Below are 60,948 nucleotides of genomic sequence, written 5' to 3'. Positions count from 1 at the left end.
TTGTTTACTTATGCCGAATATAATCCAAACTTTTAGAATCCAGAATCTGTTAAGAACCAACATTGCATCAAGGTTATTAACTCCCCTGATATTCATTAAGCAAAGTTGCTGGGTCCAGCTAATGGACGAGCTTTTTGCTGAAATCTTTATTATGCCATTGGTCAATTTTTTCTTTCTGGATTTGGATAGAACAACAGAATTCTTTGTCAGGAGGTTGTCTAGTTTGAGGTTGATGAGAAGATTGAGTTTCTTCTTCCACCTCATCGGACCATAACTTTTGATGACCTTTTATCCAACAAGGAGGCAACCCAAAAGGCTTTATTCATCACTATCAGTGACTAGTGCTACTCAAAAGAACTAAATGGTGAGGTGAGGGTCTATTCTCGTTAGAAGAGTCCTTCACGGTCTTTGCCTCAGATTAGTTTTACAGAGAAACAAATAAGAACTTAAGATCACAACTTAACTTGAGCAATCTCATATTAATAAATCTATATTCAATAAAAAAAATGTTACTACTCATGTCTATAGTTTTATATAAAATGTAATCAATACCTCTATTAATGAAATTAAAACATAGTTATGAATTATAATTTTATTCTATCACTATTTTTCTGTTGACTCAATTTGGACAATTAATAGTAAGTTAAAAAGTATTATTTTAGTAGCAAGTATAATTTGCTAATGCACTAAAACTATTTTAAAAAAACAGTTGGATGTATGTTATCAAATGTTTGTGAATGTATATCCACTGTTATTTAGGAAGGAGTATGTTAACAAATTATAATTATAATTTTATTAAAATATATCTAAAGTGTAACTCGCTAACATTCTCCCTAAAAAAAACCAGTCAATATGCGTTAACAAGTCCATATGGGACAGGATATATTAATATATACAACAAAAGCAATGACCAACTAAATGCAAAACATCAAAAGGTCATAAATTAAGCTGTCAACGATGTAATGTTATGCGTGTGTCATCTATCTACCGGCGTTATCATAATACCAAAAGATAACCATAAATGGAGGGCTAACACCAAACTCTAACATTCCTTTCAACACACTCTAATATTAGAATTTATTAAAAATTATAAAATCATGATTCATTTAATAAGATGTAGAGCACACAAAAGTTTGTAATTTTCAATAAAAACAATAAATTTCAGTTAATAAAGAATGTATTAAAAAAATGTTAGAAAATATGTTGGCAATATTTCTCAACCACGGTATTTAGGGTAAATATGTGCACAATTCTTTACAAAAATCCAGCACCAAAAACATTTAAAGCAAAAAAAATTACATTTAGAATATTATAGAATCAAAAGTGTATTGCTGTATAGCTAATGAAGAACATGTTATCCTAACCCAGTCAATGATAAACTAGTAAAAAGGAAACCAAAACAGATCATGATGGAGCTTTTCCATGTAAAATATGAAGTTCACCCCACCCCAAAACTCAGGGGAACGGGTGTTACAAGGAAGGGGAAAAATTTGAATAAGAATTGACGGTTTACAAGGATCTATTCATTAGCAACTGACTCCACCCTAGAGTTAGTTGAGACTGCAGCCTTGAAATGAGGCTTGGAAGGGAAAACAAAAACAGAGTTTGAAGAATTTGAAGGCTGATATGCTGCTGAGTATCTCACTGAAGTCATGGAAAATTTAGGTAACTGTTGCATGTCTGAGACAAGTGGGACAAGTTTGTAGCTGAGAATGTGCTCAGATTTTGGAAGAACATATATTGTGTCATTATGATACCCAGACAATACAAAACTCTGTGCGTCCGCAAGTGAGTATTTGATTTCTTGCAGCAATTGTGTTTGGTTTGAAATTCTAATATTATACGTGAAGGGATCTCCCACGATGGCATAAGGGGGGCATTCAAAACTCACAATCAATGGAGGTGACTCCACGTTCACATCTGGCAGATTTTGTTTAGTCACAACCCAAGGCAATGTTGAAGTAGAAGCAGATTGCTCTTCAACCCCAAAGTCTCTTCTCCATCTCAAACACACGGTTCCTAGTTTGAGCTTGGAAATGTTCATATCAGAACCTACTGAGAATACCTTCTTGAACTCCTCCCCAGGAACAAGAAGTGAGGGGTTTGAAAGCTCCTCAGTTCCATGTTGAATGGAGCACACCCTTTCATCATCATCCTCTACTTCTATGGAAATGGATTTTATCCTCAATGGCAACTCAGTGCTGTTCTTTGCACTAACAATGAGCACATTTGTTTGATTCAAGGGCAGTGATTCTGACTGATCAGACTCTGAGGCTTGCTTGTTCTTAGAGAGTAACAATGGGTCTCGTCTGAATGGCATCAAATAATGGTGCTTAAGAACAATAGCAGTGAGCCCTTCAATTTGCAAATTCTTGTGTACGTGGACCATCTGTGCATTTAATTCGGTACTAAATGGAGTATAACCCAAAGATACATATAGCATAATAGGTTTAGGTCGGTACCACTTGATTTCTAATTTGCATGACCAGGAAGCTCCATTTTTAAGAATGGGAACGGAAATTAATCCAAATGATTGCTGTATTTTCTTTATTTTGTCAGAATCTAATTGAGAATCATCTTCTCCTTCTGGTCCAGATATACCAAGCAACTGGACATGATGACTATCCAGAGCATATGGCTCAGAGTCTCTTGGACTAAACAAGCCACCCCCCTTCACATCCACAAGATTGATCTTCAATTCACCTGAGTAGACATCATGTCCTTTGGAGACCAATGTTACAGGTACCAAGAAAACTTCTCCCACTAGTGCAGGACCAGAGGCACCAAGATGCAGATCCACCTGTGGATCTGGTTCCAAAACTTGGGTGGACTTCTGACCAGATAACACGAGTATTGGATCATTTATTGGTACAGTTTGTACATGATCCTCCAATGTCCAAAGAGGTAAACTATCCAGTGAAGCAGGGCTTTCAGCTCTGCAGCAGATTGCCAAGTGTGATCCAATTTTTGCAATAACAGATAGGCATTCAAGTTTTCCACTTTGATCTGGAAAATCATATAATGAACCCAAATTACAATCAACATAATATATATATATATATATATATATATATATATATATATATATATATATATGAAAAATCATCCCATTGTTAGCCACAGAGAGCATCATAAACAACAGAAATTAAGGATCACAAGATATTGGTGTAGGGTGTATCAGATAATATAGAATGTTTGACATGTAACATGCCTAGGTTATTTGCTTATAGAAATATTTGAGGGTGCAGTGAATAAACCTGATAGCAAAATAGGAAAGTGAAGTTTGTCAAGAGTATCTGACTTACCAGATTGGATGTCATAGGTCAACCTTAGCCATTTGTTTGATTCAAGTGAAAGAGAAGGTTCTGCCTCGGTTCGATGCTGTTGAATTCCATTACTAACTTCTACTGATTGAGGTTTTTGGGCATTTGTAATGAAGAAATTACAATTAGATTGGTTGAACTGGATTTCTAATCGATCAATCTCAACAGTATGGGGTAAGTGGGAAAGAAGTGATACTGTAATCAAAGTTGATGCCCCAGGCTTGATTGTCTGTTCGTGGAAAGCAACTGAAGCAAGCATCACCAACCTAAGAGGACTAACAAGATCAACCTCAAGTTGAAGTGATTCATCTCCCATGATCTTGAGATTACCGGGGTGTTCATTTGTTTCCTTTCCTGAAGCTCCACTGACAAGCTCAAAAACCTCATTCTGTACAATTTCTCTTTGCAGTAGATTTGCAGGACCAGCTGGACCAATGTCTCTCTGGACACCAGTATCAGATGATATTGGCAGCGCAGCCATTTCAAGGGAATACTCCACAAAATCTTTAATAGTACCATTTTTCCTGGCGCATTCTCGCAAATATCCCAAGACATCCCATAATAAAGTTACCCATCCCTCTTTTCTGTATAGGCTAGCTATACTATCAAAAGTCTTTTTTGCATTACTGATATCACCTTCAGCAAAATATTCTCTGGACATCTGGAATCCACAAAAAGAGCTCATCCTCTGAATATTCATACTGTTGTAGGATTCATAAGCTTTTTTAAGTAGAGCAATAATTTCAAGTGAATCTCGGAACCTTTTTCCTTCAGAAACGGCGTAGCAGATGAATTCTTCATCAGTGAGACTGCAAGTTAAATGAAAACAATGATTTAAAAGATGATAAATATCAAAATGTGAACTTATTTACCACTCAATTAAGACTTACGGTAGCATATCAACATCATCTCCTTGCTCAAGTAATCGGGCAAATTGGCCCACATACACTGAAGGAACTACTGAATCAGCAACATTATCAATCTCATCGGAAGTTTCTGACATTGAGATTGCAAGTTCCAGTGCTGATCTCTTCTCACTCAAGTAGTGAGCTGCTAACTGTTTCAGAGATGAATATGGTTACCCATGGAAGTTTCTAGAAAAAACACATGAACTGATTTAGCATGCACAAACAGATAAGGATAAACTATTAGATTCTAATAGATGCATACACAAGCCCATTGCAAACATATAAATGTGAGGGCAGTGTTACCACAGCAAAAAGAGGAGCTGTTTCTTTCCTAGATTTGAACTTGTGAACTCCAAGTCACAACAAAGTAGCAACCTTACGGTTGTGTTAAGTTGCACTTATTATCATTTGGGAACAAAAAATCAAACCAGTATGATTAAACAAGGTAATTAGATAAATGTTTCAACATGACTTGGCAGTTTCTTTCCTAGGTGGCAACACTGCCAAGTAAAAAGTCAGGTGCCATAATTAAAAGCTACAAAACATTGAGGAAAAAGGATTGGTGTTCTAAAGTAATGTAAATGAGTAAATGAAAAATAAGTGCAGCAAAGGTTAGATGGACATAGGGGAGAGGGAATGAATTAAGAGAAAGTAGGATATAGCAGGTACTAAGAATATTGTAAAAACTCACCTAAGGTGATGAAGATATTTCAATTAAAAAGAGAGGGAAGACTGTAGAACTGTTGAGATGTTCCACACTAATTAGGAACAAAGATTTGAACAATCCTCCTCCCTTGATATAGCTTATGGGGATGAGTTAGGCCTAGTCTATTTCTAGTATGATGTGTCAAATTTTATCCAGTCTTAGTGTTGGACTACCTGCAAATGTTCAGTTCTACAAACTTTATGCTTTATTAGTCAATCTTGGGCATGAGGGGTGTGTTAAGATGTCTTACATTGATTAGAAATATGGCCAAAAGAATGCCTCCTTATAAGGGTCGAGATCTAACAAAAGTGGTACAGTCATTTCCCTTTCTCAACATACAAAGTACAATACAAATAAGATAGTTAAAGACAAGTGCTCACTTGGTAGTAATAAGCAGAATAATATTCCCACTCGGACAGAGGTTTGGATGAATTGCCTAGGACAATAGGTGAAATGCCTTGAGTTATTTTTGAACTTGTCTCCAACAATTCACCGAATACCAAAAACTGCCTACTCATCCACTCCCAGTGAAGAAATATTCCATCTGGTGCACCAACAAGCCTTTTATATGCATTCTTGTGCTGGCGAAACCACGTCACTGCTTCCATAACCTTCCCACTGTGCAGTAACAAGGTTGATATTTTGAAATGCAAATGTTCAGATATGGATTTTATCTCAACTAAGCGTTGCACTGCTGGCAACCTTGTTGTCACCCCAACAATCTGTGTAGTGTAACAAACAGAAAACGCACATTACAAAACCTTTTTGGATACAGAACTAGTAAACACACAAACATGTAAAAGATAGCACACATGCAACTTTATTCAATCATTGTGGAAATCATAGAAGAGACAATGTAAGACTTTTTGAGTCCAAGAAAAATTAAAGAAAATTCATTTTATAATTTTATAATGAAAATTAAACATGTGTACAACTATAAAAATCAGTTGCAACAGATGCACTTGGTGGATGTGAAAATTTTCTACTTACAAGGCTCTGACTTAAAAGAGAAAAATATTAGGAACAATGATAAGTTTCCTTTTATTAGTTAACTCAACCAATAGATGGAGGGAAGGCTTACAACAACAATAATAGCATTTTCACTCTAGGGATATACCATGAATGGTGAAACAAAATTAAAAAAAGTAAACACAAACTAATAGCAACCACACATACCTCTCGCAGTGTATGATAGGCCTCCTCATAAAATTTCAGTGCTTCAGTCCAGTCACTTCGGAATTCTGCATATACAGCAACCTAGCAATTCATGGCATCTAAATAAATAATGCACAATTTTTATTTTGATAAAAACATAAACAACGCAACCTCACAAGTCCCCGAACAACAAATGGCACAAGAAAGTCAAAAGAAGAAAAAAGAAAAAATCCGCTATCATAGAGCATGATCAATGTAATTCCAGTCGCCACTACTATTTTTTATTTTTCATAAAAACAGCTACTTTGAAACATTGTTATAAAAAAATGGTTTGAGATCGCAATTTAGGCACAACTTTGAGGTTTTGACTAACTGCGACCACAATTTCTGCTCCATCAGCTGCATTTGCTCGCAATTTCCCACAATGCCAAGTTAAGATCGCAATTTAAAACCTTGCTTATAAACATGAAACAAAACCGAAGAGGGAAGAAAATTATTCATACTTTGAAGCAGTAGCGAACAATCAACTCAACCGAGCTAACATTCTTCTTCTCAATCCGCTGCTTAATCCTCCTCCCTTCTTCTCTATAATACGTGCCAGCCAATTCAGAAAACGTACTCGCCAGCCTGCACCCAGAAACGACAGCACCGTTGATTATAGTGAGAAAATCAACACAACAAAATAGTGGAGAAAAGAGAGAGAGAGAGAGAGAGAGAGAGAGAGAGTGAGTGCAATGTGCATGCCTGTGAAGAGACTGTTTGAGATCCGCAGTGTCGTTCGGGTTCAAAACGACGACGTGTTTGGCATCCACTTCCGCTCGCTTCCGCAAGGCAATCATTCTATCTTCGCTGATCTCATCCGCATTGTTCTGAACGACGACAACCACCGCGAACTTGATGTTCCTCCCGCGGATCACAGTCCTGAAAACAGAACAAGAGAAAAAAAAATCAAGTGAATCTTTCATTCATACATAATTATGAAAATGGTCGCAACCAAAAGTCGTTTGCCACAAGTGGTTCGGGTTTAATCCCGGGCTTGGACAGAGAGTCACAACTGGAGGTGTCATTTTAACCCAAAACAGGCCGAGTCTAGAAGTCAGTATCTTAAATGAATCTCAATATCTAAGAGGGATTAGTTTATCCAAAAAATAAAAAGTGAAGAGGAGTGAGTGAGTGAGAAAGAGAGAGGATACTTGATGGAATCAAGATCGGAGCATAGTTGGAGCCAGTGGGCTGGGTCGCCGAGGAGGTGGTGGGAGGGGAAGAGGGCGGCGAGGACGGAGGGGAGTTTGGTGCGGTGTTTGAGCAGCCAATCGCGTTTGAGAATGCCGGCGGCGATGATGGGGGAGGGTGAGGTGGCAGCAGTTGAATCAGAGGGGTCTGTGTTTTTCTTCTTGTTGTTGAAGAGGTTGATTTTGGAGAAATCGGGGAGGGCGAGGGTGTTGATGGGAGGCTGCGCCGATAGGAAGTGGGTGGAGATCAGAGGGTGGAGCTCCGGGCACCCCACCAGAGACGCTAGCGTCACCGGCGGAGTGCGCAACTCTTCCGGGTACTCTTCCATCGGATCTGATCTGATCTGACCTGACTCACTTGTGAATTAGGATTTTCACTGCTCTTTCCCTTTATAACTGGTAACACAACAGCCCATATGCACCCTTCATTCACTTGCGATCAACCATGGACACAATGATATTAAAAGAAAAATGAGAAATGGCTTCACACTCTAATACACACTTTTTAAGATACCAAAGGTGATGCACTCACGCTGTCAAAGGTTTCACAGAGTTACCGCATAAGTTTCTTCAATATTAAAATAAAAATAATTATTATTTTAAAATAATTTAAATAATAATTTGTGATTGAAATTATTTTATATTACTCGTCGATATTAAACCCTTTTTTCAATATATTCTTTCTAATTAATTAAAATTCATTGTAATTACAAAAAATATCGATATGACATCTTATTAAATAATTGTCTCGTGAGAGATAGATCTCTTTTTAAATTTTTTATTATAAAAAAAAAATTACAACCAACATCATCTCTCCTCCCACATTTTTCATTATAAAAAGAAAATTACAACCAATATTAGATGGGTGATAGAAGAGTGTAACACTTTTCTTAAGAAAATATTAAGTATATGAGGGTTTTTTTTTTCTTAAGTAAATTACCAGTTTTGTCCTCGAAGTGTGACATGTTAAATTAGTGCCTCAAAAAGGAAAATTAGTTAATAGGTCCCTGAAAATACATTTTTTTATGATTAAAAGGGGCTCCCTAAAACTAAATTTTGTTGGTCAAGTTAATCTATCTATTAGAGTTCGTTAATAACAACGTCAGTTAATGAAGATTATAACATAAAATGGCATATTGGAACATTGTCTCTTTTCTAGCTGGCGTTCCATGACTTATACCAGAACTAATTCGAAACTGAAATGATGTTTTGGGAAGTTGATGGAACGTTGACATCCATTTCCATTTTTATCATCCCTCAGCTATGTGAGTGAAGAGGAAATCAAACATTGCTGAGCATAGTTGTGGTGTGAATAGGACTGTACATGTATATTGGGTATAAAAAAATCAATTTGACCCAAACCAAATCGATTAAGGTTTTAATCCAAATATTTGATCTATTTTATCATATGAACAAAATTAGTTAATCAAATGAATCTTACTTAATATTTCAAAATGAATCGATTTTGATTCAATTTCACAACGAATTAATTTTGAATCAATTTTTAAATTTAATTTGGTTTCATAAACCATTTTTTTTCTTATTTTGATTGTTTCCACTCAAATCTTTTTCATAAAGTCCTTTTCATCCTAGGTTCATTTTCACTCATCAATAAACAACTTACATTTTTTCATAAAGTGTTTCGTTTTCATTCTATTTTACTTTCATCTCACAACATAAAATATATCACAAATTTTTCACAAAGGGAAATCTTACCAAAGTTACAATTCTACCTATGGTATTGCAACAGGAGAGTAAACATTGAAATCTTAGTCTATGGTGATGCAACAGATTAGGGATAATCAGCAACAAGGAGCAAAATTTGAAGTGAAAATACTGTGTACAATGTACTTGTTTGTACAATTCAAAAACAACAATGAACTAGAATAAAAACTTGGGTCAACTGTTACAAAGTAGAGACACATAGATCTTTGTATACTACCTCTTTTTCCATTGAATTGACCCACTCAAACATCTAATTTACAGACCCAGAAGGGAAGCATCTCTAGCTTTTCCATGTATAGAAATAAAACATGCAAGGTAATCTCATAAATGAAACATCTAACTCATTCAATCGGTAAATGTAATTTTATAAGAAAGAAAAACATATTTTAGTTGAGTTTAATTTATTATATTAGTGTTTAATTCGAATAATCTGTGTTCGCTTTAGAAAAATTGTTAAATCTTGTTGACTTTAGGACGAAAAGGAATTACCACAACAATTAGTTGATAATCATGATTAAATTGTGAACAAATACCACTGAACTTAAGAAAAGAGAGACATTGAAAGGATTAAAAGAGTAAATTACAATCATTATTGGTGATTTGCTTTTATTACATTGGACACTCTTATTTTTTTGAACCTATAAAAAATATTATAATTATTGGTTTTTCGTTGGAGCGGCGGAGCGGGGTGCGGGACTTCACGTCGGAGCGAAAGGAGATGCAGGCGACAACGTCGGAGAAGGAGGAGATGGTGGCGGCGGGTGGGCGTGCCATGAAGGAGTGAGGGGGTGTGGAGTAGATAATCGCACTACCACAGGATTCCTCAGATCCTTGCTCTTTCGACTAAAGGTTGAGACTTTCTTCCACCCAATGAAAATTTATTGCAAAAAAAAATAAAGCTTTGGCTCAATGGAAAGTAATAATGGTTGTGTGTTTCTTCAGAATTTTGTATAATTGATTTTGGTGTGTGGTGCAAGCCGTGTCTTGTTTTTCGTATAACTTGTCGCAGAAAAAACAAAGCTTCGGGTCAATGAAAAAACAAGTTTTTTTGTACTCTTGGTTTCTATAAAAAAAAAAAAAAAAGGCTTAATTATCGGGAACAATTAGATGAAAACACAAATATAAAGCCATCATATAAACATAAGAATACCACGAAATCACCATTGTGAGTAAATACAACAAGTGTGAACTGTTGCCGGATAATTATCGTGAAGTTTTCTGGATTTCCTGTTAATATTCTTCATCTCTTGTTTTCTGGCATCAAATGTTTAAATGCCGTTTGTTTTTAAGCCATCCTTGCTATAACAATGCTTGCTCAATCACAATTATTATCTAGAATAATTAGAAGAAAGCACAAATTTCACTTAACATATTCATTTTGTCCTATGCCAAAGCATTTTTCAGGTTTCTATTTTTTCAATAGTTTCCATACTGCATAGCAAATTGGACTTTGCAGCTTGCACTTTGCACACTACTTTTCCCTTGTTTTTTTAAAGAGAATAAAATATTTTGTCAAAAATATAATAAAATAGATCATTAATACTTAAATACTACAATTTCTATAATCAAAGTCTTTAAATAAAAATAATTAATTTAATATTAAATATTATATTATATTATATTATATATATTTAAAATATTAGCATTAAAAAAAACAAAGGGGGCTTCCCATGTAAGTAGGTCTACCCCTGTTTGCAGAAATGACCATGCCAATATAGAATTGCCATCAATGAATATTAGGATAAGCAGTATCATGATATAGTGATTCATGAAGCAAAATTGGAATATTATTACTATTTTCAATAATATTAAATTGGAATTCACAAAAATAATCATGCCAATATCAATGAATATTATTACACGAAACAGTATCATAATAAAGTATTCATTCACGAAAAAAAGTATCGTTGGATCTTAATTGAGATTTTTTATTTTTGGAAAGATGAGCTCAGGAATAACAAAGAGATAGGACATCTCAACTATGTTGGCACCTCGTATCTAACTATCATAAGCACCCCTGAGAATTATAATAATACCAAAAAAGATGAAAAAATAGGAAAGCATGGGGGACAACAACGAAACCCATGCCAAAAAAGGTACATCATGAAAGATTCACTTATTAAACTTGAAGAATTAAAAGAGATAAATTTAGAAACTATTTTAAAAGCTTCCAAAACCAACTTTGAATCGCACTCCAACCACAGTTTGGACCAACCTACATGGTGGGCATGCTCAATAGCTAGAACAACTGAAAGCAATTAAGCATGAAGGACAGATTTCACACCAAATCACCCAAATAATGTGTGTAAGGGTCTAGACTAGCACCTCTTGCAAACCAACACTGATGATCCAACCAAATTAAGCATATTAACCATAGAAAAGAGAGGCATGCAATTTAGCAAATTGGTTATTAGTATACTTATACACTTTTTTCTTATTTCGTTTTTCACTCTATTGTTTCATATATCTTTATTACATTATTTAACTTTTCTATTTTTTTATTCGTACATTTTAAAAATAGGGTCACATTTATAAATTTCTGAAAATGATGCGTCAATAATGAATACCACGTGCTAGATAACAGGGATAATGGGAGAGAAAAGACGAAAATTATATAATAAAATAATAATGAATAATAGATAAAAGAAAAAATAATAGTAAATATTAATATATGAGAAATGTTGGCAGCATTTTTAAACACTCTTTCAGATATTTTCTTTATAATCTATTGGAATTTAAAGAAAAGTAATCGTTTGGGTAGATTTTATTTTTCATTTAATATTATTTTTCTGATTTTTATTAAGTGAGAAATAAAACATGTTAAAATTAATAATTTAAATCATAGAATAGTTTGGTATTTCTGGTAATAAAATATGTGGAGTAACGAAATGAAGACATGTGTTACTATGATAAATTTGTTTACCAAATCGCGCGGAGAATAAAAAAGGAAACAAGTGTTGCACGCACTCCGCGTGGGCAACGGTGCTGCGCGGCAACCCCTATCTCTCTTTCTATAAAAAACCTTGTAATTTCTCGCTCTTCCTTTCAACTCCAAATTCCAACGGATATCCACTTCCTCTTCTTCTCTTCCCATTTCCCTTCCAATCTCCTAATTTCTCTTCAGCTTCTGGGTTCTCCATTTTCCTTCGTCTTCTGCATCTGCATTCCGTAGATTCAGTTCTCGTCGGAAAATGGACGTTCGCCGAAGACCCATTCCTCCCTCCGGCGATCGCCGACAAACCCAGAAGCTGAAGAACACCGCCACCACCGATTCGCAGACTCTTCTGCCTCTCTACCTCACCAACGCCCTCTTCTTCGCGGTGTTCTTCTCCGTGGCCTACTTCCTCCTCCACCGCTGGCGCGAGAAGATCCGCACCGCCACTCCCCTCCACGCCGTCACCCCCGCCGAGACCGCCGCCATCGTCTCCCTCGTCGCCTCCGCCGTCTATCTCCTCGGCTTCTTCGGCGTCGCCTCCCGCGCCTCCCTCGACGAGCTCTCCGACGACGAGATCATCCTCAAGGAAGACTCCCGCGCCCCGGGCCCGTGCGCCGCGGCGCTGTCGGACTCCTGCTCACTCCCCAACAACAAAATCCAAGACCAATTCCCTCTGCCACCCAGGGCTGTCCACAGTTTGGCGAAGGAAAAACAACATATTCCTTCGCCACCACAAGTGGACAGTCCTGTCTCTGTCTCAGTCTCGGTCTCTTCCTCCTCGGACGACGAGGACGAGGAGATCGTGCAAGCCGTAGTGTCGGGCTCCATCCCGTCCTACTCACTCGAGTCGCGGCTCGGTGACACCCGTCGGGCCGCCACCATCCGCCACGAGGTGGTGCAGAGACTGACTTCCCGATCCCTGTCAGGTTTACCTCTGGAAGGTTTCAACTACGACTCGATATTGGGGCAGTGCTGCGAGATGCCGATAGGGTTCGTGCAGATCCCCGTGGGAGTAGCGGGGCCATTATTGTTGGATGGAAAAGAATTCACCGTGCCCATGGCCACCACTGAAGGGTGTCTGGTTGCGAGCACCAACAGAGGTTGCAAAGCTATATACGTCTCCGGTGGGGCCTCCTCGGTGTTGCTTAGGGATGGTATGACCAGAGCACCCGTTGTTCGGTTTCCCTCCGCCCAGCGCGCCGCGCAGTTGAAATTCTTCTTGGAGGATCCTCTCAACTTCGATTCTCTTGCTGTCGTTTTCAATAAGTATTCTTCTTCTCTGTTTCTCCAACGCTTTTTAGGACACTTTTTTTTTTTTTTTTTAATTTCGTTTTCATGTTTCTTTCAAAACGTTTTTTTTTAAGAGTTAAGTTGCGAATGCGATGTTCTACGTCGGTATTGCCAAAACCACGGACTAATAGCTCTGGTGTGAATAATGAATATGACCACCAATGATTGTGATGTGGTTAGGGAAAAAATATAGCAAGTAAAGGGATTTTTGTCTTAAAGTTAATTCCCTCTCAACTTTGGTGAAAATTCTTTTTAATTGTTTTTGGTAGTTTTCTTTTGTTATGAGTTCTGTTATCAAGGTTTCACTCTGTCGTGTGAAGATTAGGAAAGGATAGTAAGTGATGGAATATTAATTGTTACTTTAAAATTTTTAATCTTTTTGCAATTTGTTGATAAAATATTTTAGGGGCAAGCTGTGTTGGTTTAAAGTTGGCTGAGAGAGTGTTTGGTAACACATTGAGAATCCACATTCACTGTAAAATCGCACTGAAATCAACCCAAAAGCAACTATTTGTTACTTCAAGAAACCACCTTGAGTGCAAATCAAGGTGTTACCAAACACGCTATGAATTTTAGCCGTGTCTTGGTGATTTTGACAGGAATGTGCTACATTTATTTTATTTTATTTTTCATGTTGATTGTAGGATTTTCTTGGAATTACCTGTGTTGAAATGTTATGGCTTTTGTTTTTTCAAGAATTTTTGCTTGTAATAATTACTACAGGTTTCTTAATGTGCTACCGTTTAATGGATATGAGCAGGTCAAGCAGATTTGCCAGGTTGCAGAATATTCAGTGTGCTATTGCGGGCAAGAATTTGTACATGAGATTCCGATGCAGCACTGGTGATGCAATGGGGATGAACATGGTGTCAAAAGGTGTTCAAAATGTCCTTGATTTTCTTCAGAGTGACTTCCCTGACATGGATGTTATTGGAATTTCTGGTAAACACTACCATCTGATGTCTCTTTACTAGAATTTTCTTTGCTATGGTTCAAAGCTGTTGCTGAAATTGGCATACCCTGTTGCTTTTCGCCAGGAAATTTCTGTTCGGACAAGAAAGCTGCAGCCGTGAATTGGATTGAAGGGCGTGGCAAGTCTGTGGTGTGTGAGGCCATAATTAAGGAGGATGTGGTGAAGAAGGTGTTGAAGACCAGTGTGGAGGCCATGGTCAAGCTTAATATGCTCAAAAACCTTACGGGTTCAGCCATGGCTGGTGCTCTTGGTGGGTTCAATGCTCATGCTAGCAATATTGTGTCTGCTATCTACATTGCCACTGGTCAGGATCCTGCCCAGAATGTGGAGAGTTCTCACTGCATCACCATGATGGAAGCTATCAATGATGGCAAGGACCTTCATGTTTCCGTGACCATGCCCTCCATTGAGGTACCACTGTTTCTCTGATCTTAAATGGTGTTGTCCTTTTTAGGTAGAGTATTGTTCATATTTTATGTAGTGGATATTTGTCTGAATTAGTATATGCAAGTGAAAGTTGTAGTCCCATTACACATATAAGCACGCCTTGCACGTTGTTGTATTGACACATGATCAAGGTAATGGGCTGGTGGTTGGTCCTTCGACTATCTCTGGACCTTGCATTTAACTCCTAGAAGAAGATATCATCAAAATCTAAGATTCAGTGCCCTCAATATTTATGTGAAATTGGTTTTACCTCAAAATTGATTCTTTCATTGTAATTGTTCTATGTCTGCATTCTGTTTTTCTCTCCTTAGATGGTGAAAGGAAAGCATTTATTTCTTTGCAGTGAGTATTGTACATGGCATACTTATCCACCATGTGTTGATATTTCTTTGGGAATGAATTCAACCTAACCTGTTTTATTCTTAATATAATTTCTCAGGTTGGTACTGTTGGAGGTGGCACACAACTCGCATCTCAGTCAGCATGTCTTAATTTACTTGGTGTCAAGGGTGCCAACAAAGAATCTCCGGGTGCAAATTCTAGGCTACTGGCCACCATTGTAGCCGGTTCAGTCCTTGCCGGGGAGCTATCGCTCATGTCTGCTATTGCAGCTGGACAACTTGTTAAGAGCCACATGAAATACAACAGATCTAGCAGGGATATATCTACAATTGTCCAATGAACTGGCCACAGTACACTTAAACTTGTGTTAGAGACTAATATTCTAATAAGCAAACCATCAGATAAAGACAAAAATAACGAGAAAAAAAAATTGGTATTGATGATGGTGGGGGTAAAAGATAAAGTGATGGTTGGCATCTTCCATGGGCAAATCCAGCTCCCCAGAAGCGTGGGGTTGGTTGGCACTCATTGAATGTCTGCTTCGTGTGAGGCCTTTTCTCTTATGGAGATTGTACAGAGGTACTTGAATTAGAGGGTGGAGGTAAACAGGAGCCACACTTTTGGGATTAGAGTTTCTCTGTTTTCCAAAAAAAAATAAAAAAATGTCATTTTGTGTTGTGTGTTATCCTCTTGTTTAAGGCTACTGCTTCAATAATGTGGTACTTTAGAGGGTAGTGTTTTTACGTGTTGTAATCTCCATCTTGTTGATTTGTAATTGTAGCAAGAGATGTCTCCAATTAGGATGTAGAGTTGTTAATAATAACAGTCTCTGGTTGCTCAACATTTTTTCTTCGTCTCTAATTACGTCTTTTTGGCGGTTGGTATATTGTGTGGATCTTGTTACATTGGTACCGTCCTTTTGAATTCTGATGGTTGGCATGTTTTTCGGATCTTGTTGCATTGGTCTAACTTTCATACACGTGAAAAATATGCAAGACATTTTTTTTTGTGGTTGAAAAGCTGTGTGGACTGTATAGTGGCATTTGTGGAGGTGAATAAAAGTAAATTCTTAAAATTTCATTTTTTTTAATAGTGATTTGAAAATGGTTTTTGAAGTTTTTGTAAGAAAAGAAAATGAGAGTACGAAATTGGTTTCTAATTTCTTTTCTAAGGATTTTTTTCGAAGATCCGGTTGAATCATGTAAAGTTTTGTTTACATAATGCGTTGTTCTTATATGTTATCGTAGATAAATTGTCTTGACATTCAAGGAGGATGGTATCTGAATTTTGTAATAAAAAGTAAATGTTTATTATTTTTACACAAAAGTATTCTTTAAAAGAAAAGAAAAAGAAATAAATAAATTATATAAATATTTTTACACAAATTAAAAAAATAATGTTATAAAAATTTAAAAATGAAATTCAAACATTTCTCTTCTACTTCATGTTAATTTAAGCAAAAAGTATTTACTATTTTCTATTAGATCCCACAAAAATAGTTTTTATAGTTCTCTCTCGAAAAATAATTAGCAAATGAATGCTAAGAACAGTTCATGAGAACTCTCCCAGATAGACCTCCTTTAGATCTTGGCACCTCACTGTTAGAAGATGTGAGGAGTTGTAGCTTTCCTCGCTTAGTGAGTTATGCACTTATGCTTGTTGTTTATGGTTTTTACTTTTTTGTTTGCTTGTTTTAATTTCCTAGTTATAAGAAGAAAAAAAATTGGTGTTTCAATCCCATTTTCCTTGTTCCTCCGCCAATATCTTCTTCGCCTCCCACTCCTGCTCCGGCGTGCCGCCGCCATCGTGTCTACTGCTCTTCTGCAACTTGAACATTGACCTGAACGACCTCGCCGAATGGCTTCTGTAATTTTCTCGCCGACAAGTCCCTCGTGCTTTCGAGATCCGAAAGCCTATCTCCGCCGCAACCGCCGCTGCCAGAGAACCGCGACCGTGACAGGAGAAACAGAATCTCCATGGAGCGCGAGCGACGGAGCCCTGACTCTTGCTCGATGAGGTTGTGGACGCAGCCGACGGAACCGACGCCATCATCGGCACCGGAAAAACGCGATAAGAAGGAGGAGATAGTGGCGTAGTAGGAACAAGGGCGCACGTTAACACATTCAGGATATTGTGTGGAGGAGGAAGAATATTGTATGAGAAGCCCAAGATATAATGATGAACCAGAGTAATCTAAGGATTAAAAAAATTTGTGCGTCATACACTAGTTTATATACTCGACCACCGTAGCCTCTGCCTGTTGTGATACTGTGACCTCCGCTTCCACCACCGAACAAAACACATCTTTTTTTGGTCAGAGCAGAACAAATAAGAGGAGATTTATTTATTTAAAGAAACTTTTTTAATTTATACTTTTTATTAAAAAAAATTGTAAAATATAAATTTTATCATGAACCATATAACATTATTGTAATCATTACCAAAAAAATATTATTGTAATAGCATTGCATACTAAATTATAAATAAATTAGCCATACCCACCCGTCAACCCCCGTGTGGGAAACCAAAATTTAGACATTCATAATATTTATTATTAATATTTACTTATATTTTAACATATATGCTAACATTAAATTGTTTGATAAAGTGCTAACTAATTTTTGAGTTATATTGATATTTGTAGCTTAAACTATTTAATGAGAATTTTAATACAATGAGATTAATTTTATTCAATGGTAATTGATTTCATATTCAAAGTTTATAAAAACTTTTAATCCATGAAAAGTTTGTTTTTATTTTGTGTAGTGATTCTCAAAATGATGTGAATTCACCTAATTGGGATGGAGAGAAAAGAGAGATAAAAAATAAAAAAAAAAAAAATATTAAATGTGATAAATGATGTAACATTAAAAGAAAAGTGATATCATAAATTTAAGATAATTAAATGTGACTTAAAAATATGATTTAAAAATTTGTTTGTTTGTTTAAGCTTATTTCTTGATAAAATAAATAGTTTTTAAAAAAATTATGTTTTCAATACATGAGATGAAAGAGGAAGTAAATGGATTATTATAATTTTTTTATTTTGTTTCTTTCTTTTTTTTCATCTACACAGAATTAGTAGTGTGAAGTTAGCTAATTTAGCCAAAACCTGAGAAGGCTAAGCATTAGTGTGTGGTGGATATGCCTCATGTCAGCATTGATATGGGAATCAAAAGTACTCAATTTAATATAGATAGAAATGAACATCATGGGTAATTGGGTACTAAATTATAACAATGAAACAAATTATAAATTCAAGGATATGATCATTGTCCCCCTCTCTCTAATGTCAACAATACTTTTCGCTTTAGTTACTTTATGCTTAATTAGTCAAAACTTAATGTCGTGTTAGGTAGTAATCCCAAACTTAGGAATCTTCCTGCAATTTGCCACCACTCAAAGAAGAAAACTCAACACGCTTACTGTTCAACAAAATTTCCAAATTAAACGAGCATATTCTACACATTAAACTTTTCTGACATTTCTCAACCATTTTTACAGAGAATGATGATCCATTACCGATGCAAAACTAGCAAGAGATGAAATTTTTACAGCAAGAGCAATACCGATATACTTTTCATGCAATCCTAAAACTGAAAAAGAAAAAATAAACAAACAAAGGAATGCAAAAAAAAATCTTCAAAGGACACCAACAAATAAGGAAGCAAAGCTGATAATTCTGCATATGATTATGAACCTAATATAATGATATATTATTCTATATTTCTATCTACCAAAAAAGCAATCAAGAGTTTCTATATATCTTGAATATGGCTAATTGGGTCTTGACTTTGATCCATAGATGATATAGATGTTCGTTTAATGAACTCTAAGCAATCTGCAATAGCTTCTGCATAGAAAGAATTTGACCTACCAAATGATCTCATCTTGCAATCATCTTGGCCCTTGATTTTTTCCTCCCTTACAAAACTTCTGGTGCTGTTGTTGCTGTTGTTTCTTTTGAGGCCACTTTTTCTGCAAACCACTTTCTTCAGCAGTTGAATAGCCTCACCATATGAAAGTTTCCAACTATCAAAGAGCCCAAGGAAGAAGTTGAACCTCTTGCGTAGCCTGAGAACATAAAGCTTTCTGGGGTTCAATCTAAACCCTCTGCTGCACCTTGATGATGCCTTGCCACTGCTAGTGCTAGTGCTAACTTTGTTGTAGCTCATGCGACCCATGTTTTTGGGGGATGCTGCTAATATTGTTGGCAGCACCCTGAGTTGTGTACAAATATGTGTATATAAGGTTGAAGGGTGACTTTATGAAAATGGTGAGGTAATGATTATGGTTGTGGTGGGAAGACAAGAACCAAACTAAGATACCTAGGAATTTAAGGGTTTGGAATGTTTTGAATCCTTGGATGGTCTTGTTTGTGCTGCAAAGACAAAGGTGTATTGGGGTGTGAAATGTGAATAATGGTTGGCATATATGATCGTGATTAATTTATAGTGTTTTTATTTAAATATAAAAGGGAGAAATGGCAAGTCAGTGTCCTAATAATATAGAATTTGATCGTTTTAAATAAAATCTGAAGTTTAAATTTTATAGATAAAAAAATATAATTAAAAGAAAAAATCACATAAAAAATGATCGATTAAATTTTCTAAAAATAAATTATCTATAAAATCAATAAATACTCTTTACTGCTAATAAGACCGGTAATAAAAAAAAAAATGTACAAGGGACGATAAACATCAAGGTGTTGAATCATTGAATGATATGGTGGGACCGTAGGAGACAAGGGGGAGCAAGAAAGGAGAAAATGCCACCAATTCTTTTTCAAAGTAGGTGAATAAAGCAGCACAGAAATGTGATAGTTGGTATTAAAATAGTGAAATTCCAAAATAAGTTGCTAGTATAAACCCTAAATTTTTAATTGTGACATTCAAGCTTTGTCAGTGTAGCAAAAGTTTGACTTCTTTGTTGGCCTTTTATGATGGTGGGTGGCTACTTGCTAGCTTTTCTCACTATGGATTCGTGACCTGCTAAGGGTTTTCCTAGCTTCCTCAGTTATGAGTGTATGCCATGGAAAATTTACTATACTAGTACTTGGTTTCCACAACGACAATAACGAACTTTGAGGATTACTGCTCACTCAGACAGTTGGTACGTGTCTTTAATTACTATAGTTTCGTGACAAAAGATGCACTAATCATTCTGAAGGGGTAGCAGTGTCCCACAGTTCTCAATGAAATTTCATCTCTTTAATTATCTCCCTCCCAGCAAGCTTAGGTACAATAATCTGTGGTACAAGAAGACAATGAGAAGTGGAATGGTCTGCTCCCATGAGATGACCTCAACATGTTTATGTATTAGAGCATTTTTGGGCCAGATTTGACTGAGATTTGAGATGTATAATCAGACACGGACCGAGCCAAACTTTGATGACAAGGGTGGCCAATTTTAAAAATAATTTAATTACTTATTTAGTTATATAGTTTTATTATTTATATTTTTATAATTTTTAAGTGATTTTTTTAATTTTTATAATTTATATTTTATTTTTTTTAGTTTAAAAGTAATTTTTTTAGTCCTTATCATTTATATTTTAATTCTCTTTTAGTCTCTATAGTTTGAAAAATAATATTTTTAGTTCATATATTTTATAATTTAATTTACTTATAGTCCTTATCATCAAAATATGAGTAATATTATCAATTACAATTAATTACAAAAATATTAGCAAGTAATTCGTAATTAATTTATCGCAAGATAATTTGTAATAAAAAAATATATAATAATTTATAACTAATTTGTAACTAATTATTTTTATATTTTTTTTGTAATAAAGACTAAAGGTAATTAAAATACAAATGATATGGATTAAAAAAATTACTTTCAAACTAGAAGATACAAATTGTAAAATTATAGACACAAAATAAATAATTTAACCTTTAAAAATTAAAAGTTTATCCAATAAATATATATAAGTGTAAAATTCCATACTCTTATGTAACTGGACCAAATATAACATAAAAGGAGTTGTTCTTGGTAGTCCGAGAAGATCATATTGTGGTGGCTTATTCAAAGATCATAGAGGTGCAATATTAGGATGTTTTGCTGCAAATCTTGAAATCTCATTCACTTTGCATGCATAACTTACGGGTGTCATGATTGCTAAGAAATAGAACATAAGAAAGGATGGAAAAATATTTGGTTAAAATGTGATTCAAAACTTGTGGATTCAACTTTTGTTGATGCTAATGGGGATTCCTTGGTAGATTCAAAATAGATGGATAAATTGTAAAATTCATTTGCTCTGTGAGAGATATACAATTTAGCTGTGTTTGTTGTTATTATAATAATGGTTGGGATTAATTAGTGTAAAATTATATAAAATTAGTTGTATTTGTTGTTATTATTGTAACCAATAAAGTAAAATTAATGTAAAATTGTGTTAAACTAATTTGTGTGATTGTTGTTGTTATGAGAATGATTAAGGTTATTATCATCTAAAATAAATTTTAATTTTACGTTAAAAATAGCAAATATTTTTTAAAATTGTCATTTATTAGAAATTAAACATTTAAATAATTATAAAAGAATAAAAACAATTTAATCCCCTTTAATAGGTTTTTGAATCAGTCCCAGCAAATTATCTATATAATATGCAGACTTAAATGAAACTTGGGTTGAAATTGATAGTTCTTGAATATTTATTATATATTTATAATAAGCATTAGCTTTTATAATAAATATATGTTGGGCTTTTTTGTGTGTATATGAGTTAGTTTGTATAAGGGGTGTTTATAATTAAAATATATTATATATAACTAACATTTTTAATTGATAGTCTGCGTTTATTAAATATAAAATAAATATATTAAAATGTTAGTTTTTATAATATATATGTCAAGTGTTCCATTTTTAGTTATGTGAATACAACAATACATATGAACAGGCGCGGATGCACATCGGAGACAATGGGGTAGTTGTTCTTGCTAAGTAAATTTTTTATTTGATGAATATATTAAATAATTATTGTTTTTTCTCCCATAAAAAATTAAGATTTCACCCATAAAATATTTTTTAAATAAAAAATGTAAAAACTTAATAAAAATAAAAAATAAAATAAATTGATACTAGTTTTATTCATTTTATCTTTTTAAATTTATAAAAACTTGGATATTTTGATACTTTTTTTAATCATGAGATTGTGTATTTGTAAAATTTTATGATATTTTTTGTCTATAAAAATATTATAGATTTTTTTTCCTCCATTTTAAAAGTTTTTATTGTAAAAAAAAAAAAACTTGTCTATAATGGGACAGTAAGTCTTATATATATATGAAACAATTACTTAATTTATTAAGAATAAAACAATTGGTTAGGTTGATTAATTTGTCATAAATTTTAATTTTTTTTAAAATAACTCTTGACATTAAATAGTTTAAGAGAGTAGTTATTTTCAAAATTCTACTAACTCAATAAATACATTAACTTTTATGAAAAATAAGTGTCTATCATTAATAATCTTCACAATTAATTAAGAATAAAAATAAAATTTAACAATAAAAAGTAATCTTATCTTTCTTAGGACAAAAAAAATGTACCACAATATATGATAAAATGCAACTATAACTTTTTAATGGTCTTATAAATATTATAAATATGAATGTACTTTATTAACATTTCAACAATTAGATTTTTTTAATTAATTATTATCATATATTTTACCTAATAATGTAGAATATGGTTGACTACTTTTAGTCTATTTTTCCATTCAATCATGTCTTTTTTATCCATAAAACTCAAATATGAGATTTTGTCTAGAGTCACGGAATCTAGAGTTCCACTTGGACCAATGATGTTTTAGTTGATCAATATGAAATACAACTTTTTTGTTGAGTGTAACATGAAGTGCATTTTATATAAGTAACATAGTACAAATTATCAAGATCAAGAAAGTAGTGGTCACATTTAATATTATCATAAGTTTAAATTTTATTCCAAAAATATTCTTAATTTTAAATATTGTAAGTGATGGTATCACTTAATATTAATAATCATAATCCAATCAGTGGGTGTCTAGTAAATAGAGCTAGTAATAGATTAAGGATATAAAAAACATTTAACTTTGAAAAAGTTTTAAAACTGATCAATGTTGCTTATAATTAGGACCAAATAAAAATCATTTATATATATATAGGACAAGAGGTAGTAAAAAATAATAGATATATATAATTAAAAAAAATGAGGCCATTAGTGTTAAGAAAAATAATGTAGTAATTTTTTTGCAAAATGTTGGATAAAAATAGGATTAAATGTAATTTTGATTTTTCTATTTTAAAATATAAACATTTAATTCTCTTATTTTTTATAATTCGTAATTTTAATCATCTTATTTTAAAATAGAAACGATTAGTCCTTTAGTTTTGAAAAATTCATGATTTTGATATGTCAAACTAAGAGTATAACGATTAAGAGATTAACATTAACTATGATATAGATTAAATAAGAAATGCTTAATTAAATTTTTCATACTTGTGATATAGATCATTTTCAAATTAGTACCAAATATTCATTTTTTTCAATCAAGTATCCAAAAAAAATTTCAATTTCATTTTATTACCTGTTGTTGGTCGTCTTCTGTTGAAAGATGATGTGGCAAACGAAGTGTCATATTCTCACGCCTTATCACGGATACCTCATTATCTCATTGTCATGTCATCACCTTCAATGATGTGTCAATGATTGGGCATGTTGACATGACATTCTGTCTGTCATGTCATCACTTAATGAAATGCGATTAACGACAAGTAGTAAAATGAAATTAAAAAAAAAAGGTAAGTATTTGACAAAAAATGAATTTCTAGGTAGTAATTTGAAAATGATATATTTTTTCACGTATGAAAAACTTATTTAAACCATATATAATTGGTGTTTTGCTGCTTATAATGAATGTACACACGTAACATGTTATGTCTTCCTTCATTATTCTTTGGACCCAAATTATATATCTCACTATTTGATCTTGTTGGATTCTCTTTTAACTTTGTTCAAATATTAGTTCAGTTAATTAAACAAGATAAATTGATAAGTGAGTTATTGTAAATTTCAAATAGTATTTTTTTTATTCCCCCAATAAAAATATTATATTAATTTAATGTATTTCTTATTTTAAATGAGGAACTATCTTAAAAAAATAAATAGGATAAAATTTCTTAAATCTATATAAAAGTAAATTACTTATATGTTCATCAAGTTATTTTAATTAATTTTTAACCTTTTGACAAGTTTACAAATATTTGATCAAATAAAAGTATTTAAAAAATGATTTTTTCTTGTTGACTTATAAGATTTGGTTTTAAACATAACTTAAATTTATGATTATCATTTTTATTTTTATTTTCAATAAAATAATAAAATTTATAATGTATCATTTTATCTTAAATTATTTATTTTGATAAAACTTCTTCTTATCATTTGTTAACTAAAAAATATTTTCATATTGGTTTAAATAAGTTTTTCATACCTGAAAAAATGTCACTTTCAAATTACTACCTAAAAATTTATTTTTTGTTGAATACCTACATGAAAGAATTTTTAGTACTATTTGTTATTAATCCCCTTCTCTTAAGTGATGACATGACATATGGAGTGTCACATCATCACGCTCAATCACTAACATGTCATTGAAGGCGATGACGTGACAATGAGGTGTCTGTAACAAGGCATGATGACGTGACATTCCGTTTGTCATGTCATCGTTTAACGAAAGATAGACCACTAACGATAGGTAGTAAATGAAATTGAAATTTTGTTTAGGTACTTGATTAAAAAAAAATGAATGTTAGATAGTAACCTAAAAATTACTTATATTCTAAGTATGAAAAACTTAATTAAACCAATAAGAAATATATGATTTCTTTATTACAAAATTTTATTTTTATCTCCAATGATTATATTCATTTTTCCAATGAGCAATCAATAAAATAAGATAATTGGTTGAAAAATTATATTTTGAAAAAATCTATGGGTGGCTATGAAATAAAAATAAAATTTATAATAAATTAAATGATCTAATTATTTTTATTGGTGTTGATAAGATAAATTATGTATTTGTTTATTATATAAGATCGAAAGTAGTATATATTTTTAGAAGAAAAAAAACTTTAATAGACAGTCCAAACTCTCATGTATCACATAATACTAAGAGAGTAAAAAATATAGATAAAAATATGATGCAACGAAAAGAACAAAAATAATTGAGAAGTGTTAATGGACTTTTCAAAACAATGAAATGTTTTTGTAGTATTACTTAACTTTTTACCCCCAAAAATAAGACGTTTATATATAGAGGTTACTAGGTGCACCCAACATCCTTTAAAAATCCCATAAGTGCCCCTGCGTTTTTTCCTTTTGCGGATCAACTTGATTCGCGAGTCTTCTACGGATCAACTTGATCTGTGGAAGACTTACGAATCAACTTGATCTGTAAGTCTTTTGCGGATCAAGTTGATCCGTAGAAGACTGAATTTTTTTAAAATTTAAACTTTATTAAAACGGATTATCATTAAATTAATTAATTAGTAATAAATAATGTAGATATGTTTTAATTTTTAAATGACATTTCTAATTTACTAAGGCAATAATAATATAACATTTCTAATTTAGTTACTTCCATTCATAATATTTCGAATGAATTTCGAATCAAGTAATTTAAACATAAATAACATGTAAAAGTTAACACTAATATTATAAACTAATATTATTAACCAAAATAACTTAAAATATACAAAATGTTCAGTCAAATACATAATCCAAAACTGATAATATCAAAGGTGTGAATAAACTATGGTTGATCTGTGCGCCGCCTATGTCGAGACCTCACATACACGTTGCCGTCTTCTGTGACACCCTTGACAATCCTGAGGCATTTTTGGATGACCTCATGTGTCGATGTGCTTGGCATGACTTCATTTAGATGCTGCTCCAACGTCTCCGCGATGGCATGGCAAGCCTCCTGTTAAATTGAAAACAAAGGAATTATACAAATTAGTATTAAAATAATTCAAATAAATGACATACATGTAACCAAATAGTAACACTTACCACTGCATGTTTGGGCTCGTTCGCATCAGAATCCTTATGTGTCGATGCTGGTGCTGGCTCCTGAGGGATACGTGACTTTGGCACCTGAGGGATATGTCTGGGATGCATCGCAAATGCATCTCGAGCAGGATTTGATGTCTGTGGCGCAGTCATGAATGAATGTGATATCACGAAGAACCAGTCGATGTAGTCGGGTGCACACTGACCTGGCACAACACATATGTCACCTGCTGGCACCAGATGGTCTGAGTAGTGTGTCCACCTATCATCTACGTCATCAAATGACACCCATGAATCGACACGGTGTGCAGGAATGCACTGGACGTATCCTAACTAGCGCATGACCCTCTCCGGTCTGTATCTGACAACAACAGGCCCCCAGCGGAGCTGTTCTGAGAAACATGAAATTGGATGAAAGTCTTGGACTGATCGGTGCTCCGCATATGACATATGGAATCCTGAGACGATCCAAGCGCTGCCTGTACGTCGCTGTAGATATCTTCTTGACAGTATTCTTTGTGGCAATCCACCGACACGCACGCGGTGACACCTCGTCATACTCTGGATCAGCATTGCACTCTGCAACTGAGAAAAATGCTCATATATCCAACACTACAGAGGTTACATGAAAATCATATAAATTTCAAATGAATGTTTGAAATAAAATACCCTCGTTAAAACATTTTTGTAATTAAATTATGAAAAACATGCTAATTACCTGTAACAACGTGATGTAGCCAGCCATCTGTCGGTTGGTGCTGATACTGGCATCATTAAGTTGATCGTACATATGGATGAGGCCAGCAGCTCCCCATGCATACCTCCTAGTTTGAGTGAGGTCACACAGGGTGTCTAAGAACTCATCATGAACATGAGTTGCACTCTTATTAACAAAAAGAGTGCAACCCAGAAGATGCAGAAGATAAGCACAAGCTGCAGATGTCCAGTGCTGGGTCTGACATCTGCGTTGATAAATGTCTCATAGCCAAGACATGTGTATGTATGGTCCAGTACAATGTCCTGTCTCGGCCATGGCTACCTCTGGTCAGACCATCAGTAACTCAACCAACATCAGCACCACCTCGTCGATGTGTAGAGGCCGAAAGGCGTGGAAGTCGCCAACGATCGGCAGATGAAGAAGAGACGCGACGTCATCTAGCATGATGGATACCTCCCTCGTTGAAAGATGGAAAGTACTCGTCTCTCGGTGCCACCTCTCAACAAACGAAGATATAAGTCCCCGATCGCCGGTGTCTATTGAACACGCGATTAGAGGACTTAATCCAGTCCTAGCAACCATCTCCTCAATTGCAGGAATAGGCCTGCCTAATTTATGCACCTTCCTCCCATGGGAGGATAACTTCAACTCAGGTCGTTCCTGAATTGAAGGAACAAACAATTTATTAAAATAATATTTTAAAGTAACCAAAAACTCAATAAAAAAGAATACTTAACAGATAACTTAAATTGAACATTATAAATACCTCTCCGGACCATACGCTAGCTGCAACATGTTTTGCATACTCCGTAAGCACAGATGGGTCCCTGGGTCCACCAGGAAATCCCTCAGCTTCATCTACAACATCCTTTACACCAGTATCCTGTGCGTCAGTCTCTGCAACGGTGTCCTGTGTGTCAGCATCTACCATGGGCTTATCGCCAGCTACAACAGGCTCAGCCTCTGGTACCGCATGCAAGTCCACAGGTACTGTAGACACATCATCGACAATAGTGACAGGTACCCGTCACTTGTGTGTCGATGCGATCGGCCTTTGACACAGGGGAGCACCGTTAGAATCATCACCATCCCCTCTCCCTAAACCTCTGCCAACAACCCTACCTAAGGCATGACCTAATCCTCTAGTCTTAACCATGATATGCAAATGTCTACCACATATTTCATTACTAAACCACACAATTTCATCACAATATTAACTTGTTCAAACAAGGAGGGGAAAATATATGTTAATTTTATGAGAACACCAATACCACTTGTAGGTAATTCTTCTCTTTCTAAGGTGGATTATTTGCTTTAGTGGTCAATTTTCTAACTATTTTATGGGTACTTTGTATGATTCCAGGCATACATGGATAGGGCCTTTTTGCACGTAGAAATATTCAAGAAAGAGACATGGTATGAATGTTATGCTCAACTATGGTAACATTAATAGACCCACAACCTGCTTATGTGTGATGGTCAATCAACAATGGGATTTTGGACTACTTGAGCATTTGGAACTTGGAAGTTTAGCAGAAGTGATTTATTTTATTTTGTTATGACTTCAATCATGCAATGGAATACCCATTTTCAAAGCTACACAAAACTGAGTTTTCTCGTTCTATAAGGTAATGCGCATATACAATGTAAAACACATGTAAAGTTGAAGAAAATGTTTTTCACAATAAATAGGTATAACATAAGTTCCTTAAGAGAGGACATACATTCAAATCATTATTTAACCAGATTATAGGCATGTTATTCATGCCTGGGATATGAAGTAGCACAGTGAATAGAATGCACAACATATGATAATGCTCAAATATCAAAGATGTGTAGTAAAATAGAAGGGAATGGGTTCACTCAAAGCTTAGGGAAATAACATTATATTAAAGCTCATTATTTAACTAGAAAATAGAAGGCCACGCCACATGAAATATTGTAACAATCACAAACAAAACAACTAAAACAAGCCTCAAAACCAAACCAAATAGCATTTTCCAAATTCAACCTTACTCTACTTCACAAAAAACCCTCAAAACTAACCCTAAACACTAATAAAAACCATTTTTCATAAATTATAAATTTTTTAAAATTAAAATGAACATTTACGGATCAAGTTGATCCGCATGAAGCCTGCGGATCAACTTGATCCACATGATGCTTGCGGATTAACTTGGTTCACATGATGCTTGTGAATCAACTTGATTCGCATGAATGGTGGGGTGCAAAACTCACTACGGATCACGTGTTTCCTATTGCGGATCATCTATACCCACAGCTATCTCAACTGCGGATGACCTAAATCCCCTATGCGGATCAACGAAATGCCTACAAACTAGCAACTACACTAAACCAACAACAATGGAAGCATGAAAGCAAATGCTTACCTCGATGGAGCAGCACCAACAGAGAAGAAGAACACGCAAAGTCGAGGTGATGAAGAAGAACGCGCAACAACAATGTTGAAGAAGAACATGCAGCAACAACCACGTTGTCGGCATCCGAAGAACGCTCAGAAGAAGATGAAGACGAACGGCATTCGCAGAAGGAAGAAGGAACATGCGGAAGAAAGAGTACTGGGTGCACTATCATTTTTAAAAATATTATAGGGGTAATTAGGTCTTTTTGCCTTAAGTACTGGGTGCACCAGCAATAATGCTGGGTGCACCTAGCAACACCCTTATATATACACAGGAGAATCACCAATTAAAATCTTTCTCCAACTCCGTTCATCTACCATGACCCTTCAAGCTGATTCAGCACCAGTACCACCACCGCCACCGGATTCCGCAGCCACCAACGGCATCTCCCCCACCGCAGAGGAAGCCCCACAACCACCGTCACCACCACCGCCGCATCCAACCCCACCTCCAGAACTGCGCGTCCCAATATGGTGGCCGGAAGACGGGAACCTCAGCATGGATTGGGTGGACAACCTGATGCGGTGCTTCGATTGGTCCTCTCGGAACGTCCCACCCTCGGAGCTCCCTTCGGTTCTCCCCGTCGGAGTCTTCGATTCGCTCATCCTCGTCGCCTCCAAGATGCTCCACAAGGAGCCCAATTGCGTCACCGTAGACCCCTTCCGCCCTAGCTCCGATGATGATAACACTCCCTCCGCTGCCTCCTCTGTTGTCGTCGTCGGCGATGTTCACGGCCAACTGCATGATCTGCTCTTCCTCCTCCAAGATGCCGGGTTCCCCTCGCGGGATCGCATCTTTGTCTTCAATGGGGATTACGTGGATCGGGGAGCGTGGGGGCTTGAAACCTTCTTGCTCTTGTTGGCTTGGAAGGTAAATCGTTGTTACACTTTTAACTTTTTTATTTTAAGTGTTTGTTTGGGGGAGGAATCATTATAAGTATTATTCTCACTTGATTTAGTTTAAAAGCGTTTTATTTGTGTTGGATTTTATGTTTTTGATGTACTTTTAACTGTTCAAATGGTCAAATGTGCTATACTTTGTGGAGTGCCTTGAGGGATTAGTCTCTGGCTGCCATACTCCTGGTTCAGCTTTTTTTTTTAAAAAAAAAAATGAGATAGTCCGAATCTTTTGTTTTGTTTTTTTGCTGAAATATGTAAATAATGTGAATTATATTTGTTTTATTATTCGATTTAATTTAAATGTACTGATAGTGTATGTGACTTTTAAAATAATCACTTTTAAAGTCATCACAATTCACAAGGATGATTTCATATTGATTAACAATGAAAAGATCTTTGCACTGACAATCATGGTTTTAAATTGTGGTTGTGGTTGTGATTTTGTTGCAATCTTGACATTGTGGGAAATTGTGGGCAAATGCAGATGATGCGGCCACAATTGTGGTCATGATGCATTTGCAGTAAGTCGAAAAACCTTTACATTGCAGCCGCGATTGCGGTTGTGGAATGCAATTTAAAACCATGCTTGCAATGTATGAAAACTAAACTCATTATTTTTTATGAAAGAATGGCTTGGAAGTTGAATTTTCAGACTTCTCAATCGTATTCTAGTTCGTTTGTTTTTGTTTTTTTGATGAAATTGAAGCTTCAGTGTTTGGATTTTGTGGTTTCTGTTTTTATTGCTTTCGATGAAAAGTTCTCACTTGATCCAGTTCAAAAGCTTTTTGTGTCTATTGTATTTTGTGGTATTAATATAACAGTTCAAATGGTTAATATGCAGAGTTTAATTTGATGTAAATCATGCGCTAAACTTTGTTTTGCAGTTCATACAGATAGATGCTAGTATGCTACTGTTTTTTATGGTCTTAATTTTTTATACTAATCTGTCTAACTAAGGATGTGGCCAGCTTAATCTAGTGGGATGAGGCTTTTGTTGTTATTGAAAGATTTAATTGCCCGAAATAGGATCATTGAGGAATGGGGTAATATGTTTTTATACTTTTTATGATATTTATAGTACTATAATTGTTTTGTGTCAGGTATTCATGCCACATAACATATATTTGCTACGAGGGAATCACGAATCAAAATACTGTACATCAGTTTATGGTTTTGAGAAAGAAGTAATGGTAAAGTATGGCGATAAAGGTAAGCATGTGTACCGGAAATGTTTGGGGTGCTTTGAAGGTCTTCCTTTGGCTTCTATAATAGCAGGGTGTGTATACACAGCTCATGGAGGACTTTTCCGCAGTGTAACTGTGACGCCATCAAAGAGGTTTAAAGGAAAGAAGAACCGTAAGATTAATGTTAATCATGAGAGCAAAATTCTCTCTCTTGGTTCCTTGGAAGAATTGTCTAAGGCTCGGCGATCAGTTCTGGATCCTCCTTGGGAAGGCCCAAATTTGATTCCTGGTGATGTTTTGTGGTCCGATCCATCAAAAAATCCTGGTCTTGCTCCAAACAAAGAAAGAGGCATTGGCTTGATGTGGGGTCCTGATTGTACTGAAGAATTTTTGAAGAAATACCAACTAAAGGTAATAAAATAAGTTACTTTTAATGTTATGGTGATGTGTTTGATTGTCTTGGTGGAATATATCAATTCTAGGCTAAGTTAACATATAAAATCTATAGAATAACTACTCATAAGTAGCTAAAATATCGAACACTCTACCAATACACATTTAAGAGTCAGCTTCATAAAGAACATAAAGAATGCACCTTTATTCTCCATCAGTTTTTTTTAATCAGTGTAAACCAACTGGACACATAAGTATGTAACAGGTTACCAAGTTTTATGTGTTATGTTATTGACTTATTGCTAAAGCTAAGTTGATCATGGTAGAAAAGTATCAAAGCTTTGAAGTACTAACATTAAAGAAAGCAAATTCTGTTTGTGTCTCACATGTATTCCATTCTTTGGTATTTGACATTGAAACTACCTTTAAACAGTAATTTTTAGATTAAATTAGTAGATAGTTTTCATTAATTGTAAATTTATTATAAACATAAGCACAAGTGAAATAGAGTTGTATTGTTGTATGTGTTAATTTTTTTGTACTTATATACATCACTTATTTTTGTTATTTGTATAATTCTTTGTCCTTATTGGTTTAGATTTTCATTGTGTTCCATGTCCACATATTTGCTTCACGATCCAAGCTTTACATAGTGTCTAACTTATTATGATTTAGCTTGTTAATACGAGCAATCAGGTGTGCATGTTACTCTGAACCATAAATGTTTAATCAATTACATGGCTAAATGCTTGCCTACTGTTTTTGTCTCATGGTTCTGTAATATCCTGTGTTTTATTGTTTAAAATTATTGCTGATATATGGATTGTCACATATATTTTTAATTTTCAGTTGATCATCAGGTCACACGAAGGTCCTGATGCTAGGGAAAAAAGGGATGGTCTTGAGGGAATGGATGAAGGTTACACTATTGATCATGTTGTAGATTCTGGAAAGCTGGTCACTGTTTTTAGTGCTCCAGATTACCCACAATTTCAGGTTTGTTAATAGTTCTCTTGGCTGCACATATGGTTTATACTCCAAATCTTTTCCTTATGTACCAGGGCATTTTAACTGGTTACATACTGAAAGTCTACACAGATTTTGCAGATGTTGAAAATAAAATCTTTGTTTTGGGCAGGGGAGGGGTGTGTGTGTGAAGGGATAGGAATCCTTCATGTGTTGAGTGGGTAAACATATAAAATAACATACATTACTTGTCAATAGCCATTCTCCTTTTAAAAGCTGACTTTATTTGTATGAATCAGTATGATAAATATGTAACTCATCTATGATTCAATTAATCATTGTAGCTGAGGCTTTGCACGATGGTAACTTTTCGCTGCATTGTGACTTAGTTACCCCAGGTTCTAGTTGTGGAAACAACCTTTTTGTCTGTGGGATAAGGGTGCATACATCTGTCCCTCTCCAGACCCCACATTGTTGGGAGCCTTATACTCTAGGTTACCCTTAAATTTCTTGAAATGCTTTGTTGATATTTCATTGCATTCCTTTGTCATTCATATGTTAACCTGAATATTGCAGCTATCTAGAAAATGTATGTTGGCTCTTACAGGAAAACAGGTGACCACTACCATGTAGTTAAAATTGCATGTCAACTCATAAGATAGTATGGCTGGATGATCTAATGATTCTAATCTGTGATTGGCAATCCTGATGTCTGGCTGGAACATGTTTTTTTTAGAATGAGCAAGATTGTTTGATCCCACCATGTATCATGTTAATCCATTTTTATGCCTAAACCTGAAAATCCATGGGGGACTCATTTTTTACCTGGTTCCTGAAAAACCCTCGACAAGAATGTTTTATTTTAGTTTAGTTCATTTCAGTTGTGTCTCTCTTCTGGTTCTTGTATCTAACTTCACTGCCTCTTCTCTCACCCACTTCATTCTGTTCTGTGGTTCTTCCTTGTACATCTGCCTCTTATCTCTCCTCACATCTCCTTTGTTTTGCTGTTCTGCCTCTATCCCATACTCTCCCTGCCTTGTTTATTCTGCCACACGCGTGCCTAAGTTTGCTTCAGTCTCTCTGTTGTTTCTGCACTAAAAATTGCTTCATAAGCTAGTGGTGATTGCCATGCTGTTAGTTCAAACTTGGCTTATGCTGGCACTGCTAGCTCTGGTACTAGTTCTGCAACTAGTGTCTTTTAGATTGCCAAGGAATGCTCCTGGAAACACGAGTGATGTGGCATGGAAACATGGGATTTCAGTTGAAGAAACTAGAAGGATTCAATGCAAATATTGTCCGAAGGTAGTAAAAGGAGGTGCTTATAAGTTGAAGCGTCACTTATTTCAAACAAACAAGGATGTTGAACCTTGCAAAACTGTTATTGATGATGTAAGGAAGGAAGTGTGGGACATTGTCTAAGGTGTGAAAGCAAAACTGAACAAAAGATAAAGTTCAACATAACAGGAATCTTGAAACTAGTGAGAAAAGAAAAAAAGAGTAATGAAGTGGTTGATGTTGAGAAGTCTGGAAACATTTGCAGAATTAAGGGTATGAGCACCCAAACCACAATCAATATCTTGTATAAGAGGAATATAAGAGAGGAAACTTGTTTAGCAATTGTGAGATTTTTCTCCAATGATGCCATACCTTTCAATGTGGCAAGAGGTGAAGAATTCCCTATTATGTGTGAATTAATTGCTAAACATGGCCAAGGATTTATGCCAGTGTCCTATCACAAGATTAGAGTTAAGTATTTGAAGAAAGAAATAGGGTTGACAATGCAAGAAAGTCAGGTGCACCATAATGACTAATGAATGGATTGACAAGAGGACAATATTGAACTTCTTGGGAAATAGCCCTAAAGGAATGGTGTTTTTGAGGTCTATTGGTACCTCTAAAATTTGAAAAAACAGCGTGAAAGTCTTTAAGATGCCTGATGAAGTCGTTGAAGAGATTGGTGAGGAAAATGTAGTTCAAGTTTGTGACCGACAATGAGCTGTTGGGGAGATGTAGATGCATAGAAGGACAAAATTGTGTTGGATCCCTTGTGCGGCAGTTGCATGTTGGAGGACTTTGAGGAGATACTCATTTATGAGGATACTATTCCAAAGGGATAGGAAAATTGCAACTTTGATCTATTCGAGGACTTCTCTCATTTCATTTCTTTGTTGCAACACTGAATGAAGCCTCTCATTATGTCCTTGAAAATGTATTGATTTGCATAACTTTACTTTTTCCTTTGTACGAGTTACCTACATAACTTTACAATGAAATAAACACAGAAATTAAGAAATGAATCAATAAATCACCATTATATACAAAATAGCTATAGATTTAGACCTTTAATGAACAATGTATCATCAACTATGATAATCTCTTTTTTGGGATTTAGTACTTTTGCTTTAATTCACTGTCAGAAGCAATAATGGTATATGTAATGACTATGATCTGGAATGCAGACCAGTTGAGAGAGGCTTTGCTTTGAATGTGAACTGAATATTAACAACTTTCTTTGTTAAATGTTGGAATTTGTTTATCCTTAGAACCGTTTTTCCCTTCAGGCAACACAGGAGAGGTATAACAACAAAGGCGCCTATGTTGTCCTTCAACCACCGAATTTTGAAAATCCTATATTTCATGGATTTTCAGCAGTTACTCCAAGGCCGAAGGTAAATAAATCTTACTCATCTGAATATCAATGAATATATGATCGTCTATATGTCTAATGATTTTTCTGGACATTGAGGGTATTAGGGACTCTTTGAATTAATGGGTTTAAATTACATGATATCTTCTGCTTCTTATAATGAAATTTGTATAAAGTTGGTAATTGCATTTTCTTGTTCTGTGGGGCAGGTGAATCCCTATTATGATTACAAAGAGGTGATAGACTCCGATGAAGAATTGGATTTGGCCTCCATGGTAACTTCCTGAGGATTTTTTGTGAGAGGAAAATGATTGGTCAGATTTGTAAAATTGTATTGTTATTTTTTGAAATACAGCTTTTATCAATAACATTAATTATTTATTATATTATCCGATTTATTAAGTTTGTGAAATCAATTGATCCTAAAGTAGCTACTGGATAGTTCAGTTATGACAATATTCTAAACTGATCTCTGTAACAATTGTAAAATTAAGAGTTACAGAAACCTGTTGGTTCTCAATTCAGTGCATGTTTTTAGTTAGTTTTCCTTGGTACCAGACTACCAGTTCTTGTGGCAATTTAGAATTTGTTTTTGGTCGTTTATATCCAAATTTATGTTAGTAATTACCAATTAGGGAAATTATTCATGTTTGCAAGGAAAGCAATTCTAATTGGGCGACTAAGGTAGGGTCTTATAGTATTTGTTTTCATATTCGTGGTTAAAAATAATATTTGTACATGGTGTTATATCCGTGCGAGTAGTAATTTTAATTCTTATTTTTGTATTCATTGACTACATTACACCTATAACTGCACCTATGACTTGCACTTTATTAATGTATAAGGTTACCAATAATAAATCAATAAAAAATTAATTAAAACAATTATTACAATTATAGTAAAAATTTATTATTAAATAATTTAAACATAATATTAAAAACATATACATGTAATATAAAATTTAAGCAAAAATAATATTGGTTAGTCCAAATTCAAGTTCTAGTTCATAAAAAAATTACAAAAATAATAATTCAGCATGTCAATTGTTAAAATGTGTGTTAGAGACTCAACAAATTTTTTTTTCTAAAGATTCAAAACAAAATTCGTTGGTCTATCATCAATCTAAAACATATTTAAGCCAAATTAAAAATTATCAAATTTTAACTTCAACATTTTTTTAAAACAAAAAAAATGTTAAAATATGCTTTAAGCTAAAAATTAGTTAGAACCATACATAGGAAGGAGTCTAGGGTGTCAGCTTTGTAGGCGAGTTGCTGATACAATAGGCTGCAGGTTAGGGCAAGGAAGGGAGTGTAGAAATTGCCAAAGGTTAGGGTTGGTGAATGTCAATCAAATGGGAGAAGAGTGGGCTCCGTGTTGCGGAGGTAGTGGAGCACGATCTCGACCTCACTATCGCAGGAGAGTGAACGCACCACTATGCGAGGGACCACAGTCAGGACTCACGGCAGAGCAACCTTGGAGGTGGTGTTGCTACCTCCAAGTATGATAAAGTGTTAATCTTTGGCAATGGTGGAGATGGCAGAGCTTTGAAGCGATGAGAGTAAAGAACGGAGGGAAGAAGAGTGTTGGTGAGTGAAAACCATAGTTTTTTATGGTGATCTGCAGCAGTGTGTTAGCAATTTGAGACCTGGTATGGTGTGTTGATGAGTTAAAACGAGGAAAAAAAGAATAAAGACAGAAAGGAAGGAGAAGAAAAGAGTATAATAGGAAAGAAGAAAAAAAATAAAAAAAAACTTTCGTACCGCGCGTAGCTCTGTCCATACATAGAAAGTTCATGTTACCGTGCTTCTGAATACTTTTTATTTTATTTTATTTTGGGGAAAGATTAGTTTTGGTAGCATGGGGTTTAAATAATAGTATAACAACCAACGTTGCCACTATACTAAGGTGTGATTTTCAACAATGGTTAAAATTGTAAAGCTTTTGACAGGAGAACATCAGGTGAAAAATTTAAATAAAAAATTATTAACATAATTCAGAGTTAATAGAATACGGCATGAATTTGGCTTAGGGGTCAACTATCCTATAAACCATGGTAAATTAGTTCGTCATGAATCTATCAGCCTTCTCTATTCTGATTGCTCTCAAATGGAACTCGAACAAACAATTGTCCATGCAAGGTCACCACAGCCGACGTCTGCTGAGTATCAATTCTTGAAGGCAAGCTGACAACCTGGATTAAAAAATAGAAAAAGAAGAATTAAAAAATGTGCCAACATGACTGTTTAAATATGGACAGCACAGTAGAGCGTAGCTCAGTTGATCGCCCAGGTTGATTTTGTAGAAGACTTGAGTTAAATTCCAACACAATACATCTTCAATGAGGGGCAAAGTGTTTCAAGTAATTTAATGTGATAAAATCTCAGATCAAGAATTAATATCCTGTTGTTCGTCCAAAGGACAGAAGCTCGCGAGGATACCTTGGATTTCACCGGAAAATCAAAGACTCTAATTACGGTGATTAAAAAAATGGACTGCACAAGCTATTTATTGTTAATAACACTAACAACTTATTATAAAAGTGGTAGCTTCACTCAAGGCGGTCACAAGTATTATGAGAAAAACAAACACATGAATGATTGTTTAATAAAGTGGTACTTTTGTGGGAAGAATAAAATCGCAGCAAAGTATAGACCATAGATACAAAAATATTGTAAGCGAATTAAGTTATCAAGTTGAAGACTGAAACAACAGATTTTGAAACAGAAAAAGAATCTACCTTCTTGAAAGGTGTCACCCCCCATGGATTGTCAGAATTCTCGGGCTCTCCACTTATGACCAAGCGTCCAGCTGGGTCTGATTGAACACGCACCTGATTTCATAAAGTAAATACATTATCCTTTATTCAATTGCAGTTTGGTAAATTATACTTTTAAATTCATAGCTTCTTGCATTAAAAGCTAAGTTAATAAAAGGGAAGTTACACAACAGACCTTACAAACAATAAATACTACAAAGAAAATGTAAAATGGGTCAGTGAAAGCACTTTACTGGAGAGGTTAACCCTGAACCCCATATGCCAAAAACATCTAATTTCTACAATCCTTAATTTGAAAAAAAAAAAAAAAAAACAAAAAGAAAATAGTTATATATTTTTTTAAAAAAAAAAGAAAAGAAAAAATAGCAGAGCCAGCAGCTAGAAAATTTCCATTGTTCATGGGCAGGTATGTAGCTCATGAACTGTCGAAGCCCTCATTATGCAATATTTTGTTGCAAGGGCATTGCCATTTTTGCATGCATTAAGTTCATTATAGTTACGGTCAATTATTTTTTTGGTCTTATAAACTTTTGCAAATTTCAATTTAGTCCACAGACAAAAATTTTAATGTTTTTGGTCACTATACCTTTTCTCTATTAACAGTTTTAATCCTTGATGTCAAGTAGCAATGCTAACTAATGATGTAGCAGACACATTAGTAGCCTAATGACTTGCCACATCATCAAGGAGTTTGACAAGGCAATGACATGTAATTTATTTATTTTTGTAAACTGTGTTTAATGTCTTATTAACTGGTCTGAATAGATGAAGGATTAAAAACAGTTTACTAAAAAAATATACATGTGACTGCCCTGAAAGACTCTGTGATAGCATGACTACAAAGTTGTTTAACATTGATACTTGACAATAGAGACTAAAACTATTAATAGAGAAAAAGTATAGGACCAAAAATGCTAAAAAAATTGTTTAGGAACTAAAAGTGAAATTTGCAAAAAATTTAAGGACCAAAAAACCTATTTAACCCTTATATGAAAAGGAGGATGACAATATTAGTATGCTTGCCATTTTACCATGAAAAAGTTTCAACAAAAGTACAGAATTATTACAGAGAAAAAGCATAACTCAGCTTATTACCTCTTCCCGCAGAAGGCCAGGAACTAAAGCATAGACCTCAAAACAATCTTTCTGTACATAAAACTTTGGATGAGTAAATTACATTATTACACAGATTATTTTCTATCTTAAACCAAGATAAACTTACAGTTTTTTGCACATTGACTTTTACCCAATCAGCAGGAGGTCCAATGTCAACCACATATGTGTCCGATCTAGCCCAACCACACATACCAACAGAGGCAGGCAAGTCAGCAAATGAACCAAAATGCCAAAGTAACACTTCCATCAAGGGTATAAATTAATAACACATTTCATGGGTTGACAACTATACAATAGATAAAGAAATTAAGTACAACATGCAGCACTCATGATGAAAAGAGAAATAATGTGACATATGCCTTAACTGTGGTCTAGAAAAGAGAAATAATGTGACATATGCCTTAACTGTGGTCTAGATGGTTGGCTGTGTGCCACTTTGACAGCATTAACTGTGTCTGATGATTTCTTGCGTTTAAGTAAATCTGAGCCAATAAGAGGGGAGAGTCTTTAGAATCATGCAGCACTTTATAGTTAAAAATAATAGCAATATGATGAAGGACCATACTGATGTTTTTAAGCTGCTTTTCACGCTTTTGTGTAGACAAAGAGTTCCTATCCTATGAAAAACAAAGTAAAAAACAATTATGTGCATGTAAAAGAAAAATTAAGGAGAACATTAATCACTCTCACAATTTAACCAGACCTTAATAATAGGATCACTAAATTCACCATTGCTAAGGAGACGTTGTGAGTGCCAACCCTGCATAGCCCTTGCTGCAGCATCTCTCCGCGCCCTACCCAATGATGCTGAACCCTGGACACACTGAACAGGCAAGAGGGATGGTAAGACACAAAGTATAGCAATATAGCAATCACAGTTGTACTACTACTTATGACATGCATAGTTCCACTTGCAAAGCCTACTGTATATGTAACTAAAGGAGTAAATTTAGTGCCTTGCGCAAGATACAATTTTACATCATTTTCAAATATTATTCAAGAAATTTTCACAAAAAAAATGACTCAGTTAATGATGCCTTAAACCCAACATCCCCTCATTACTATTCTACGCTTAGAAGTACCCTGGTTTTGGAGTGGGGGAAAATAGAAATTGGAAATAGATTGGTAGAGCTGGACCAGAGTATGAGAACAACTGATTAATCTTCACTGCAAACAATCAATCTCTGAACTAGTAACAATGAGCTATAGAACAAAGATCAAGAACACTAGTGCAGCACGGAGGATTTCTCTCCCTCCTTCAGCCAGTTAGTTGAAACTGACAGACCAAGTTCTCTCCCTTCCAATTCCCTTCTCCCAACTCTAACACCCTTCCCCTATCCCCTTCTTTTATTACTGAATACAAGTAGCTATTTCATTATCAGCATTATTGGGGGTCCTACTCCCCTATTAGGCTATTAACCTTATTCTATCTATTCTATACCCTTTTAATCAGGGAATCTGCTAACATAGACATGACTAGAGGCATAAATGAACACTTTTTGGCGGGGAGAGGACCTCAGCATATAATTTAATTTTGTTAAGGCAGAGACTACAAGATAATAATGTTACTTCATTTCAGAACAATCTTCAACTGATCCTTGTGACACAAATCAGCTACTAAAACTACTAATAAAGGCATGCCCTGCTATTTGAACTCAAAGAGACCATAAAACAAGACAAATAACTTCCAAAGAATATGCATGAGAATTTCTTCCCATTACAGTATATATAGCCAGTAGCATGTTAAATAGTAAAATGGGGATGCCAAATGTGGTTTTCCAACAGGTCCATTTCTTATTTCAGCGGTCTAGTCAGAAGTTCATAAAGTCATCAAAGAAAAAATTGACCCAGTAAGTCATTATATAATTGCTCGTGAAACATTATACACACAATTAAATGTTACCTGATTTTCAATATTTATTGGCTCAGCATGAGGAGTAATAGGCACATTCAGCTCACCACCTTTTGTTGTATGCCTTTCATAGTCAAGAAGTGCCTGAAGTAGCATATAAAAAACAGCAATAGTGAAATAGATTTTGAAGATAACAAAGTTTATAGTTCTACACAATATTTGAAATTGTTTTCTGACACTTCTCAAATAGGTCAAATGCCAATTAAATAAGCCCATATGTCATTGAACATTAAAAAGTTAACAATTCCAACCTCTTCATATACATGCCAAAAATTCCATTCCTATGATCCTATGATAACAGAAAGCGATAGCCTCCGGAAAATCTAGCATAAATTAGAATAATTTAACTTCTCTTTGCAGAACTATGAAGGAAGTTTGGTGATAACACTATGGTTTCCTAGCAGATTTGTAAAGCAGCAACCAATGTTCTGTTTTGCACTGAACACAATATAGCTGTAGTAATCAATTCATACCGATCAGGAAAAGTATGATGTAAAATATTTGACAAAAAAATTTTGGACACATGCACATCATCTAGATCAGCATTACATTTTTGTGTCCAAAGGAAAAGGTCTACTAACTTATATGCTTACAGGAATATTGAGCAAACATGGATATCTTGAAAACATTTGTCAAATAATTTTTTAAAAGAAGCAAAAGAGCTGAAGACTAATGTACACCTTATTAATCTAGAATCACCTTCTCATAAAAAACCCGAAAAGTCCATGAAACTGTTGTGCATGTCCTGTAAAATTTGAGAACAGAGAGCATTACTTTAACAAGTAAATAACCTAAGTTATCCAAATAGATCACCCATATGCATGTCCCCCAAAAAAACATAATAATGTAAAGAACAACTAAAAAACATGTTGTGAAAATGTTTAAAGAGTAAAAGAAATCCATATCTCAATAATGAAATAGAAAAGTGCTCCAACATTATGATTTCCAATCAATATGAAAACACATCAAGCATGCATAACTAAATAGAAACATCCATGTCAGTTTGTTTTCCATCAACAATTAGAACTCAGATGGGCAATTCAATTTCTCTCAAGTCTCAACACCTTTTCCAATACAGGATATGATTCTTGAACAGCATCCTTAAAAAATAGATAGAGCACACAACAAATTTAACATTCAATAACACTTAAACAGAAACTAAGCAAAAAAGATGCAACAAACTAATATAAGGTAATTTTTCATTTTCAGTCACAAAGAAGATCAAGACAAGAAACTGTACGTTATTCCTTACTTTGGAGGTTTGAAAGACTCTCCCACTTGCCGCCACAATTTATATGAGGTAACCTATTATATATATAACCCCAGTTAGGCATATTATCATGGCAATTGGCAACAATGAAAACAACTGATGTGAACTAAAACTTGGAGCTTAGTGTAATTGATGTTAGTTTGACTCAAGATATTTTTTTAAGCATTGAAAGCATATTCAATAGTGCAGATGCAACTTATAAGTGACAGGCGACGTTACAAATCATGACCAATTATTCATTTACTTCCAAGTCAAAAATAATTTTAATCAAATAAAATAGATTTCAGGATTGTTAAGAGAGCATTTCGCAGGTAGGTATCTTCATGACAGTATTTAAGGGTGCCTTTGGTCTTTGGAAATGTTTTATGTTTCTATTTTCACTAATACAAAAATACTATCAAGAAGTGTTGTTTTCATCATTTACCATACAAAAATTTGAACTATTGGAATGAAGTGAAAACAGGATGGCTTTTTTCGTAACTAATAGCGAAAACGGAAACTATATTTTTACAAACCAAAACCACCTCAGATACCCTGCTATCTTGAATGCTAATTTCTGGAATGCCATTGTCATGGGAATGCAGGATGCTTTGAAATCCTTGATCTCTAGATGTTGTATCTCCCATCACATGTAAATTTCTTTTTAATTAGTTTTAATTTTCATTTTCATAATAAACATATCAAGCTTAAATACATTGTTATTTGATAGCATAATATCTCACAAACTGATGCAAGATTAAATCATGTTAAATGCCTAATAAAAGTTTAAATCTCTCTGCTCCTGTGTGTTTGAGAGTGTAATTGTTTATTTTACTTGCATTGGCTAAAAAGCCTAAAATTGGTCCATTTTTACTGTCCACAAAAGTGAAGAACAATGAAACATATGGATGGTGTCAAAGAGCCAAACCAGGAACCACTATTTGGAATTTTTAAGGGCCTCTGATCAATATCTTTACTTGTGGTCAGCAAATTGATTACATAAATTTGTATTAGTGTTTTAGCAAAAGAAGAATGGAAAAAGAATACCTTGTCATAGCCGCCCAATCTGTGTACAGATCTCCATAACCTTATATCCAGCCAATTAAGTATTAGGATGAAGTGATTATTTCAGAGTTTGGTGTATTTGTTCCATATTTAAACATAGAAGAAAACTTAACAAACAGGTATAACTCACTTAAGGCAATTAAGCTCCTCTTTATAGAACTTGGGTGGTTTGAATTCCATGCTCCTCTCCCTAAAGAAATTTTCAAGCTCCTTCATAAAAGCTGATTGCTCCTCTTCTGTTCCTGACTCATTACCATTATATGAATCATCAGGGTCCAAAAAGTACAAGTTCTTTGAGATCGAATGTCCATTATCTGCATGTGCAACAACAGCCTGCTTTTCATTATCCCTATTCTCATTGTCTAATCCACTATTGATTTCAGTAGGAATTGCATGTGGTGTATTAGGCTCATTATGACTGGGGCATATGGAGTTGGAGTCACCATTAAGGCAAGTTTTACTATCAGCCACTTCAAAAGCTTTGGGATTCACCGCCACAGTCGTTTCAGCAGTATCCATGTTGATTTGACAAACATTAGCATCATTCTCGATTCTCTTATCACACTGCGGAGTTTCTTCAGCTTTGCTCTTCACATCTGAAGCATATTCACCTTCTGTTTTATTTAAAACTTGAGCATTGTCCATTACGGGGACTGGCTGAAGAGTATTTTCACTATTTAGAACATCTTTTTGTGGAATGCACTCCGAATCTGCTTCTGGTTTCACAATTTTATCCTCCACAGGTGCCACTACCTCTTCCTTCCCGTTTTCAACATGATTTGAAGTATCCCCTTTGGACACAGGAGCAGCCAAATCTTCTAGTTGAACCTGTGCTTCAACTAACTCCTGAGTTTCCTCCACAGTCAAGGGTACATTCTGCCCTGCTTCATCATTCTCTTTTGCATCACTCATCTCCAAAATTTAACCACGCACGAGAACACAGAACAACCTTCTACACCAACCCTTTACAAAAATTGAAGACAAATAAGAGGTCACAAAAAAAAATTTGAAGAAACCCTTATCCGAACAACCCGCACCCTCCATTTTCAAGAACAAAAAAAAAAAAAAAAGACGAAGAAACATTTAAAAAACAGGGAGAAGGAGAATTTCACACACACCAAAAAAAAAATCATAGAGCAGATTAAACAAAGGTTAGTTTTTTATCCGTCATTGCAGGCAGCCAAGGCAGATTCATAAAGCAACAAAAGAAATTAATTTCTCCGAGTTCTTTGTAGGCGTTCAAATTGAAATGAAAAACAAAATAAGAAAAGATAAGAAGAAAGAAAGTAATGCAGCATTACCTATATTGAAATTCAATCGTATTGCAGAAGAAAACTCAACAATGGCAGAAGCAAAAGGGTTAAATTTGATAAACCCTAATTCTGTATAAAAAATTGTAAGAGCGCAAATTCTAAGGCTGTGTTTGGTTACAAAATGAAAAATAAGTTACCAAACACGAAAATCGGGAGGCTACATTTGGTTCGTCCAATTTTGAAAAGAATAAAGTTTTTTTTCATGTCAGTTGCGATAAAATCAAAATTGATTTTTGTGAAAAAAAAATCAATTTATTATGAAAAAATTGATTTCTTACATAAAAAATTTTTATTTTCTTTAATTTTTAGAGAAAAAAAATATTTTTTAGCAAAAAAATCAATTTTCTTTGACGCAAAAATATTATTTGTCACATATTTCTTTTAAATTAAACAACAAAATATATCATTTTATTTCTATTTTATTTCTCTCTCTTTTTCTATTTTTATCTATCATGTTTTTCTCCTCTAAACCAAACACATCTTAAGGTGCTATGTCATTTTAACCATTAATTTAAAAATAATCTTGTAAAAATTATGGTTTAAATGTGTTTTTAGATTAAAAATTAATAACTAAATTTTAATTTTAATCCTTAAAAAAATTCAGCAGATTAAGTCTTCAAAAATTTTAAAACAAATGGAATTGGTCACCTATTAAATTTTTTTAACATGAGATAAATGTGTTTTTTTTCAGGTATTTATTTTGTCAAACTTAATTTAGATCTTTTTTTTTACTGCAAAAAAGTCATAGTCTTATATTGTTTCATTCCAAATAAAAGTCTCAATACAAAGTTAGTGAGTTATAAGATGAATCATAATAATCAATAATTTTGATTTGTTATTAATAAATAATAAGTTTTAAGAGTTACATCTTATATACTTACGGACAAAAAATATTGTACATGTGTTTAATAAATAAGATGAAAACCAACAAACATTAAATGTTATTAAAAGACTAAGTTAATATTATGATCTCTTGATCTTTTGTATAAAGAATGTTTAAACATTCTTCCTATGACTTGTCTAAAATGAATAAAATAAGATAACAATCAAGTTTAAATAGTTTCTTCACCTAAAAAGACATGTCATTCTTATTAGCATACTTGTTCTACATTTGAAGTTGATTTGACCACTAAAAACTATAGTAGGAGTGTAGGTCAAGGAAGATAAGTATAATAGTTTATTAGTATGAAAAGGACATGCATTTAGTGCTCCCAACACACACCTTCTCCATATACTACATTAGACGCATTTGAAGATTGTTTAGAGACAACAAACACTTGTGAAACCTATAAATACTAGAAGAGTTGAAAAGTTGAAGTTACTAACTTTTGAACGAAGCATTCTTTCATACCATCAAGCTTTATGTATTCATAAATTTCCTGAAGTTGTAAAAGTTCTCAAAATACTTTGTATATCTTGAGAAAAAGATACATGGTGCTTAATTTGTAAAATCATTTGTAAGACAATAGTCTTGTCTAGTGCAAGCTATGTTATATGCTTGTTATTTTATAGTTTTGAGCTTGATTTAATTTTGATCATTTGTATGCATAGCCTATGTGGTTTGAGATAAAATTTGTTGTATTATTTTTCATAATATAGTGGAGTTGTTTCTTTTGCCTTGATATGTGATTTTCATCCTTGTATTGAAGATTTTTTATGTTAAAAAATTTTGAGTCTTGTGAACTTTAATTTCAATTTATATTTTGTATGTTGATTATTATAATTAATTAACATTGAACCTGAAACTGACTGAATATAGGTCACGATGTATAAAAAAAATACATAATTATAAGTATAAATATGGGGAAATGAACACAAAATAGAATATATTCTTAAGAGAAAAAAAAACTATATTCTACATCAATTCTAGCAAAAAATGATGTAGTAGGAGAAACTTTCAACATTGGTGTTCAAAATAAATTCATGTAGGATATGCCTTGATTCATGTAAATGTGTCACATCCTACATTGAATTTGAGAACAACCAATGTTGATTTTTTGGATTAACATTGATTTCAAATTGATATTGAATACACCTATATTTAACATCATGATGAGTAACATTTTTCAAAAATCGATGTAATATACATTTTAGAATCGGTGTAAAAGGGATTTGTTGCAATAGTGAGGAAAATGGAATAAATTAAAACAAAATATAATGGAAAAGAAAATCTTGTTCCATAATTTGAATATATTCTTATAACATGGCCCTATAGATAGTAAGGACACCCGAACATTTGCCTCAAGCTCATTGAGAATGTAACTATAAATGTACATCACAATAAAATAATGGATAAATAGTTATTTTTGTCCCTGAATGTGTAAATCGCTGACAAATTCGTCTCTAAAAAATTAAAATTCAAAATTTAGTCTCCAAAAGTGTAAAAAGTATGACAAATTTATCCAATCGCCAATTTTTGTCTATTACCGTTAATAAAATAGCTTACGTGACATAGAAGGACGAATTTGTCACAAAATTGATTACTAACATAGTCATATTGAATAGATTGGACGAAAAATTCAATAAGTTATCATTATTGGACTTAAATGTCAATAATTTTTTGTTGGATGAAAATGTTAGTAATTTTTTAGGACAAAAATATTAGTAATTTTTATTTTGGACCAAAATGTCAGTACGTTTCTTTTGAATAAAAATGTCAATAAGTTATCATTATTAGACCAAAATGTTAAGAATTTTCTATTGTATCAAAATGTCAGTAATTTTCTATTAGATGTAAATGTCAATAATTTTTTGTTTAACCTAAATATTAGTATGATGTTTCTAACAAATTATTGACATTTACATCTAATAACTGACATTTACGTCCAATAAAACATTACTTACATCTGGATATAATAGAAAATTACTAACATTTTGGTCCAATAATGATAATTTACTAACATGTTTGTTTTTGTCCAATGGAAATGTACTAACATTTTGGTCTAAAATAAAAATTATTGACATTTTCGTCCAAAAAAAAACTACTGACATTTTTTCCAAAAAAATTATTGACATTTAGGTCTAATAATGGTAACTTATTGATATTTTCGTTCAATTTATTCAGCATGGTTACGTTGGCAATCAATTTTGTAATAATTTTATTAATGGTAACGGACGAAAGTTAATAGTCAGATAAAATTATCAAACTTTTTACACTTTTGGGGATGAAATTTTAAATTTTAAATTTTCAGGAATGAATTTATTAGCGATTTATATATTCAGGGACAAAAATGACAATTTATCCTAAAATAATTATGTTAAAAAATTTTAATATTTTAATAATTAATTGGTAAGGGAAATAAATACTTAAAAGTGAAACTATAAGTTATAGGGTTATAGATGATAACAAACACACACAGGCATACATATGCACATATTAGAATAATTTAATGATAAAACATTAATCAATAAGTTTCTAGCATAAAAATTTAAAAAATTAATTAAAAAAACAATAATTACTATTATTTTAAATTTCTATAAAAATTGGCCTTAGTTAGTATATAAAATGAGTTCACATGCTATATAATTATTAAATGATATATAGTTTATCCTCGTAGTTAGTGATAATCTATAAATTTATAATAAACGTAAAAAAAATAAAAATGAGACTGATGTCCCTGAAAGTATAATCTGTCACTTTTTGCCTTGACATCTATTATATAGGTGGTCATTGACCGAGCATGAAAACTATAAAACATTATAGTTATGGTTGCTAGATCTCTTATGCTTGTTTTCTTCTACTTATGGATGATCATTTAAGATTTGACAAACTCAATTTTTTATTTGAGAACCTACCTTTGTCTTGTCTCCTCTTGAGTCTTGATTCATCTGTAATAAATTGACACTATAAATATAATTATAATTATAATACATTATAATAAATATTTGCAATAACAAAATCAGAAAGTTCTAAGTCTAATGTGTTATTGATGCATGTACCCGGTTACTAATGTCAACTAATTAGGTATATATTTCATGGATATATTTGTCAATGTATAATTGAAGGACGATAATGTCAATAAATTGTTAAATTAGGGACTTATTTGTCAATAACTTTAGTATCTATATCCACGTGAACATCAATTTCGTGACATTTTCGTTCGTACATGTCACATGGACGAGTTCCCTAACACGGAAGTTAACGGTGAGATGAATTTGTCTGACTTTTTATACTTTCAGAGACTAAATTTTGTTTTTTTATCTTTTAGGGACGAATTTATCAACGCAACATTCTTTCAAGGATAAAAATAGTCATTTATCCTAAAAAAAATCTATGTTAATGCTTCAACCTGACATAAACTATAATGTAATAATCAAACTACCCTATATCTAAAAGGAAAAGAAAATTTAACATAGGCTCTGCTTTCTCAATGATTAAACATAAAACTTCTTATTGATTACTACTTGGTTGCTATGAGTAGAAAATAATCTATAATAGATAAACGGGATACACCGTCTTTGTTAACCACTTTTTGATCTTTCTTTTTCTAGACCATTATATCCTTGAAAAACACACTAAACAATCTTCCCATGATTAAACCAAAAATAAAACAAGTCATGTACAAATGAGGAATACAAAATTTTGAACAAATTTTGATTTACATGTTCATTCTATTATTTTATCCTCTCAGCTAAAACTAAAACCACTTAACGTTATAATCACTCACTAACTACTCTTCACTCTTTCATTTATACCATTGTGTTAACAAATAACATCTAAAATTGAAATCACTTTTCTTTTTAAAGGACAGCTTTGAAACTTAATTTAAAAGTTGCGTTTAAAAAGTTTTTAAATTTATATGTTTTGGTTTTGTTAAAAAATTATTTTGTTTTTCTAAAATATAATTTTGTTTGTATTGTTTCTTTATTTTCTTACTCTTAGATTTGTCTGCATTAACTACCGTTTAATACACATAATTTGATAGTTATAATTTTTGTTATCTCTTAAAATTTTTCTTTTATTCCTTCTTTATTGTAAATAATTATTATGAAATTCATACTTGTTAATGATTGTATTGAATAAAGTAGATTTTAAAGACCTTTTAAGCATTAACATAGTAAATTAACTATTATCATTTAGAAAGAGCAATATCTTTTTAAATTTAAGATTTCATACTATCTCACTATTTTTTTTAGTTTTTTCTTAAATAAATCACCATTACTTAAATATTATCATTTATTTTTGTTTTTAAAATCCCAAACTATTTCACTACTTCCTTTTATTCTGAAAAACTTAAAATGTGTTTTTTAAAAGAAATATAAAAATTATTTTTTCAACAATAAAATAAATATACAATAATGTGTGTGTTTTCTTCTTTTAATTTATATACAATATAAATAATATAAATACGAGCACACAAATATGTTTAATAATAGGATAAATAGTCATTTTGGTCCCTGAAAGTGTAACTCGCTATCAATTTGGTCCCTGAATCGAGATAAATTGCAAAATAGTCCCTGAAAGTGCAATCTGTTAGTCACGTTAGTCCCTGCCGTGAATGGAGTAGTTAACTTCGTCAGTTTTCGCTGATGTGACATGTTTAGTGCCACATAGACATGCCACGTAATGAGGGACCAAAGTGACATTAAACATTTATTTATTTAAATAATGTTTTTTTAATTAAAAAATAATCAAAAGTCACGTTTTAGGTTTTTTTTATCAAAAAACAATTATGCATATGTTTTGAACAATTTATGTATTGAAATATTCTGGTTAAATTTCTAGTAAAATTTTGGTTAAACTGCAGGGACTATATTTCCTGGTTAAGTTTCTGGTGAGGTTGGTAAAATTCTGGTTAAATTGCAGGGACTATTTTGATTTCACGTGTAACTTTCAGGGACTAAGTTGACAGTAAGTGACAACTTACAGGGACTAAAATAATATAAACGTATATCTTTTAGGGACTAAAATGACAGTTACGCATTAATTTTCTGGAACCAATTATACAGTTATGCAACATTGTTTTTTGACATATTATGCCCTTATGCAGAACTGAATCTTATGCAATTTTGCAACAAAATGAACATACTAAGACAACAAAATAACATTCCTTAGATTAGCATTACATCAAATTGATTAAAAGCATTCAAGTAGATAACAACATGAACACACTAAGACTCAAATTACATCATTACACTTAATATATATATTCCTAGTACTTGTGAATACATACAAACACCACCATTGACAACAATTGGATTAAGAACAGTCCATAGACAATTGTTCTAAACATCTTCATTTCAATCCCCATACAATCAAGCTTTGAGTTAACTTGAGCCTTCCACATTGTCTTATCTTCCTCTCTTCCAAATTGTCTTCTTTTTTCCATGGAAAATGTCCCAACTGAATCATCAACTCCAAGTGCTTCAATCAATTGATCAACCCAAATAAAGTACCCACAATATCCAACTTCATCCTGAAAAGCCCCAAATAGAAACCCTAAATCAAAACCCCCAATGTGAAATCAAAACCCTAAATCAATAAATGTGAAATAGACATACCTTATTAATTGAACAAGTGAAAAACGCCCTTCCTCTGTTAATATTTGTTCCAGCAACATGCCTAACAGCCCTTCTACCACAACCACAAAAAAGAACAACTTGTGATGAAACTCTTGTTCGAGATGATGATGCATTGCTCCTCTGCGACATTGTTAATAGTAAGAGAGAACGAAATGGTGTGATTTTTGAGGTCTATTGAGATGATTAGAAGTGCAAATATGGAGGAGGAGGAGGAGAGGACATAGGTTCTGTTTAAGGGTTATGTTAAAGAAGAAGAAGAAGAGGAGGAGAATATATGAGGGTTTTTTACTTTCGTTTTGGTCCCTCATTTCATTAAAATAAACGAAATTAGAAATAAAAAATCCACATAATCATGTCTGTGTGGCATTTAACGAGCCACATCAGCAAAAATTGACGGTGTTAACTACTCCATTCACGGCAGGGACTGACGTGACTAACAGATTGCACTTTCAGGGACTATTTTGCAATTTATCACAATTCAGGGATCAAAATGACTATTTACCCTTAATAATAAACTGTTTATATTTTATTCCCCTCGGTCCTTCCGTAGATCATCAATGTCGGCTAAATTTCCACGCGTCTTACTATTTTATTGGGAAGGTGCTACCAACTTTTATGGCTACACTTCGTAAACAGTTATTAGTGTCATGTTCACTCATATTTGTATGTATGTTTATCGTTCCGTTTTATATATTGGTCACGTAACAAAATCTAATATAATCGTCGTTTATTTACGACTTTTCTCTGATCACATTTCTTGAATTTCTTTTATTCGTGGCGGATGTGATGCATATATCGTAATTTCAGAACAGGACTGCTCTGTCTGCTCCTCCTCTTCACTTTCACGTTCATGAACGCATTCCGTCGTTGTCGAGGTCTTGTACTGTCGTACGAGGATGCGACAAAATCATTTTGTTTTTCTACCTTTAATTTTTGCACTTCTGTTTTTCATATTTGCAGATTCATATTTTGTTACTATAGTCTTTTTTTCATTGCGTGTTCATATTTTGTTACTATAGTCTTTTTTTCATTGCGTGTAAGTTGTTAAGGAAGTCTAACTCAAATTATTATAAATCTTTTTATATTGTCTTTGATTCATACAGATAATAAAAAAAAGGTTGTTGATGGTTTGATGTAATGGGGTTTATAAAGCTGTTTTCTGTTGCCTCTTTCCCGGTTATCAAGGTCTTATTGATTACTGCACTTGGCTTGTTTCTTGCACTGGATAACATATCAATATTGGGAGAAGATGCAAGGAAGAAAGTGAATCAGGTTACAATACCTGAAAATCTATTTTCTTTTGTTTTGTTTTTTTCATTGTGCAGTTTAATGGAAAGGGTGCTCTTTTTGGAATAGCTTGTGTTTTATGTGTTTAATCCATCGCTGGTGGGTAGCAATCTGGCCAAAACCATTACTTTTGAGAGTGTTGTTAAGTTGTGAGTATTGTTTATATGTAATCTTGTGTGCTGCTTCTGATTTGAGAATCAGTTTCTTTGTGTTTTGTGACATTTTTTTTTCTTGGCATTTAGGTGGTTCATGCCGGTGAATATTCTTGGAACATTCATATTAGGCTCGGCCTTGGGATGGATTTTGATTAAGATGACAAGGCCTCCCAAACGCATGGAAGGTCTAATCTTGGGTTGTTGTTCTGCTGGTATGAACTCCTCTTCACAAATAATTGAATGAATGCAGGAAACAGCACATGTAATCTGCATAACCTAGTACATTTGAGAAATCTTAACTTTTTAGGCTCATAGATTCTCTCTAGCTGCTGGATGGTGGAACAAGGAAAGAGAAAGACACAGGTTCTAGGTGGGACCCGCTTGTCTTTCTCTTCTTACAGTGGAGAGGAGCCACATCCAATTTTAAGTCATTAAGATAAAAATGCCGCTTCATAGTCTCTATCTTATTCTTGGAGCTCACATGTATATATTACTCCGAGACTGAAAAATGAAACTTATCGCTTGCATATTTCTATTGATTCTGTATTTTTGTCCTCTGTGTGAGTCTTGGCTTTCTCTCTACAATTTTGCATATTTTAAATATATAAAAGAAAGAACGAATTATCCCAAATGATGTTAATGCTATATAGGAGTTCCTTGTACATGAGGTTCATGCCACCAAATTCGTAACCGATGTTAATCTAGGGGGTGACAAAGTGGATGGATCGGATAAATTTTAATTTGAATTATAATGGATCAGAGGAAAATAATTCATTCATGCATTTTGATTCCTTAAAAAATAATTTCAAATATATGATCCATTCATGATTCATTTGATAAAAATCCATCCAAATTATAGGCTTGTTTTACCCACAAAAGTTCTACTTAGACTAAGAATACATCTTGCAAAATTCTGCAATGCATTATTTTTATTAGAGCATCAAACTTTTGCATCATTAGTTGATTGATGCATTTTATGGTTGAGCTCATTTTTTAGATTGATATGGACAGGAAATTTAGGGAACCTGCCTATGATCATTATTGCAGCTATATGTAAACAGGAAGGCAGCCCTTTTGGAGAACCTGATCTCTGCAATCAATATGGGATGGCTTATGCTGCACTTTCTATGGCGGTATGGAACATGTTAATTTTGAAGTTGCAAGTGCTGATATAGTGTGCAGTGTGCGCTTTACACACGAAAACAATAAGCTTAAGAGAATTTTCATGGTACCCTCGGAAATTTAAGGATTTTGGTCATATTATTGAGAAACTTTCTTCATTCAATTATTGACCCAAAAAATAGTTTTACCAAAACACTTAGATTTCTCTAGGTACCATAACAACTCTCTGAACTTAATTGGCTATAATTGATTCTATGCTTATTTTTTAGATTGGAGCAGTTTTTCTATGGTCATATGTTTACAACTTAATGCGGATTTCCTCAAGTAGAATCCAAAATGAAGACCGTACAAGCAATGACAGCAGCATGTTGAAGGCTTCAGCAGACATATCAGTTTCACACCCACACAATTTTTCAAAAACACTTAATACTACAAAAGGCACCGTGGATAATGCATATACCATACTGCTACCTGAAACAAATTCGGAGGAAAAAGTGAGGCTTGCTACAAACTTCCCTTTTTAAAAGTTACTTTTATTTACTGATTTTATAATTTATGAATAGTTTTCCTTTCAGCTTTGTTCAAGTAAAATTTGCATTTTAAACAGTCAAGAGTTTATATATAATGCTTACGACAAATGTTAACAACACATTCTTTGAAATTGTGTTATCAACATATTTATTATTAGATAAATTCCATGTGAATTATTTGTAGTATGAACAATTTACTTTGTAGTGTGAACTATTTTAATTTGAATTCCACTGCAATCTGCTTCTATAGGCTCTAGGCAAGAGATTTTACCTAATAATATACTGAAATACATGATGCATATATCACTGAGTACAAGAATTTTCATTTATAAGTCATAAGCTTCTGTTTTTGTTTCTCTTCATCTGTCTTATGACAACAGATGTAGTCATAATAATGTGTTGGGTTTTTTTTCTTCTTTTTTTCCAGGTTTCATTCCCAAGTAAAATTAAGCACTACGTTAGGATGATCTCAAGCCACTTAAATTTCAAATCCATGTTTGCGCCATCAACCCTCGGAGCAGTATGATACAGCACTCATTTCCTAATTGGAAACAATTTGTTATCATATTTTCCCTGTTGATCATTCACTAATTATATTTGGTCCCTACTTGCTAACATAGAATTCACTAGTCTTAGATCGGATCCATAGATACTTTTAATAGCATAGAATCGGTATGATGGATTTGGATTTTGGATATTTAATTTACTTGGCTAAAATTCACGAGGTTTCATGCATTGCCACATTAGTAAAGTACATTATTTCAATTTTTTACGATTTTTTTATATCCATTTTTGTTAGTACTTAATAGTAAAATGTGTTATTTTGGTCTAGAAAGTAATAGTCCTAGTACATGTCTCAAATCTTATTTATTTCAGCTTAATGCTGCAACAAATTAATAGTCTCCAAATAATTTTTTTTTATATGTTTCACAGATTGCTGGTTTTATCATTGGTGTAGTCCCCCAAATACGTAATTTCATGATAGGCAATAATGCCCCGCTTCATGTGGTCGAAGACTCAGCTTCCATGTTAGGGTATGCATCTCAAAACTTAACTCTTTAAGATTTTTAACTACAAATTGCTTATTGTTTAACTTTAACATGATAGCTTCCCACTTTTTGGTATCTAACAAAAAAGAAACCTTCAAATTTTGCTCACTGGCCAAAAGTTTCATGTGCTAATGTTATAACAATCATGTGCCCCATACCGGTTTGTGCACGTCCCAAAGGTTCAGAGACCTTTAATTTGGTCGTTTTAGACAGAGAGCTAGATTGATTTCTTTAATCAATACTTTAATTTCTTTCATCAAGGTTTAGGAAAAGAAAAGCCAAAAAGAATGAAAAGGAGTAAAGTGAAACAATTTTTTAAGTTGTTTGGTAGGGAAAAAAGGAAAAAAAAAAGAGTAAAAAATATGAGATAAATATCCTTAACAAATTATAACTTTAATGTGAATATTGTAAAAAAAAAAAAAAAGCAAGTGTGCGTGCATATGGGCGTAAATGTTGTAATGTGATTTTTGGTTTAATTTCACCGTTATTCTTTGGGTCTTCAATTCAAGACATCTATCTAACTTTCATTTTTCTGTCCCATTTTCTAGTGAGGCAGCCATCCCTACTGTCACTCTAATAATGGGTGCAAACCTACTTAAAGGTGATGCTTTATACTCATAATAGTAGTTTTTAAAGTGTACTACTTTCCTTTTAGTTTGGTGATTTGTTTATTAAAGGAAAAAATTATGGATAAATGGGCCAGGTTTGAAAGGAACAACTGCTCCAGTGTGGACCATTGTGGGAATTGTAGTGGTCAGATATATTTTCCTGCCTCTTTTGGGTATTGCAGTTGTCAAAGGTGCTATGCACTTGAGTTTGGTGCATTCAGATGCCTTGTATCAGTTTGTGCTTCTACTTCAATATGCACTTCCACCAGCCATGAATATAGGTACGCTAAATCTACCTTACGGTCAAATATACTTTTTGGTTTCTGAAAATATTTCAATTTAATTTTAGTCTCTATAAAAATTCAATATGTTTTTATTCTCTATGTTTTTACATAAAACAAAACACATGCTTTTAGTCATTGGAGATTAAAATCACATCATTTTTTTAGTTAAAATGTAAATAACTAAAATGTTAAATTTTTGCAAAGATTAAAATTAGATTTCGAGATATTTTGAGGGATCATAAATGTATTTTGTGAGAAAATTATAAATTTGGACACCACTGCAAGGTAACTATTATTTATATTTTTGTATTATTTGGCTAGATGTAATGTTATAAAACTTGGTTTGATTCGGCCGGTTGGACCGATCCAATTGGGATCTGGTGACCTAATCAGATCGATTATACTATTAGATCGGTCACGTAATAGACTCGAGATGACTTGGTCAAACTCGACCGGTTAGGTCACCGGATCCCGATTGGAGCGGTCTAACTCGACCAATTTTACAAAAAGAAAAATGAATCATCTCTATAACATCATTTTGATGTCTCATTATTATCAATTGTTATTTTGGATTTTAGAGTATGAATGTATTTTTCTTAATCAAATAATGTTAGTTATATATTTATATATAATATATACATATATAATTTTAAATTTTTAATATATATCGGATTAAACTGGACTAATTACTGGTCCATCGATTGGACCACTAATCCATTACCTTGATCGGATCAAGAACCAGACCGGATTTCATAACATTGGTTAGATGAGTTTTTCTAAATAGAAAGTGTGACTTTTTAAATAAGAAATGATACATAAATTATTGGTACAATCAATGTTGATTTTGTTTTGTAATAAAAGGTGTGTCGAAAATAAAATGTTTGATGTGTTGTATTCTTACCACAAAAGTAACCTTTAAATATGACATGAAAATGCCTGTGATCATTTAAAAGTGTGTTCTCTTTCTAAAGCTCCTAAGGGAATATTAATACTCTTGCACTAATAAGTTTAGCCAACAAAAACTAACCATCCTAACAATTAATATTTGTCCGTAAAAAAGAAAACTTACACTAGTATTGCGTAGTAAGTTCCTTGTACTGTCGGAGGAGGTTTCTTATATTGCCGAAGGAGCGCCCCTTCGCAATATCAGTAGTCAGTACCTTGATCCTTAATTGCTAGATATAGATATCATCTAAGTCTAAAGCTTGAGAACCAAATTTATCATAGATTCAGCCAGAGTTGCCCAAAAGAAATAAATTGCAAACTCTAATCAAAGAAGTCAACCATGGGTTAGGCCATAGAGTTTTTGGCTTAGAGAAATCAACCATAGGCTTAGTCGAGGAGTGAACCACGAGCTTGACCAAAGAGCATTTTTTTTAGTTACCTCTTACTAATTAATTTGCTTAGTATTTGGATATCATGTCATTTTACTTGCGAAGAGTTTTATTTTACTTTAAAAATACCTAAATAAGAGCAAATAAACTAGGAAATGACTTTTAGAATACAAATGAACAAAATTAAAGAAGTTAAAACATGAATGTTAGTGACATTCTCTCTAACATTTTTTTGGATATTTTTTATGTGATTGGTTAAAATTTATTAAAAATTATGAATTTTGGTAGGTCTTATTTTTCATTTAATATAAATCAAGAAAAAAACATTAATTAAAAAGCAAAACCTACCAAAATTAATGATTTTCAGTAAACTCTAATCCATCATATCCAAAAGAGAGTGTCACTATCTTAAAGAAGTTATGCATTCCTTTAATAGGGAAGTATCGTTTTGTTTTTCTTTTGTTTCAACTATTTTTACTATTCAGCGAAGAACAAAAACTATTTTTACATCAGAAATTCATTAGGCTTAAGTACTCACAATAAATTTTGTTCTCGGTTTATTTTGGCAGGCACTATTGCTCAATTGTTCGGATCTGGTGAAAGTGAATGTTCTGTTATCATGCTATGGACATATGCTTTAGCATCTATTGCAGTTACCCTTTGGTCAACTTTCTTCATGTGGCTAGTGTCTTGATTTTGCATTAATTAATATTGATATTTTTATTTGAGTTTTTTATTATCTCAAAATTAAGGATAGGGGTAATTTGATAACATTGGATGCAAGTACAAGTATCATAATTGATAATACTATCTCACTTTATACTTACATATATATATATATATATTAACAGTAATAATAAATTACACAAACACATGTGCGGAAGAATAAATTTATTACTCCAGGAGTAAGTCACGTGTGAGACCAAAGGAAGAATCACCTTAGCCAAGCCTAACGCCAAGCTCATAAAATAGCAGCCTGCATTAATATTACAAATGCACCCTCTGGTGGAGTATTTACAAACAAAAATAGTGAAGCTAGTGCTGAAAACGAATCTCTGAAGCCACTGGACAGAATTGTTGAAGACAAGTTCATTTCCCATTTTCCCTGTTATGGTCATTGAAGGCAGTTAAAAACTTGATTCATATAATACAAGGACTTGGTGAAAAACTTGATAAAACTACAAGAACTTGTGAGTAATGTAACCACGATACATGATCCAATCGAATACCCATTTAGAACCTCAAGTAGAGACAATTTCAAGTCATGTAGGCCGAAGCAACAGCTAATTGATAGTGATGAATGCCAGGACGTTGTTGCCAATCAATAGAACAAGAGATTAACAGTAAAAAATAAAACCAGAAAACGTTACTCCTCTCAGCACAACATCAGTAAACAAAAATAAAAATTAAGGACCAAGTGGTACTCAAGGAATCAGGATTTTATAATTCATTGGCTGAAAAACAAAAAAAAAAAGGCATTTGAAACTACTCTTAAAGATAATACCGTGAAAGGCAAAATGTTTAATTGCAGAGCAGTTAGTTCAGCATCTTATTGGGTATAATCTATCAATTCACAGCTTTGCATTCTTTTCTGAACCAAATCATGTATGTCACTAATACATTCTTCCAACGGTAGCAAATGTTTAATTGCAGAGCTGTTAGACTTAGTTCAGCATTTTATTGGGTATAATCTATCAATTCACAACGTTGTAACCTTTTCTGAACCAAAACAAGTATTTCACTAATACATTCTTCCAACAATAGCAAATGGCATGACTGCTGAATAGGAATTTCCCTAGTCTCAAGTTCAGGTGAAGCCAAATGCTAATGAAGGAGATAGGCATGGAGAAGTAACCATTGCCAAAATTACTCGTATACCTGCTAAGTAATTGACATTTGATGTATAACATGCCTGATTTTGACAACAAGCGAATGCTGGATGAAAGACTCGGTGATTTTGCCCACATGATTTTTCACTATTGCAAAGGCCTCAGAATTGATTTTCCAAATAGACCCAGAATTTAAAGAATTGATTTTGGCCGGTTGAATTGATTTTTCACTATCCTCACAATACCTCCACCTCATTCAGTTTGTATGAGCAACATCCACAAGATTTGGAACTTATCCATGTGATCTTAACAGAATCGTCAATCCCTGCAATGCCCTATATATACTCTCTGTCTCAGGATGTCTCTCATCCAAGGAATAGAACTCCACCACACTATCATTGCACCCAATAACACTACATCCCGGCACTTTCCTGAACCCGGTCTCTCTCATCGTGACCTTCAATCGGGCAACATCTTGCCATCTTCCAAGATCCTAGTATATGTTTGAAAGCATGACAAAGTTTGCAGGGTTGTTGGGTTCAAGTTCAATGAGCCGTTGAAGCGCCAGCTCTGCCATTTCAACATTCTTGTACATCCTACATGCCCGAGCTGCCTAAATAACTGCATCTGGCTCCATAGGCATCTTCCTCACGAAATTCACTGTCTGGTCTATAAGACTCTTCCCAGCAAATCCACCATACATCCATAATGCTCAATCTGAGGTACGATCGAGTAATCATCAACCATCGATCGGAAATGCATAAACCTGTCTCTCGCCAACCCCATCTGTGTGCAGGCTGACAAAATCCCAACCAAAGTAACACCGTCCGGCCTCTCTCCTGTGCTCTTCATCTGCTCAAACAAACTCAAAGCATTAGCCATGTGGCCATGCATGGCGAGGCCGTTAATTATAGTGTTCCATGTTATTACATCCAAGCCATTAAACACATCAAGAGCTTTTTCTATAATCCCACATTTCGCATACATGTTAATCAAACCATTTCCAACAAACAAGTTCCCTTTATACGCATTTCTCTCTGCATAAACATGCACTCACTTACCCATCTCAAGGTCCCCTAATCTCGAACACACGGACAAAACCGTCACAACGGTGTAATCATTAGGAACAACCTCACCATCACCACCTTCTTCACCTTCACCTTCAACCAACATCAACATCCGTTTAAAACACTCCAAAGCCTCATTAAACTGCCCATTCCGAACATACCCTCCAATCAACCCGTTCCAAGAATAAGCATTCCTCACAGGCATTTCATTGAACGCCTTCACGAACGATTCAACCTCACCATTATTCGCGTATTCGTTCAGCACCGTGTTCCACGACATCATGTCACCATTCGGCATTGCATCAAACAGCTCCCTGGCAGTCATCACGCTCCCAACTCGATGTACCCCGAAACGACGACGTTCCACAGCACCACGCCCCGCTGCGGCCCGAGGTCAAAG

At 33.7% G+C, this 60,948-nt stretch overlaps 6 protein-coding genes, 1 long non-coding RNA gene and 1 other non-coding gene across 9 annotated transcripts in view; 3 read left to right on the top strand and 5 right to left on the bottom strand.

The window, feature by feature from the left end:
• Positions 1-1,279: 1,279 nt before the first annotated feature.
• LOC100811758 (trafficking protein particle complex subunit 11) lies at positions 1,280-7,820 on the bottom strand. Its single transcript, XM_003534179.5, has 8 exons — positions 7,286-7,820; positions 6,837-7,013; positions 6,596-6,719; positions 6,114-6,194; positions 5,318-5,659; positions 4,214-4,380; positions 3,306-4,132; positions 1,280-3,006 (listed from the first exon to the last, which is right to left on the bottom strand). The coding sequence occupies exons 1-8, from the start codon at positions 7,651-7,653 to the stop codon at positions 1,520-1,522; spliced, it is 3,573 nt and encodes a 1,190-aa protein (XP_003534227.1). The 5' UTR covers positions 7,654-7,820; the 3' UTR covers positions 1,280-1,519.
• A 4,204-nt stretch (positions 7,821-12,024) lies between these two features.
• On the top strand, positions 12,025-15,877 carry LOC100811237 (3-hydroxy-3-methylglutaryl coenzyme A reductase 2-B). The gene is made up of 4 exons (XM_003534178.5): positions 12,025-13,250; positions 14,035-14,216; positions 14,312-14,658; positions 15,134-15,877. The coding sequence occupies exons 1-4, from the start codon at positions 12,241-12,243 to the stop codon at positions 15,374-15,376; spliced, it is 1,782 nt and encodes a 593-aa protein (XP_003534226.1). The 5' UTR covers positions 12,025-12,240; the 3' UTR covers positions 15,377-15,877.
• Positions 15,878-26,430: 10,553 nt separating this feature from the next.
• Positions 26,431-29,410, bottom strand: LOC121172854 (protein MAIN-LIKE 1-like). The gene is made up of 5 exons (XM_041005501.1): positions 29,206-29,410; positions 27,582-27,805; positions 27,168-27,475; positions 26,816-27,059; positions 26,431-26,709 (listed from the first exon to the last, which is right to left on the bottom strand). Exons 1-5 carry the CDS (start codon positions 29,408-29,410, stop codon positions 26,431-26,433), a joined length of 1,260 nt encoding a protein of 419 aa, XP_040861435.1.
• A 114-nt stretch (positions 29,411-29,524) lies between these two features.
• Positions 29,525-35,851, top strand: LOC100810695 (serine/threonine-protein phosphatase 7). Its single transcript, XM_003534177.5, has 5 exons — positions 29,525-30,108; positions 31,238-31,732; positions 32,564-32,710; positions 35,242-35,349; positions 35,537-35,851. The coding sequence occupies exons 1-5, from the start codon at positions 29,557-29,559 to the stop codon at positions 35,612-35,614; spliced, it is 1,380 nt and encodes a 459-aa protein (XP_003534225.1). The 5' UTR covers positions 29,525-29,556; the 3' UTR covers positions 35,615-35,851.
• A 1,368-nt stretch (positions 35,852-37,219) lies between these two features.
• LOC100785730 (AT-rich interactive domain-containing protein 5) lies at positions 37,220-44,910 on the bottom strand. 2 transcript variants are annotated; one of them, XM_006587479.3, is made up of 13 exons: positions 44,750-44,910; positions 43,579-44,411; positions 43,431-43,470; positions 42,387-42,439; positions 41,834-41,879; positions 41,126-41,218; positions 39,926-40,045; positions 39,788-39,839; positions 39,629-39,704; positions 39,329-39,395; positions 39,202-39,252; positions 38,068-38,160; positions 37,220-37,521 (listed from the first exon to the last, which is right to left on the bottom strand). In XM_006587479.3, the coding sequence occupies exons 2-13, from the start codon at positions 44,358-44,360 to the stop codon at positions 37,408-37,410; spliced, it is 1,587 nt and encodes a 528-aa protein (XP_006587542.1). In that variant the 5' UTR covers positions 44,361-44,411; positions 44,750-44,910; the 3' UTR covers positions 37,220-37,407. The 2 variants fall into 2 exon arrangements, with proteins under 2 accessions (XP_006587542.1, XP_006587543.1); XM_006587480.4 differs by having other exon boundaries at positions 43,579-44,400; positions 44,750-44,905.
• Positions 44,911-51,961: 7,051 nt separating this feature from the next.
• Positions 51,962-58,380, top strand: LOC100810166 (protein PIN-LIKES 3). The gene is made up of 11 exons (XM_014762286.3): positions 51,962-52,158; positions 52,387-52,555; positions 52,640-52,719; positions 52,813-52,937; positions 53,737-53,858; positions 54,117-54,341; positions 54,805-54,897; positions 55,311-55,411; positions 55,975-56,027; positions 56,130-56,315; positions 58,222-58,380. Exons 2-11 carry the CDS (start codon positions 52,421-52,423, stop codon positions 58,344-58,346), a joined length of 1,245 nt encoding a protein of 414 aa, XP_014617772.1. The 5' UTR covers positions 51,962-52,158; positions 52,387-52,420; the 3' UTR covers positions 58,347-58,380.
• On the bottom strand, positions 56,667-56,816 carry MIR4354 (microRNA MIR4354). The gene has a single exon (NR_048674.1). It is a non-coding gene; the product is annotated as a microRNA MIR4354 (primary transcript).
• A 211-nt stretch (positions 58,381-58,591) lies between the features above and the next one.
• LOC106794640 (uncharacterized) overlaps positions 58,592-60,948 on the bottom strand; it is a 4,536-nt gene continuing 2,179 nt past the window's right edge. Inside the window, exons 1-2 of the long non-coding RNA XR_003262874.2 lie at positions 59,531-60,948; positions 58,592-58,757 (exon numbers count right to left, since the gene is read on the bottom strand). The exon at positions 59,531-60,948 is cut by the window's right edge and continues 2,179 nt beyond it. This is a non-coding gene — a long non-coding RNA (uncharacterized lncRNA). The remainder of the gene's footprint in view (positions 58,758-59,530) is intronic.

The sequence above is a fragment of the Glycine max genome, chromosome 9 (assembly GCF_000004515.6).
Source record: "Glycine max cultivar Williams 82 chromosome 9, Glycine_max_v4.0, whole genome shotgun sequence".
Lineage (NCBI taxonomy): Eukaryota > Viridiplantae > Streptophyta > Magnoliopsida > Fabales > Fabaceae > Glycine > Glycine max.
Note: the sequence above shows the minus strand (reverse complement) of the source record. Positions and strands in the feature narration are given on the sequence as shown.

Bases quoted from the DNA above. Each gene is read 5' to 3' on its own strand.
- LOC100811237 (XM_003534178.5), top strand. From the start codon at position 12,241: ATGGACGTTCGCCGAAGACCCATTCCTCCCTCCGGCGATCGCCGACAA. The intron at 13,251-14,034 runs GTATTCTTCTTC...GGATATGAGCAG, and splicing joins CTTGCTGTCGTTTTCAATAA to GTCAAGCAGATTTGCCAGGT. The intron at 14,659-15,133 runs GTACCACTGTTT...ATAATTTCTCAG, and splicing joins TGACCATGCCCTCCATTGAG to GTTGGTACTGTTGGAGGTGG.
- LOC100810695 (XM_003534177.5), top strand. From the start codon at position 29,557: ATGACCCTTCAAGCTGATTCAGCACCAGTACCACCACCGCCACCGGAT. The intron at 30,109-31,237 runs GTAAATCGTTGT...GTTTTGTGTCAG, and splicing joins TGCTCTTGTTGGCTTGGAAG to GTATTCATGCCACATAACAT. The intron at 32,711-35,241 runs GTTTGTTAATAG...TTTTCCCTTCAG, and splicing joins CAGATTACCCACAATTTCAG to GCAACACAGGAGAGGTATAA.
- LOC100811758 (XM_003534179.5), bottom strand. From the start codon at position 7,653: ATGGAAGAGTACCCGGAAGAGTTGCGCACTCCGCCGGTGACGCTAGCG. The intron at 6,720-6,836 runs GCATGCACATTG...TTCTGGGTGCAG, and splicing joins CTCAAACAGTCTCTTCACAG to GCTGGCGAGTACGTTTTCTG. The intron at 6,195-6,595 runs GTATGAATAATT...ATGAATTGCTAG, and splicing joins TTGTTCGCTACTGCTTCAAA to GTTGCTGTATATGCAGAATT.
- LOC100810166 (XM_014762286.3), top strand. From the start codon at position 52,421: ATGGGGTTTATAAAGCTGTTTTCTGTTGCCTCTTTCCCGGTTATCAAG. The intron at 52,938-53,736 runs GTATGAACTCCT...TGATATGGACAG, and splicing joins CTTGGGTTGTTGTTCTGCTG to GAAATTTAGGGAACCTGCCT. The intron at 54,342-54,804 runs GTGAGGCTTGCT...CTTTTTTTCCAG, and splicing joins AAACAAATTCGGAGGAAAAA to GTTTCATTCCCAAGTAAAAT.
- LOC121172854 (XM_041005501.1), bottom strand. From the start codon at position 29,410: ATGATAGTGCACCCAGTACTCTTTCTTCCGCATGTTCCTTCTTCCTTC. The intron at 27,476-27,581 runs GTATTTATAATG...CCTTCAATTCAG, and splicing joins CTAGCGTATGGTCCGGAGAG to GAACGACCTGAGTTGAAGTT. The intron at 27,060-27,167 runs GTTGGTTGAGTT...TTATCAACGCAG, and splicing joins ATCGACGAGGTGGTGCTGAT to ATGTCAGACCCAGCACTGGA.
- LOC100785730 (XM_006587479.3), bottom strand. From the start codon at position 44,360: ATGAGTGATGCAAAAGAGAATGATGAAGCAGGGCAGAATGTACCCTTG. The intron at 43,471-43,578 runs GTGAGTTATACC...GCTGGATATAAG, and splicing joins GAGGAGCTTAATTGCCTTAA to GTTATGGAGATCTGTACACA. The intron at 41,880-42,386 runs GTAAGGAATAAC...CAAATTTTACAG, and splicing joins GAGTCTTTCAAACCTCCAAA to GACATGCACAACAGTTTCAT.